Here is a 62,883-nt window from a genome sequence, read left to right as displayed (position 1 = left end):
CAGGCTATGTCACTGGTAAGGTTGAGGATGTGCCCATCCCTGACTGTTGCTGCTGGCTCTCAGTAGCCAAAACCCAGGGGATGCCACTTTGTGTGCTGCCTGTGCCGTGGTCCAGGTGTTTTGGGGGAGCAGGGACACACACTGGGCTGGGTACATACAGTGGGGATGGCCTTGTGAGATGATGGTTGTGAACACTGTCACCACAGTGCAGAGATGTTGGGGGACAGGTGTCCTGCTTGGCAGCTGTCCTGTGGGTGAGCCCAAGGCAAGTGTGCAAGAGTGGTACATTCCTCATCTTCTGCTGTTCCTGCAGCTGCTGCTGTGGGAAGATGAGGTTGTCCCTGGAGGGACAGTGTCTCTCTCTCTAGGAAGAAAGACAGGTTGTCATTACTGAGATGAGTTTGTCTGTCTCTGTGCACAGCCTGGCTTTGAGAAAGCAGTACCCTGTCAGGGCAGGTGGAAGGAGGATGGTACTGTCCCTGTTCCTCACATGAACTGCCTGGGACACAGCTGCAATCCTGGCATCTGAGCAGATGGAGCACCCCCAGCACACTGCCTGGGGCAAGGGCTCCATGGAGGGTCCCCTGCCGAGACCTGGGGGTGACAGAGGAAGAGCAGGAAGGGGGGGCAAGCCAACCTTGTTGGGCAAACAGCCCTGCTGGGGTGTGAAGCTCCATCCTCGCCTGTCACCACATATCTGGTCACCATGACAACAGACAGAGAGGCAGGCAGAGCGGGCTGGCAGCCCTTGGGGGGAGCGGGTGGAGGCCATGCACACGGGCTGGCACACAGGGGCACCCTGTGGGTCAGACAAGGCAGCTGTCAGGATGCATGGCCTGTGTGATATGGAGGGAAGCTGGGCTGTGCTCAGCCAAGGCACTGTGAGCTCCTCACTGTCCTGCTCCCGACCAAATACCCGTGGGAGGCACACAGCAGGTTTGTCTGGGGATGCAGGCACTGCAGCGTGGCTGGGCAGCCCCTGTGCCAGCCCCTGTGCCAGCCCATGCCGCGGGTTTGGCACGGCAAGCTCTGGCTGGTGGTGAGCTGAGTGGGTGAGTCATGCTGCTGCCCGGAGCCATGCCAGGCAGCACTGGCAGCTGGCTCTGCAGCCAGGCCACTGCTGGGCTGGTGGCCTCCTGGGAGTGGCAGAGACCCGGGTGGAGCTAGAGTAAGGCTATGCCCCAGCATGGGGGGTGGCAGCCTCCCTCGGTGCAGTCAGCACAATGAATGTGTTCCCTGCCCTCTGGGCACCTCTGGGGGCAAAGGGGAGTAGGGGCGTGCAGACCCCTCTCTAATTGTCCCACCCTTGGCTGGCTGCTGAGCCCTGGGGAACAAGGTGAGCAGTCTCCAGGAGAAGGGGCACCCCCCGCCCTCCCCGGCCCACGCGCCCACTCGCGCCAGCAGCTCTTGGCATGCAGGGAGTGTGTTCCTGGCAGCCCAGCCCTCTCCCATCTGGTATTTATCTCCTTCCCGAAATCCCTCCTGCTGCGGGGGGGATGCCCAATGCTGGGGGGGTGAAGGGGGAATCTGGGCCCCACTGCTCACTCTGCAGCCCAGGGAAGAGGCTGGGGGAGTGGAGGAAGAGAACTTCCCCACACATCCCCACCCCAAAAATGCATGTGGGTCCCAGGAGGCCTTGCTGGGCCCTCAGGGGCCTCCTGTCTGGTTTTGAGTCCTGGGGGCAACACTGCCAAGGCACCTTTGCTCCAAGCAAGCTCCGAGCCTGGCTACAAATTCTGGCCACTGCCCTGGGGAGGGGGCACATCATCCCCCTCCAATCCCAACACTGCTACCTGGCTGACAGTGGCCTGCCAGCCACTGTCCCCCACCCCCAAACCCTGGGTGCCCCAAAGCTGCAGGAGCCAGGAGAGCCCGTGGGTTGCCTGGGCAACTGCAGCCAGGCAGTGATGGGGAGCAGTCCAGGGGAGCAGTTGCCATGGAGACCCGAGGAGCACAATCACCTTGGCAACGGTCCTGTGTGTCCTGCCACCCCCATCCAGGGCTGCATCTGGAGGAGATGCACCTGGGCTCCATTGTGAACCTGGGCCAGCTCCTTGGATGAGGAAGGAGGGGAGGCAGTGGTGCCCACCCCTCCAAGGGGAGAGCCTTGGCTCCCAGCACCCACCCAGCCCCCAACTTAACGGCGCAAAGGAAGAGGTGAGGCCAAGCTCGGCTCCTTGGCTTTATCACTCCACACACCACTGCAAGTCATTCCCACACCCGGTCCTGTCCAGGAGGTGAGCAGGAAAGCTGGGTGTAGTGGGGCTAGACACAAGGGCAGGCTCTGTGGCACCCTAAAACTGTTCTCTCTGCAGAGAGTGACAGAGAGACATAGCCCCCACCCTGGTGATAGAGCCGCTGGCAAAGGAAGTCATCACTACCAGCCCCTGGGTGTCCCCAGTGTTGTCTGGGCAGTGGCTGTAGGCACATGGATTGGGGTGGCAGGACAAAGGTGGCACCAAGGTATATCACTACAGTGAGTCAGGGGGCTTTGGATTTCTGCCACTCCACTGTGCCTGCTGTGTCCCACCAGCCCTGGTCTTGCCCTCCTGATCCTCCCCCTAAATCCACACACCGGAGAAAAACACAAGGGAGAAATCCTGCATGGCTTCTGGGGGGTCATGGCTCAGAAAGAGACACAAGTCCAATAGCTGGCAGCCACAGTAGTGCCCCAGTGTGGGGTTGGGGTCTCAGCTCCTCAGCTCAGGCATTTTGTTGATTTTCCTCAAACCTTCATGTTTAGAGGGGTCTTTCTAGCAGACAAAAAGAGAATGAGGAGGCTGTAACTGCTCCCCTCCCCAAAACACATTGAAAGACACACCAAGACCCCTCCCTCCCAAAAGGGATTGCACAGCTGCACATGAGGAGACAGCTGAGATTTCTGCGGGCTCCAGGCTTGGCCCAATTCACACTGCCCCTCCCTGGGCATCCCCAGGCGCTCTCAGGCCTGGTAGAGGGGCACCACGCGGTCAATGGGACCCCGGCAGATGGGGCAGACACGGGTGGGCAAGGCTTGGAAGCAGTGGAAGCAGCAGCAGATGTGGCCGCAGCCCAGGAGGACACATTCGCGGGGCCGACACAGGCAGACCACGCAGCACTCCTCGGACGCTCGGTCCCCGGCCTCCTCCCCATCCGGCTCCTTGTCCTGTTGCTGCTTGGCGCGGGAGCGGCGGTAGGCGCGGCACAGGACGTGCAGGAGGACGGCCAGCCCCGCGGCCGCACACAGCAACGCTGCCCCCTTCCAGAGCCCGCTGGCCGACTCCAGCTCCGACACCACCGTTTGCCAGTCCCCCAGGCACAGGAAAAACTCGCCTCCCTGGGCCGGTGGCTGGAGGTGCAGGGAGCCGTCGGGTTGCAGGGACAGCTCCCCGATGCCCGTCAGCCCAGCCCCCACCCGCAGCATCTCCTCCGTCTCCAGGATGCCCTTGGGCTTCTCCCCGATCAGGTACTGGCCCAGCAGGTCGCGGAAGCCGTGGGTTGGCTGCTGGAACCGCTCGTACACCATCTCCAGGGGCAGGCAGACGGCTTGGAGCGGGCTGTCCACACTCACCTGTGTCACTGCCTCAGGGGCTGGTGAGGCCAGCAGGAAGGGGACGGTGTAGATCTGCTCTGAGAGCACCCGCTCGCTCTCACTCCTGCAAGTGGAGAGGGTTGGGGTGTGGGGAATCACAGAATCAGTTAGGTTAACTTCTGAGATGATCATGTTCAACCTAGGATTGAATATCAGCCTATCAACTAGACCATGGCACTAAATGCCATGTCCAGTCTTTCCTTAAACACCTCCAAGGATGTCAACTCCACCGCCTTCCTGGTGATGGAGCCTCTGCTCCCTGGACACCTCATTCCAATGTCTAATCATCCTATATTCGAGCAAGTTCTTCCTAATCTCTAACCCAAACCTCCCCTGGCACAGCTTGAGGCCATTTCCTCTTGTCTTGTCATTGGTTGCCTGGGAGAAGAGGACAATCCCCAGGTGGCTACAACCTCCTTTCAGGGGGTTGTAGAGACCAATAAGGCCACCCCAGAATCTCTGCCAGGCTAAACATCCCAAGCTTCCTCAGCTGCTCCTCATCAGACACATGCTCCAGCCCTTCACCAGCTCTGCTGCCCTTCTCTGGACTTGCTCCAGCAGCTCAATGGCCTTCCTGAGTTGAGGGACCCAGAACTGGACACAAGACTTGAGGTGTGGCCTCACCAGGGCGGAGTACAAGGGGATGATCACTGCACTTTTCCTGCTGGCCACAACACAGAGAAGCTCTGAACTCTTGGTACTGAGCTAAGCATAGGGACTGAAGTCTTTAACCAAGTTATTTTGTGCCTCTCACGTGGCCCCAGATGATGAGGGACTCACTGCTGCAAGCCCTCTCCTACAGTCCCTTCCCATCACTCACCAGCTTCGGGCCAAGCTGTTCCAGACCAGCCGATGCTCCTTCAGCAGCAGCTTCTGGATCACGCCCTGCAGCCCCTCATGGTAGTGGCTGGTCAGTGCAGCCTTCGCTGGCAGAACTATGCCTAAGGACAAGGGATGTGTCAGGGCCAGAAGAGATCCTGGCCCTTGTCCTCTGTGCAGAGCCACAGGGTGTCCTTACCTTCCAGGGCAACATAAGGCAGGCACCTCCCCGCGGCTGCAGACACCAGGATTGGCAAATTGTCATCGACCTGGAGCTTTGGGGCCTCCTGGAAGAGCATGGACTGAGTGTGAGTATGGGCAGGGACAGGCAGTGAGTAGGGCAAGAATGGCTCTGTGGAGATCTCTGGCAGGATCTGGCCTCAGTTCTGCGTGTCATGAAGTCACCAGAAGATGGAGCAGGCTGCAGGCAGCAGTGTGTGCACCCATATCAGAGTGTGGAGGGCAGTGTGGAAGGGAGTATGGGCAGGAAAGAGCATCTGAGAGACAGGGCTACCTGTATGCGTGTCACGACTCTGGCTTTCCTCCTGTACAGGTAGTAGAAGAGGCCAGAGAAGGCGAGGCTGGAGCCCAGACACAGCAGCTCCCCCGGAGTGATGGGTTTGTCCATGGTGCCAGGCTGGGGCGAAACGCCTGCAAGGTGAGCATGTTGTCTGGGGAACAGGACCGTGTCACCCATGACGGGGATATCCCACTGCCCCTGTTCTGAAGGCAGGGCTGTCCCTGGATCCCTGTCCCCAAGGCGGCGCTGTCTCATTGCCCCTGACCCCAAGGCAGGGACGCTCCTCCTCCCCTGTCCCCAAGCTTTGCCGCCCCAGGGCCCAGCCTGCCCACAGCCCCAGCGGTGGCAATTCACCTCCAGGACCCACAGGTGTCCGGCATCCGGCTCGACCCTTCATCCCGGGCCCAGCCGGGGCCCAGTCCCGCACCCGGGATCGGGCCGAGGCCCAGCACCCGTGGCCCAGCCCGGGGCCTGGCCCAGGCTCCCACCCAGGTCCAGCCCCTCGATCAGTCCCGGCCCAGCCCCCGGCTCGGTCCCGGCCCGGCCCCACCGCCGCGCCTGGCCCCGATGCCCCCGTACCCCCGAGGCGCCCAGGCCCGGACCCTGGCCCTACCGCGCTTCCTTTTGGGAAATGTAGTCCAGCCCTCGCGATGAGGCGGCGGGCCTGCCGTGACTGAACTACCCTTCCCAGCATCCCTCACGCTGAACTACAGCTCCTGTCATGCCCTGCGTCGTCCGCAGGCAGAACCACGACTCCCAGCAGCCTTTGCGAGCGCCTCTGTCCCTTGCCCAGGGGTCCCGCGGGGTCCCGGTACCGGCGGGTTCGGGAGACTCCGGGCTGGGGCCGGGGCCGCGCTGTGCGGGACGGGACCGGCCGGGGCGGGCCTGGGAGCTCGGAGTGGAGGCTCGGGAGAGGCTGTGATCACCCGCATTGAAGGCAGCGGGACTCCCTGGCTGGGATTTAGCGGGGACTCCTGTGGCTCTGACTCGTCCCCACCGGCCTTGCTGTGTTCTTCCCCACAGCTCTGCTTCCCTCACTCAGGGAATGTCCATCCGGACATCTCATCCCCCTCTGCCCCCCTCCCTCGGGATGTCTCACCTCTCACGCGTCCCCAGCGGTCCGGATCCCACCTCTCCCCCCGCCCCGGCCCCGCCAAGGACTCGGAGCTGCTGGACTAAGTGGAAACTGCGTTTAATCGTTAAATAAACTCGGCGACAGCCACCCACAGCTGAAGGCACCAGAGTCCCCGCTGCCGCCCGCCGGTCCCAGCAGAGGTGGATGGGGAAGCCAAGCTGGGGTGGGAGGGGACGAGGGAAGCGCGGAGCCCCCAGCCTCCATCTCCGGCAGGTTTGGGGGGCAGGAGCGGGGGGATCTTGGCTCTAGTGCTTCCCCTGGGACCCCTCTGGCCTGCCCTCCTCAGGGGGGGACGCAGCGCAGGGGACACTGAGCTGTGCCCGACTCAAGCACATCGGGGTTGGGGGGCAGAGCTGCGTTTTGGGGGTGCTACAGCCTCTCTGCCGGCCGTTTCCAGCCCCAGGCTGTGGGTGGGGCTGCGGTGGGTGCCTGGTGCGGGGCCGTGTGTGCCGGGGAGGGTGCAGAGCTGGGGTGTGCGGTGTGAGCACAGCAGGGGGACTGCTCTCTCTGCCCGTGGCCAGCTCCGGCAGACACTGAGGTCTGGGGAGGGGGGGCACAGCAGAGCATCGTCCCCTCTGTCCCCAGCGCCCTCCCCGTCCCTACCACACCTCACAGTGCTTGCCGGGGTTCATGGGGGAGCCCAGGGGGCAGCCGAAGTGTTCGACAAAGTCTCGGGAGTTGCTGAGGGTGCCGATAACACGGTACTTGTCGGGGCTGTGGGGGTCGGTGACCAGCCCTTCGTGGGAGCTCTCGGGCGTCCGGACGGAGCACCAGACCTGACGGAGCGGGAGCATCCTCAGGGATGAGGATGGGTGCGGGATGGGGAGCTGTAGGGTGGCTCCGGGGAGCCGGGGAGGGACGGGAAGCCCATCATCTCTCTCCGTCCTACCTGCGCAAATCCCACGAAGAAGAGCTGATGGTTGGTGAGCCCCAGGGCTGGCAGGCGCTTCTCCTCCCCGTTCTTCTGCAGCCAGGACTTGTAAGCCTGCGGGAGAGCTGGCCTGAAGCTCCGGGAGGGGACAGGCGGGCACGGAAATCCGTGTCCCCTGCGGATGGCAGCACTCACGTTGTAGGCTGCCTTGAGCCCGCCGTTGTCAGCGATGTTCTCGCCCAGTGTCTGCCGCCCATTGACCTTCTCGCTGTGGACGGTGTAGCGGCCGTACTGCTCCGTCATGCACGCCGTCCGGTTCTTGAAGGCCTCCAGGGAGGAGTTCTGCCACCATGGCCGCAGGTTTCCCTCCTTGTCGTACTCCCGTCCTGCAGACCGAGCCGTGGGTTGGGGTGGGACCAGGGGAAGCCATCCCCCTGCAGCCTCTCTGCTGCAGGGGTTCCCAAAGCAGAATGGGTGTGGTGGGGGAATGGGCACCGGGGGATGCCAGGGGGCCCTGGTACCTTGGGTCCACGCCCAAGGTGGGAAGGTGTCCCACAGCCCCTGCTCTGGGCAGGCTCTGCCTGGGGCTCAGCCATGCACTTGGGTCCCCAGGCATCCCCTAGTGCATTCTCACTATCCCAGCCCAGATCTCTGACCCCCAATTCCCTCAATGATCCCATGTCAGCACCGGGGCTGTGGTGAAGGTGCAAAGCAGAGTGGATAGGAGAGGGGCCCATCCCATGCCCTGGAGGGAGGAGGATGAGAAGGGGGCTGGGGCTGCAGACAGTGTGTCCTCACCAAGCAGATGGAGCGAAAGCTGCACAGAGAAGCCGGGGGGAGGTATCAGCAGGTGTCACCTGGGGAGACAGGACGATAGAAGGGGGTGGCCAGGGGAGGACGAGCACACATGATGCAATGGATGGCAAAGCAAGACCCCTGTGCACCCAGGGCACCTCTTCCCCATGCCAAGGGCTGGGGCTGGGGGTGGGGAGGACAGGAAGGTGACAGGGGTTGGGGCCAACACTGCCTGTAGGCTCTCACCTTGGTCATCAAATGCATGGGTCAGCTCATGCCCCATCACCACGCCGATGCCACCAAAATTAAGGGCTCTGTGGGGCCATGAGAAAGAGGCAGGTAAGTACAGGATGTGTTAATGATGCTGTTGAAGCCCACCCCATCTTTGTCTTGGCACCCAATGAAACACTGCTCCAGCTGGGATCCATCTGGAAATCACTCCTTTTGGGGACACTGGTGGCCCTAAGGGGACTCAGGCTGTCTTGACTGCAGGATGTAAAGCCTTGAGGGACACTCAAGCCCTTCAGGGGTTTTATTTGTCACTGTGGGGGTGCTCTGTGGCATCCTGACCCTGATCCAACCCATGCCTCCAGGAGGTGTCCCCCATGCCAAACTCACTTGGGGTGGTTGCGGGCGTAGAAGGGAGCCTGGAGGATCCCAGCAGGAAAGACGATCCCATTCTTGGTGGGCAAGTAATAGGCATTGACAGTCTGTGGGGTCATGCTCCACCTGGGGCAGGGAGGTGGGACAGGGGACAGACAGGGGTGTGCCCCTCTCACCCCAGCACCGTCCTGTGCCATTGCCCACCACAGGGCCCTGCCCAAGGTTGACACTTTTGCCCCCATTCTGTTACCAAGGTCCTTACCTGGGGATAAGCTACAGCTACCACAGGTGACCTGTGCCACCACAGGTGACCTACAGTGCTGTGCTACCCCGTGAGGGTGACCTCCTCCCCATGAAGCAGTTGCCATCCAGGCACCCAGGATCACATCCTCCCCCCCTCCCCCCTGAGCCCACCCCTTACTGGTCACGGTTGGGGGGTTTCCGGAGCTGGTCGGCCATCACTTTGGCAGAGAAGTTGTAGAAGTTGAGCATGTTTTGGAAGAAGGAGTCCTCAGAAACCTCGTACTGGTGAGAAAGAGGAGGGATGAGAACAGGACCACTAGGGTGGCTCCTCACACTCTGGCCAGGATGAACTCAGTGCTGGGGTGGCTTTGCATAACATCCCAAATAGGGACATTGCTCTGCCATGGGGCCCCCCAGAGCTTGGCATGACCAAGCCTCTCCCCACAAGCTGGGTGCTCCCTACCCCATCATAGACATCGTCCAGCTCCTTGTTGTCCAGAATGAAGTCAGGGAAGCCAATCATGTCATAGATGGCATCTGCCTGCATGGGAGAGGCCCCAGCAGTGAGTTGGGGGGCTTATATGGATAGGGTGAGGTTTCCCATCCACTTCCCTCTCTGGGGTCACCTTCTCCTTTGCAGCCTGCCTGGTCTTCTCATCCATCCAGTCCAGCTGGTCCAGGGACAACTCGAAGGCTGCACGGATCTCACTGATCATCTCCTCAGCCTGGGGAGGAGAGGGAATGAAGGCCCCCTGCCCCCCACAATACCTTGGTGGGGACGGGGTGGACAGGGTACAACCTCCCTGGGGCTGGGGGTCCCATTTCCCAGCTCCCTGCCTTCCAGCCCTGGGGCTTGGGTGGAATTGGGATGGTGATGGGGAGGGGATGAGGACAGAAGTATTCTCACAATGGCCTTGCTGTCCCGGTCAAAGGTGGCTTTGACGAAGAGGGAGCCCAGCGCAAAGCCCAGTGTGTCATCTGTGTTGGAGATGCAGGTTTGCCAGCGGGGCGTGCAGGACTATGGGAGTGAGATGAACATCTGTGAGACCCTCAGCCCACTCCTCTGCTCCCCTGCCTTCACCCAGCCTGGTTCTGACTCCTCATCAGAGGGGAGCAGCAAAAGCCCCATTCCAAAAGATAATCCCTGGGTTCCCACTGAAGCATTCAGGTCTTAGGGCATCCCAAGGGCATCTGAAGGGCAAAGGAGGTCCTGACTGCTTCCAGGCTGAGGGCAGAGGGGTCTGATCCCAGAGTCCTCTGTTACCTTCCTGGTGCCATAGAGTGTCTCCAGCAGCCTCTCCTGGGCTGTCTCGAAGCGCTGGTCCAGGCTGGAGGCCGTCTTCTGTACCAGGTTCCAGATCAGGTAGTTGTTCAGGATGCTGCAGGGGCAGAGAGATGCTGCAGCTCACCACAGTCTATGACTTCAAGACACTGATGAGCCCAAAATGTGCCCCTGCCATGGGGGCCACAGCAGGGATATGAAGGAGCCTCACCTCCTGTCAGTGTCATTGATGAGGTCAGAGACCTGCTGGAGGTAGGTGTCCCCATACACCACCACAGGCTCCGTGTCTGTCAGCTCCAGTGGGGCCAGGGCATAGGACAGGTAATCCAGCCAGTCAACGGCAGGGGCCAGCAGCTGGAGGGGACACAGGAATGTGGCACCAGGGCTTGGCATGGCTCTGCTGCATCCTGCTCAGCAAGGATGGGATCTCCTGGGTTAGGAACTGTGTTTTCTGGGAAGGACCCAAAGTCCCTCACCACTCCAGATCCTTCTCTGCACCCCTCCTGGTTCTCTTAATGCTGTAGGACAAGGGGACCCCTGGACCCCACAATACGAGGTGTGGTAACAACCGGGGGGATGGGCATTACTCTTCAACACCCAGTGCATGCCCCACAGCAGATGGGGCTGCCCAGGGTGTCCCAGAGTGAGGACAGCAATGGGCACAGACCCCTCGGTGCCCTCTGGACAACTCCCCTTATGTCCTGGAAGGGTCTCCCCAGACTGCTCTGGGCCATGCCCACCTGCAGCTCGGCGATGCTCATCTTGTGGTAGATCTTCTCGTCATCTCGCCGTTCAGCCTGGGGCACGGTGATGTTGGCCAGCTGGGTTTCAAAGTCCAGCACCTGCTGCATCTGGAGGCGGGTGGGCTCCGGGGTGCCCCCCAGCAGTGTGCCCAGCTCCACCATGTAGTCCAAGTATGCTGCCAGAACCTGTGGAGCCCCAGGCCCTGCCTCAGTGCCAACAACAACTCATCCCACCTCCCTGGAGTGGGCAGCCAACAGGCAGGATGGAGATGCCACGTGGATCCCAGTTCTGCTCCCACCCCATTGCCATAGGTTTTCCCTGATTGCTGTTGGCAGCATGTCCAGCTCCCAGCCTCACCCTCTCGTTGGCAGTCTTGTTCAGATAGTAATCCCGGGATGGGAGGAAAAGCCCTGACTGGTCCACCTGTGGGGAGAGAGGGGCAGCATAGACATTCTGGTGTGCCCCAGTGCCTGCCACCCCTGGGGGCCAAAGTGCCAACCTGGATGATGTTGCTGTTGGAGCTCTTGGAGTCTGCACCCACATACACTGTGAAGAAGGGGGTTGCCCGGTATGTGCCTGACACACTCTTGAGTACCTCCATGAAGCTGGTTTGGTTCCAGGAGCCCGTGATGTTCCATCCCCCAATCTGCCAGCAGACAGACCGGGCACCTCAAGGAGGGATGGGGTGTATCCCCGAGGTCTACTCCCCCCCCCGGTTATGTGAAGAGTTAAGTAGGTGTGCTGGGCTGAGCCCTGACAGCTCGGCTCACGTGTGGGTGTCTGCCCACCTTGTCAATGAGCTCCATAAGGGGCTGGGAGCCCAGCTCCTCTATCCTCTGCTCCTTGAGGCAGGACAGGTAGTATCGCTGTGTCTTCCGCTCTGCCTCGCTGCTGGAGTTGAAGGTGGCATTTTCTGCGGGAGGCTGTGGGTCAGCCCCAGTGACACAGGGGTCACCCCCTCAGTGTCTGTGACCCCTTGGTGCCCACCTAGGAGATGCTTCATGATGGCCTGATTCTGGTCCCAGATGCTGTTGAAGGTACTCCACTTGGAGCGCCCATTGGGCAGCGGGTTCCTCTTAATCCAGCCCCCACATGAGTACTGGTAGAAGTCCTGGCATGGGTCCATCTCTGTATCCAGGGCCTCCAGGATCTTGCTGGCCACCCGGACACAGGCATCCGTCAGGCACGTGCTGTGAGAGGGATCTGGCAGGGAAGGCATGCCTGGGGCTGGGCGGGTGTACTGGGGGAAACTGAGGCACGGAGCAGGGCCAAGCCCTGCCTGTACCCCAGGATGGGCAGAGCACCTGGAGCAGGCACCCTGGGCTGACCCATCACTCCTCATCCTCCCGTGTCCTCCCGGGTGTGGGGACTCCACTGCCAAGTCTCCCTACCTCTGCGGTACTGAATGGCCAGGGTGATGACAGCAACGCTGAGCAGCAGGGCCAGGGAGACGGCGACGGCGCAGAGCACCAGCTCCAGCTGGCTGCGCGAGGCCAGGCGGCTCAGCAGCGTCCCCGGCCCCTTCCGAAACCCCACCTGGGCAGGAGCAGGACCTGCCATCGCACCATGGGAGGCCGAACAACACTGCCCCCCCGCCCTCCCCGCCGGTCCCCAGTGACTGGCGTGGCTGCATGAGGAGGTGGGGACCAGGGCATCCCTCCCCAGCAGCCCTGGCAAGCCAGTGGTGGGTGCTGGCAGCCCCCATCAAGCCACAAGAAAGGACGATCATCCAGGCACACTCTGTGCCGCATTTTGGCTGACTCCCAGCACATCCCTGGGGACAGCCAGGTTTGGCTTGACTCCCAACCCTGCTCCCACTGCCCACTTGGTTGCAGGCAGGCCCTAGAGGGTGAGGACGGGGGCTAGAGAGGATGGAGAGGGGGAGGATGGAGGAGCTGGGGCAGACCTCACCTCCACGCTGTCGGGAGAGGCGCTGCCATCCCCCGCCGGCTCCGGCCCCTCCTCATCCTGCAGCGTGGCACGCTTGTAGTTGGGCATCTGCTACGGGAGGGAGCGGGCTGGGACAGGGGCGTGGGGGTAGCTGTTCCCCGCCCTGCCACACCCTCTGCCGCCTATGGCAGGGCCCAGTGCCTGCTCAGTTAGCACACAGTGGGGCTGAGGCAGCCCCTGACCCCCTCAGTGCCTGGGCCTCCCCCGGAGGTTGGCCCCAGCCCTGTGTGGTCCTGCAGAGCACGGGGAGAGCTGCTAATGAGGGGCTTGGGGGCCGTCACCGGAGCATCTCTCTGCATAGCCATGGCATCAGCCCTGCTGACAGGTGACACATCGCCACGGAGACACGGTCCCCGTCACCAAGCAACGGTTTCCTAGTACTGCTGTCTCACCCCTCCTCCCCTGACTGGAACTTTCCATGCAGATGTGCACCGGTCTGAAACATCTGGAAGTGCTTCTGGCCCCATCCTGGCTCTGGGGGTGACCAAGATGCAGGACAGAGTGTGCAAGGGGAGAAGGGGCACTGCATTGTGTACCAGGCAGCAGGGCAGGGTCCCCCTTACTCCTATCCTCGCAAGGCAGCTTCCACAGATCCAGCCATGAGGGCTGCTGAGGACTCAGCCAAAAGGGAAGTAGTGGAGTAGAGCCAGCAGCACTGGAGGTGGGGGGATAAGCTAGAAGAAAATACTGGAGGTTTTGGTGAAAGAGAATCAGCAATGCCACTGGTTGTGAGCTAACCTTAGGCTTCAGTTAATGCCTGGGTGGGTTGCAGCTCACCCTCCAGTCTGTGCTGCAGACTAAAGTGAGTGCCCAGCCTGCAGGGCTGGCATTGTGGGCCAGGAAGGAGCTGGCGTGGGAAGGATGATGGACAGGGGGGAAAGCAAAGAGAGTGCCTCATGCCCAGCTCTGCGTACTGCCACACTGCTGGGATGGAGAGGGGGCATCGCCAAGGGCTGCAGCAAGAGACTGGGATTGGCAGCAGTTGGCAGGAGCCCCCCACTGAGTCGGGCTCCTGGAAGATAATGGCGTCAGGAGGGATTGCTCGGCATCCTGTAGGAGCTTGGCCAGCCTGGCCCCCCCACCACCCCAGCTCCCCTCAACATGGTCCGTTCCCCTCCTGGGTGGTCCTCATTCTGGGCAATAGCCAGCACCCCCTCTCCAGCATGTTCTGTGGCATCCTCAAGGCAGGAGCCTATTTCTGGGGCTCCTTCTACCCCCTCTGTAGGGCTGAGACCCCTGGGGACAGGACCCCTGCCCCCTCCAGAGGTGCTGTCTTGGGGGTCACCCTATGAGCAGCATTACTGCACATTTCATGCCTCAGTGGAGTGGGGTTTGTTAGGCTATATCCGAGCCACCCCAGTTCCCACTGTCCAACCCCAGGCAGGGGTTTGGAGAAGGTAGAGGGTCCTTCTTCCTCCATCAGGGGGGACAGGGACCCTCTAGCCACTCAGCTGCCTTAGCCCCCGCACCACACAGCCCCTGCATCCCATAGGCTCTCACCACCCCCCGTAATCCACCAGTCCCCCCCCCCCCGCCCACCCACCCTCCCTCCCTCCAGTTCCCGAAGCCCCCGCAGCCCTTCCAGATCCTTGAGTTCTCCAGCCCCCGGGCTCTCCTGTGCCCCGACCCCCTCCTGTCCCCCTCTCCTCCTGCCCCCCTCCCCGCCGCGCCGCTGCCCCGGGCACTCACGGCGTGTCCAAGCTCCTGTAGGGCCACGTTCATCCTGGCCATCCCGGGCCGCCTCCCGCCTAGCTCCGCTCCCCGCCCGGGCCGCGCCGGGCCCCCGCCGCCGCCGCAGCGCCGCCTGCCTCCGCCGCCGCCATGGCCCGCACCGGGCGCCGCGCTGCCGCCGAGACCGGCACCGGGGCCGGGCAGGGACGGGGCCGGGCGGAGATGCGGTCGCGCCGGAGGGATGGAGCCTCAGGGGCTGAGACCGGCGGCGCGCGGACCGCGGGCACGGGGCGGGGGCGACGGGGGCCGGTGGCCCGGGAGGGGCTGAAGCGGGGACCCCGGTGCCCAGCCCGGCCGCGCCGCTCAGCTCCGCTCGGCCCGGTCCCCCCACCAAGGTGACCGCCGTACGCACGGGAGGAGCTCCGCACCGGCACCGGTGTCTGCCCGGCACCGCCGCCCGCACCCCCGGAGAGCCGTAAAGGCGCCCGCAGCCTCCCGCACCGGCACCGGCACTGGGACCGGCGCCCACACCGGCACGGGCAGCAGAATTGGGGCTCACACCCGGCCGCCCGCAGTGGGCACCGGCACACGCGCGCAGGGGGACACAAGGAGCGGCTCCTGTCGTGAGCACACAGAGGGCACAGCGGCGCCGCTCGGTACCGGCCACTGGCGCCGGGAGAGGCCGGTGATGGTGCAGCCGCAGCAGAACGCCCTGCTCCGGTACCGGGCACGGCCCCAGTGCAGCACCCGCGCAGGGGGATGCACACACCGCACTGACACCGCACCCCCAGTGCCTAAGGGACGGCGCCCCGGTGTTACCCGTAGGCCCGTGCCACAGCACACGGCACACCCGGGGTGCACAGCCGTGCTCAGAGCCTTGGGGGTGAGCCAGGAGAAGGCCGTGGCTGTGCACAGTGTCACACCTTGCCTCGATAGCTCCCAGCCCTGTGTGACCGCCTGTCCGGGACAAGGCGCCACCGCGGGTCACCCGCTCGATGCCCGGGGTGCTGCTGCACAGGGGGTCAAAGGGCTGCCCGGGGGGCCGGGCGGGACGGGGCGGGGCAGCGCCACCTGCCCAGACTGTGGAGCCGGGGACACGGCACGGGGGAGAGTGTGTGAACACAGCGGTGCGGCACCAGGGTGCCCACGGGTGTCTGTGACATTGGGGCCCACGGCAAGCCTGCCAGCAGTGCTGCTCCACCAGCCCAGCTCGGGTGGCAGCGTTACCCGTGCCGGGGTGGTGCAGCCCCGGGGCTCCAAATGCCAGAGCCGCTGCCGGTGTCAGCGCCGTGCCGGTGCCGCTGTCGGTGCCAGTGTCGGTGTCAATACCGGTGTGTCAGTGCCGGTACCTGGGTCAGAACAGTGCTGGTGCCCGTGCCGGGGCCGCGTCCGTGTCGGTGCCATGTCAGTGTCCGTGCCAATATCGGTGTCAGTGCCGGGGTCAGTGTCAATGTCGGTACCGGTTTCAGTATCGGTGTCGGTGCCGGTTTCAGTGCCGGTACCGGTGTGATTGTCAGTGTCAATGTCGGTGCCGGTCTCAGTGCCGGTGTCACTGTCAGTGTCGGTGTCTCAGGTACCGGTTTCAGTGCCGGTGCCGGTGTCACTGTCAATGTCTCGGTGCCGGTGCCGGTGTCAGTGTCGGTGTCTCAGTGCCGGTGCCGATGCCCCGCACGTGCGGTCGCCCCGCCCCTGGCCCCGCCCCCGGCGCGCGGCGGTGCCGTCACGGCGCTGCGCATGCGCAGTCGGCGGAAGCACGGCCGGGCAAACATGGACGCGGGCGGCGGCGGCGGGCAGAGCCGGGTGCAGGGCGGCCCCGGGGCGGGCGGCGACGAGAAGCCCACGCCGCCTTGGGGCCGGGACCGCCGGGATCCGCCCGCCGGGCCCGAGAAAGAGCAGGAGCTGGTGAGTGCCGCCGCGCCGTGGGCCGCAGCTGAGTCACGGCCCATTCGGGCCCGCGTCACCGGCGGGGCAGGACGTCATCCCGCGTCACGGGGCTGGCCGGATCCCTCCGGGAACGGGACGTCATCCCACGTCACGGGGGCGGCCAGCATCCCTCCGGGGACTCCCTCCGGCGGGGGCGTGTGACGGCAGCGGCGCGGGGGGTTCCCTTCGGCGGGGCCCGGGACGCCCTGGGGTGCCCGCCTGACGCCATTGAGGGTTCCTGTTTCTGGGCGGGGGGCTCGGGGGTCTCAGAGGAGTGTTGGTGAGGGAAGCCGCGGTGTAACCAGGGTGTGTGTGGCAGTGGGTGCCGTGGGGCGGTCCCCGGTTTGCCCAGCACGGGGGTCACCTTGGCTCTGGCTGTCCCCGTGGGATGGGCGACACAGCCTGTGGGGTGAAGGGGCTGCAGTCAGTCGGGCGTTCCCCCCGCTGGGCTGTGATCTGACGTGCCCCTCTCTTTGGGGTTCTTTTCATACAGCACAGAGTAATGGGGGAGGTGCATCTCACACCTCGGGAATTTCTTTGGGAGGGTATCCCCAGTAATGTGATCTTTGCTCCACCCTGGCAGGACTGGGACAGGATGGTGCTTGAGCAATAAGTGCATCACTTTGTCCTGGTGCCCCTGTGGCTTGGGGTGACACCCCTGCCTCTGTCACACTGAGACTTACTGTGCTCTGAATCCTTAACTCTGCTTTCTCCTGTGCATTTGGGCAGTCTGAGGAGGACAAGCAGTTGCAGGATGAGCTGGAGATGCTGGTGGAACGCCTGGGGGTAAGTCTGTGCTGTGCCCCTCAGCAAGGAGTCCTGGCCAGGATTTGACTCAGTCTGTCTCTTGCTTATGGCTGTTTCTAGTGCAGTGAAGAAGGGGGGATTTTACCTTGAATGGGGTGAGATCCCTGCTTGTCTGGTGTGATCTGTCCCCCAGCCTTGCTGCCTCTCTGACCTGTGCCAGAGGGACCTCTGTGTCCTTTGGTGTGAGAGAGGCTTTCTGCCTTGCTGTGCCCTCCTTCTCCACCTCTTGGGCTGAAGGAGGCAGCCCAGGGTGGGGAGCCATTCTGCTGAGAGCCATGGCTGTGTTTGGGGAGGGCTGGTGAGGTGGTGGCTCAGGACCCAGCCCTTGGTCCCTGACAGGCAGCTTCCCTCTGCAGGAGAAAGACACGTCACTTTACCGCCCAGCCCTGGAGGAGCTGCGGAGGCAGATCCGCTCTTCCACCACCTCCATGACCTCCGTTCCCAAGCCCCTCAAGTTCCTACGGCCCCATTATGGAAAACTGAAGGAGATCTATGAGAACATGGCTCCGGGAGAGAACAAGGTAGAAACTCTTGGCCCCACCATCCCATGTGACTCAGGGTACAGTGGTGGGGCAGGCAATTGCAGAGCCCTCTGGACCCTGGGATCTAACAGCAGTCTCTGTGACTTGCTCCAGAGGATTAGAACTTGTCAGGATGGTACCTTTGCCACCTGTCATGGTTTGTGGGCACAGGAAGGGTGTTGTGTCCCTGGCTGCCCCTGGTTCCCTGTGCCTGGCCTGTGTCTAGAGCTCTGCACTCTTTCTGCAGCGCTTTGCAGCAGACATCATTTCTGTCCTGGCCATGACCATGAGTGGGGAGCGTGAGTGTCTGAAGTACCGGCTGGTGGGCTCCCAGGAGGAGCTGGCATCTTGGGGGCATGAATACGTCAGGTAAGCCTGAGTGGAGCTAGAGCTTGGGGAAGGATGAGGGCTCAGGGGAATTTCCTGGAGTGCTTTGGCCTGTCTGGATTGTGTCTTAACTAGCTGGTCATGTGTTCAGTTGCCCCTATCACACCTGCACATTTATCACTTCATGCTCTATTCACAGTGATTTTCTAGCTGCAGAGGTCTTGCTGCTGTGGCCTCTTAAATCTCTGGTCTTACCTCTGCTCTTTCTCTGGGCTTGTCCCCCATAAGCTCTGCAGAATGCAGAACCTCTAGGGCACACAGCCCTGGCTAACTGGGAGCAGCTGCTCTCGTTCTCATGGCTCAGTGAAACTGTTTTTTGTAGTGGTGATGCCCCTTTGTTCCTGCAGGCACTTGGCAGGAGAGGTGGCCAAGGAGTGGCAAGAGATTGATGAAGCTGACAAGGCTCAGAGGGACACACTCCTCACCCTGGTCAAGGAGATCGTCCCCTACAACATGGCCCACAATGCAGAGCATGAGGCCTGTGACCTGCTCATGGAGATAGAGCAGATGGACATGCTGGAGAAGTACATTGATGACAACGCCTACTCCAAAGTGTGCCTCTACCTGACCAGGTGAGGGGGCTTGGCAGGCTGAGGTGCTGGACGGGACCTGAGCCCTGTTGGGCCAAGGTTGCCTGATCTGGTTGTCACCCTCATGTCTGTCTCCTCCTTAAAGCTGCGTAAGCTATGTCCCGGAGCCCGAGAACTCGGCTCTCTTGCGCTGTGCCCTGGGCATCTTCCGCAAATTCAATCGCTACCCTGAAGCCCTGCGCCTGGCACTGATGCTCAATGATGTGGAGCTGGTGGAGGACATCTTCACTTCCTGCAAAGATGTGTAAGCAGAGATGTTCCCTGCCCTCTGCACATCCTGGTGGGGCAAGGCTCCCCATCTGGGCAGAGATGGTTGCATCTGCCCCTGCTAGAGGTGTGTGGGTATTTGTATTGAAACTCTTGTCCCTAAAATGATAGTGGGCAGCAGGGGGTCATGTCTGTATGCCCTGGGCAGGGTAGGTTGGCTCACTGCTTGGTGAACTTGTGTTTGTGCTGGGGCTTGGTGGGCTCTGGGCACTCAGGAAACACCTCCCCTCTGCACAGAGTTGTCCAGAAGCAGATGGCTTTTATGCTGGGCCGCCATGGGGTCTTCCTGGAGCTGAATGAGGATGTGGAGGAGTATGAGGACTTAACAGAGATCATGTCCAATGTCCAGCTCAACAGCAATTTCTTGGCCTTAGCCAGAGAGGTGAGTGTCCCAGCTGGGAAAAGCACCCTGGGTTACCTCCAGCTGTGGCTGCCCTGGCTGCCAGGCTCTGTGGCAAGATTTGAGAAGAAATCTGTCATCTCTGTGATCTGGGCCAGACACCTCCTGGAGAGGTTGCCATTGCAGGATGTGCTGGCCAGGAGGTAACCCACTTCTCCCTTGTCTTTGCAGCTGGACATCATGGAGCCTAAAGTGCCAGACGATATTTACAAAACACATCTGGAAAACAACCGTAAGGGCTTGTGTTGTGGCTTTTATTGTCCCTACCTGTGTGGAATTCTTGAGGCTGCCAAGCACCTTTGAGCCTGTGTGGTCAGAATGTATCTGAGGTGGGCAGATGGCCTGCCCATGGTCTCTGACCTGTGGATTTGGGCTTCTCTTTCCTGCTGGTGGTGGGACAGGTCCTCATTCCCCTATGGTGTGGGCTGGCAGGGCTTCTGTTGCTGCTTTTCTTACCCTGTTGTTGTTCCGTAGGGTTTGGGGGAAGTGGTTCCCAAGTGGACTCAGCCCGGATGAATTTAGCTTCCTCCTTTGTGAATGGCTTTGTGAATGCTGCCTTTGGACAGGACAAACTGCTGACAGATGATGGCAATAAATGGTTGTACAAGAACAAGGACCATGGTGAGTTAGCCAGCTGGGCAGGGCTGGAGGTGCCTCTAGGCTTGGGGTTAGCCACCCTTTTGGGGAAAGGGTCGCTGAGCTGGCCTATGTCCCTGGCTACCACAAGCCTCAGGCAGGGCACATCAGTTCAGGCCTGATGTGGGTCCTTTGCCTGGAACCACAGGGATGCTGAGTGCTGCAGCCTCGCTGGGCACAATCCTGCTGTGGGACGTGGACGGGGGACTCACACAGATCGACAAGTACCTGTACTCCTCAGAGGATTACATCAAGGTCAGTGACAGATCCTAGCTCAGTGTCTGTGTGGGACAGTCCTGCTGTGAGCTGGGTGTGCAGCTGGCTGGAGAATGGTCCTTGCTTTGGTCCCCTGTGCAGCTCAGCTGCACAGAGGAGGTTGCATGCCCTGTGGCCCAGGCTTTCAAGCAGCTCACAGCAAGGTGTGGATCACTTGGGGACTGCCTGAAGCACCTTGGAGGCTCCCCTTGTCAGGGAGCTATGAGCTTTGGATTGCTCAGCTTGATCCAGAGTGGTGTTGCCCACTTGGTACCAACTGGCCCATCCTGGGTGTGTGTGTGATGTGTGAGGTGACATCAGTCACTGGCTGGCTGGGAGCTTTGTGTGTTGGTGGCTAGTGTATGATGGTGCTTCTGCCTTGCAGTCTGGAGCCCTCCTGGCCTGTGGTATCGTCAACTCAGGGGTGAAAAATGAGTGTGACCCTGCTCTGGCCCTGCTGTCTGACTATGTCCTCCACAACAGCAACACCATGAGGATTGGAGCCATTTTTGGGTAAGGGCCTGGCCACAGTCTCCCCGTGCTGCACAGGGTGGTGGAGCTCCTCCCTTACACTCCTCTGGACCCTCTGCAGGTTGGGACTGGCGTACGCGGGCTCCAACCGTGAGGATGTCCTGACCTTGCTGCTGCCTGTGATGGGAGACTCCAAGTCCAGCATGGAGGTAGGGAGTGAGGCAGGGTTTGCCTGTGATTCCTGCTTCCTCATCCAGTGCCCCACAGCTCCTGGGAATACAGGCTGTCCTGCAGCCAGCTTGAGCTCAAAGAGAAGGCTATGTGTCCCTGCTCAGCACTGTGCTGTGCCAGAAGAACATGGCCCTATTTTTCTTATCTGAGCTGCTGCCACAATAGAATTGCAGCAGATTTAGGAGAGTGGGAAACCATCAGCTCTCCCAATAGCCCAGATTTTCATAGGAAGTGGAGACCAAGCGTACCTAGTACTGTAGGCCAGCTTACTCTGAGCTGTCCCTGTGTATGACATGACTCCTTCCCCCATCACTAGGTGGCTGGTGTGACTGCCCTGGCCTGTGGGATGATATCAGTGGGCTCTTGCAATGGGGATGTCACCTCGACTATCCTCCAGACCATCATGGAGAAATCAGAGACAGAACTGAAGGACACGTATGCCCGGTGGCTGCCACTTGGCCTGGGCTTGAACCACTTGGGTAAGGTTGGGCAATGCCAGTGGTTCATGAGTTGGGAGACAGGGTGAGAGCATCCATCCAGCATTGTCCTTTAACCACTGTGCTTTCCTTCACAGGGAAGGGAGAAGCAATTGAGGCCATCTTGGCAGCGCTGGAGGTGGTGTCAGAGCCATTCCGCAGCTTCGCCAACACACTGGTGGATATCTGTGCTTATGCAGGTGAGTCAGGCTGGTCAAGGTGGGGCGAGGCAGGAGCAGGCCCAGGGTCTTCTGCTTGCTGATCCTGGTCCTCCACTTTATTCCTAGGCTCAGGGAATGTCTTGAAGGTGCAACAGCTCCTGCACATCTGCAGTGAGCATTTTGACTCCAAGGAGAAAGAGGAGGACAAGGACAAAAAGGACAAGAAAGAGAAGGAGAAGAAAGAGAGCTCAGCTGACATGGGTGCTCACCAGGTGGGGAAATGTGGGCTGGGATCTGTGTTCCTGGAGCAGGACCTGGCTTTGGAGGGGTCTCTAAGGTCCTTGTGGTGTCAGAGCAGAGGGAAGACAGCTCCCAGCAGGATCCCCTGCTCACCCTGTCCTCCTAGGCTTGGAATGGGCACAGAGGGTTAAGAACTTGGGTGTTGAGCTGGGTGCTCCCTGCCTGGCCCTCAGTGCCTGTGTCCCCGCAGGGCGTAGCGGTGTTGGGGATCGCGCTCATCGCCATGGGCGAGGAGATTGGTGCGGAGATGGGCCTGCGCACGTTCGGCCACCTGGTGAGTGACCACGGGAACAGCACAGAGCTGGGAAGGGACCTAAGAGTAGGAACTGGGTATTGCCTCACTTCTTAGTAGACCTTGCTGTGCTTAGTGATCTGCATCTAACACCCACCTCCCCCCTGTGCAGCTACGGTACGGGGAGCCCACCCTCCGCCGTGCTGTGCCCCTGGCCCTGGCTCTTATCTCAGTCTCCAATCCCCGGCTCAACATCCTTGACACCCTCAGCAAGTTCTCCCATGACGCTGACCCTGAGGTCTCATACAACTCCATCTTTGCCATGGGCATGGTGGGCAGTGGTAAGCCTGGGGACAGCCTGGTTTGGGATTTATCTGGGGGGAAGGTGGGAGATCTGTGCCTGGTACACTACTCTGCCTGCACCTCCTTGTCCCCAGGTACCAACAATGCCCGGCTGGCAGCAATGCTGCGGCAACTGGCCCAGTACCACGCCAAGGACCCCAACAACCTCTTCATGGTGCGGTTGGCCCAGGTGATGATACTGTGCTCACTGCTTGTGTGCGGAAGGGGAAGTTTGGGGTCCCTGCCCTGGATGTGGGAGGAGAGTGGTGTCCTGGGGGTGTCACCCTCCTGAGGACAGGGCTGGGAGTCCCAGGTTACTCCATCGCTCTTTCATGTGTTTTCTCTGCTACACCAGGGCCTGACTCATCTGGGCAAGGGAACACTCACCCTGTGCCCATACCACAGTGATCGTCAGCTCATGAGCCAGGTGGCTGTGGCTGGGCTTCTGACTGTCCTCGTGTCCTTCCTGGATGTGCGCAACAGTGAGTAGTGTGGGCTCTGTCCCCCCAGTCCTCTCTGCCCTGCAGCATGGGCATTGCTCAGCTCCTTTACTTGTGTCTCCCCTCCAGTTATCCTGGGCAAGTCCCACTACATTCTCTACGGCCTTGTTGCTGCCATGCAGCCCCGCATGCTGGTCACCTTCGATGAGGAGCTGCGGCCTCTGCCTGTGTCGGTTCGGGTAGGACAGGTAAGGGGCAGCCAGGGCTGGGGAGGGGGTGTGCTGGTGTCCCTCTGTGTCCCTGGCATTGACCTCATTCTTCTCTCACAGGCTGTGGATGTGGTGGGCCAGGCAGGCAAGCCCAAAACCATCACTGGCTTCCAGACTCACACAACACCAGTGCTGCTGGCACATGGAGAGCGGGCAGAACTGGCCACAGAGGAGCACGTGCCTGTGACACCTATCCTGGAGGGATTTGTTATCCTACGCAAAAACCCCAACTACGACGTTTGAGCCAAGGGGAAGCTGGGGGGTGGGTAGGTGGTTTGGGAGGAGAGGGAAAAAACCTAGTTTGTTTTTATTACTGAAAGTCAAGGAAATAAACTATGCGGGGACTAGTGCTGCCATCCTATCCTTGCACTGGGAATGTGGACTGGGTTCTCATCCTTTTGGATGTGCCTGCAGCCCATAGAGGCTGTGCACAGTGCAGAGTCCAGGATGCAGGACATGGAATACAGAGTTGTGGGGTGCCGTTGTACTCCTATACTTCAGCATCCAGCTGTGCCCTGTGTGTGCACCTGGCACTGCCACATGTGCTCAAAGCTTTAGCCCAGCAGGGCCTGTCCCTGGCTGGGACTGCCCTCCTGGGGGCTCTTGGTTGGCAACTCAGCTTTCAGCTGCCGTTCCAAATGCGCTGGGCTCCGCCATTATTTGTGCTGCTCCAGAGCTGACATTGGGGTTAAAAGCGGTCAGGGAGGGGGGATGGATGCTACAGGGAAGTATTTTTAGCAGAGGAAAGCCCTGCCCTGTTTCCAAAACTTAAAGTGTCTGGACGCTGCTGTGCCCCAGTTGGGTGGATAGGGGAGGCTGTATCTGGGTGGGAGTGGGGTGGATGCAGGGTAGGGGTAAGGTGCTGCATCCTGCAGGGTACAGGGTGGGGACTATGTCCTTTGTGTAATGTGCTGGAGGGGTTCTGAGCAGGTGCAGCTCCTGGCCGGGAGAGGGAGGGATGCTGGACGGGTGCAAGTCCCGCGTGAGAGCAGACCCTAGGTGGCTGCTGGTCCCCGGAAGGTGCTGGTGCACGACTGGATGGAGCACGAGTGCGTGCCCGCCGGGGCAATGTCAAGTTCTGGGTCGGGGGAGGTCCTGGGTGAGGCCGGGCCCCCGTGGTACCGAGCACCGAATGGGTGCTGGTGCCGGTCCCTGGGTGGCTTTGGGAACCGGGTGGTGTCAGGCCGCGGATGCGTCCCGAACGGCGCCGGTGCCAAGCGCGCCCACTCACCTCGTGACTCCGCACGGGGTGCACGGCGGCGGGACGGGAGGGGACGGCAGGCGTGGCTGCCGGGACGGGGCGTAGCCGTGCGGACCCCGGCCTCCCCCGGGACGCGCGGGGCTCGCCCCGCCCCGCCACGTGACCGCAGCGGGCGCGGCGTCGGCGCAACGTGCGGCGGGGGGCGGGGCCCGGCGCGGCTCCGGGCGTGGCGGCCCCGCCCCCGCGCGCCCCTCCCCCGCGGCGGCGCCGGGCGCGCGGCCCCGCGGCCCCGCCCCCCTGCGCGCGGCGCGGCTCCGGAAATGGTCGTGCTGCGCTGCGCTGCGGCTGCGTCGGGCCGCGCGCGCTGAAGGAGACTGAAGGTAACGGGCGGGGGCGGGGCGGGCGCGCGCCCCGCGGGGGGGGGGGGGGGGCGCCGGTACCGGGGCCGCGCGTGCCGCCCCGTTCCCCCCGCCCCCACTTTCCCCGGGCTTCGCTCCGCCGGGCCTTGTCGCGCCGCCGCCGCCGCCACCACGTGGGTGCCGCCCCGCCGCCGCCGCCGCCACCCCCTTCCCACGCCCCGTCCCGTGCTTCGTTCCGCTGCGGCGCCGGGCTTCATTCGCCCCGATGGTCCCCGTGATCCCGCGGCGGCGGCGTCGGTCCGCGCCCACGTGCCGGCCGGTGCGCCCCGCCGCCGCCGCCGCCGCCGCACACGTGCTCCCGGCGCCTAGGCCCGGCGCCGCCGCCGCGTGTGCTGCGAGCCCTGCCGCCCCCGCCCCGCCGCGCCCGTCCTCCCGTGCCGCCGCCGGTGCCCGCGGGGCCGCGGTTGCGGCCGGCAGTGACACGTGTCCTTGGCAGAGGCCACCGCCGCCGCGGGGGGGAGCGGGGCCGCCGGATGCCGCACCGGGCACCGCACCGCGCCCTCCCGCCGCCGCGATGGTGGTGCCGCCGCCCCGGGACGGAACCGGCCGCAGTCGCCGGTTTGGCCGCCGCCCCGGCCTGGGGGCGAGGCCGCGCTTGGGCCTGGCGGGGCCGGCTGCTCTCGGGCCACCGCCGCGGCCTGTCCCAGCCCCGCCGTCGGTAATCCTCGCCTTGTCCCCCACTCCCCCGTGCGTTTCCACCTCCCCGAACTGCTGATCCGGTCCCCCGGCCCCTCACTCGGGCCGAGCTGGGCCTTCCCGGACCCCCCCCCCGAGCAGGGACTCCCCGCCCCGTCGGCGGGCCCAGCACAGGCCGCGGCCCGGCCGCTCGGCGACTCCGATTACAAACAGCCGCGGCAGTGCCCCGTTGTTCCCCGGGACGGAACCCGCATTCCCCGGTCTCGCTGGGCTACCCGGGCCAGCGCGAAGTCGGGGTCGGGCCGGGCTCCCCCCGCGGGGCCCGGTCTGATCTCTCGTTCTCTCTCTCTCTTCCCCCCCTCCCCCCCTCCTCTCTCCCAGTCAGTCGGATGAACGGTCTCTGCAGGCCCGCTCAGCCGGCCCAGGTTTTTCCCGCGGGGGGGTGAGTATCCTACTTCCTCCCGGTTGTGTCTGGCAGAGGAGACCAGGTCTGGCTGTCCCCGGGTGTCCCTGTCCCCTGTGAGACAATCCTCCCCCTCTGTTTTGGGGTGATTGGTCTCAAGGCCTAGCTAAGCTGGCTCAGCTATGGGCTGTCTGTGCCAGGCGCTTGGGATCCCGGTGAAAAGGGGCCCGGGGGAGCGCTGTGGGGTGCAACCCAGCCCCTGCCGCCTCCTGAAACCCTGGTAGGGCCCATCTCCACTGGGGTTGTGGCTCGGGGGATCCCTATGATGGGGTGGCACCCCCATACCAAGGTGCAGCCCAGGGGAGATTTGGGTTCCCGATTTCCCAGTGTTGGTGGGACGTGTCTGGCAGTGCCCGCAGCGGGGCCGGGGGCCGGCAGTGCTGACGCGTCCTGGCGTCAGATTACAGGAGGCACCAGGGCTGCTCCCTTGGGTGTCTGGCTGGGAACGGGCTTGCAGGGTGCCATGGGGTGCAGGGGACCCCCGGCAGTGTGGGGGGTACCGCCTCTCTTTCCTGCCCCGGCGGCCTTTGCACTGGGGCGGGGAGAGCAGCACTGGCTGCCAAGTCCTTCCTGGGACAGCCGGGAGGGTGTGCGGGCTGCCTGGGTGCCGGTGGTGGTGGGGGGCTACAGACTCCCCTGGGCAGGGCAGTGGGCAGGAGTGTCAGTGGCACGGGGGGACGTGGGAGCTGCTCCCTGCCTTCCCTGGTAGGCGTTTGTGGTGTACTCTGGGGACCCGGTGCCACCGGCAGGAACAGGTTTGGCCGGCCGGGGGAAGCGCTTAGTAGGTCAGCCGGGGTGGAGCTGGGCACGGCTGACGCCAGAGTGCCGCCGGCCCACCCAGCCCCCCGGAGTTAGTGGTGGCCTAGGTGCTGGCACTAAATTGTGGGCACTGGTGACCACTTTTTTTTAGGGCCCAGACAGGCTTTGTGGGGTCACCTTGGATGGCTCAGTAGTGCTGGTGGGCATGGCTGGGTTTGGGGCATGATGGGGGGCTCTGCTCTGAAGGGTGTGAGGATCTGCCCACGCTGGGTGACTTTGCAGTACCTACCCCATCTTACCTGTGGCCCAGTGGAGCAGGAGGGGATGGCTAGGGGTCCGTGCCTTGGTGGGATGCTGTCTGTGGGGCATGGCTGATGCCTGGCTTTACACTGGTAGGCTGTGGGTCTGCAAATTTGGAGATTTCAGGGCTGATGTGGATGGGGGACAGATGTTTAGGGTGCTGCCATCTCCAGCTTATGCCCACTGTCCCTGTTCCTGCAGATAGCGAGGGGATCCTTATGCACAACCCCATGAAATGAACAAAGCTCCACAGCCCACAGGAGGAGCCCCGACTGCCCCACACCCTGCCCCTTCTCCCGGACTGCCGCAGGTAACCGTCCCCTGCAGAGTTGGGGGACCCAGCTTTGCCTCCCCAGTTGGTGCCGGGGGCAGCGGTACCATCTCTTTCCCTCCCTGCTTTCTTCCAGCCGACGTTCCCACCTGGTCAGACGGCACCTGTGGTTTTTAACCCGGCACCGACCTCACAAATGAATACGCCTTCCCAGCCGCGCCAGGTAAGGATTTTGCCCAGGGCTGGAGAGAGCGATAAGGAGTATCCAGCAGCTTTCTGCTTCCTGGCTGTGTAGCCCACACCATCTTGGGACCCAGGGGTATTAGAAGCAATGTGGTGCCCCTTGGGGCTGGTGTGTGCCTGTGAAGGGGGAAATGAGCCCATGATCTGGACCACGACTGCCACCTGAGGACCTCTTGGCCCTGGGGTGGGGGGGCAGGCACCTCCAGTGAGGATGCCCATGGAGTGACTGCTCTTCTCTCCTTCCTTCCCCTGCCCCAAACCTCCCTTTCCTCCTCTCTCAGTTTCCAGCAGGGCCTCGGGCTATTCACCAGCAGGTACTAACCCGCTTCCCCTGCCCTGCATGCTGTACACCCTTCCCTGACACTGCACAGAAACACCCACCTTGGGCATGAAGGGACTGGGGAGCATGTGGGGATCCTGGAGTCTGGGGACAGACTGGTCTGGGGAAAGTGCAGGATGCCTGCTCAACTTTGGGTAGGTTTCTCTGCAGTGTCTCCTCAGTTCCCTCCTTGCATGAAGCCTGCAGCATGTGGCTGTGCCTGTGCTAACTCTGGCCCAGGCTGTTGTTTCTGCCTGTGCCCTTCCTCATCTTCCTTTTCCTCCCTGCTTTGCTTGGTCTCCCAAGGCCCTGCAGTGGCGTGCAAGGCTCTGGACCTCCATCAGCCCTCTTGTGTGGAGGAGCTGCTGGGGACAGATCTGGTGACATCCTTGGCTGTGCTGTCTGGGAGCTCATCAGACCCATCCCTGCCTCTTGGGAGGTCCCTATAGGGGACCTCAGTATATTTGGGATGTGGGCACAGGGCTCCCTGGTCTCTTGTCTCTTCCTCTGCTATCCCTGTCCCAGTGCCAGTAACTCCTGTCTCTCTCTTTCCCCCTTTCCCTCTGTATGCGTGCGCTTGCTAACAGGGAGGATTCAGGTCTCTTCAGGTAACACTTTCTCCTTGCCCTGGGGGTGTGTGCGTGGACCCTTCCTTGCCCACTCATCACTGGGCTGGAGCTGCTGCTCCCGGGGATGCTCTTGCCCGGCAAACAGGCTGGGTCGGGATGAACGCCATTGGCCAGGGTGGGAATAGGGAGCTCCACATGTTGTCCGGCTCCGGCATGGCGGGACTACAGGTCCCAGCATTCACTGCGAGCGCCCGGAGCCGGTGCAGAGCACGCTGGGACCCGCCGCTGCTGAGCTGCGTGCGGCCGTGGCCGGCCCCGGGCGCTGGAGCTGCCGGCCCCCGGAGGGCTGGGCCGGGGCCGCCCCGGGCATGAGCTGGGTCGGGTGGACCCAGGCGGCCCCGCAGGTGCGTGGGGACAGGATGGTGCCACGGTCGGGGGGGGGCCTTGGGGGCTGCCGAGGTGGTGCTGCATCCTGGTAGAGTGGGGGGGGCTGGTGTCTCCCCCCATGTGTGGTGGTGGCAGGCAAAGGTACTGGAGCTCCTGACGCTGTGTCCCATCTCTCCCCAAGCATTTCTACCAGAACAGGGCACAGCCTCCTGCCAGTGCGTCCCGTGTGCAGAGTAACACGACGGCTCGGCCCGGCCCTCCTGCCCATGTATATCCAGCTGCTTCCCAGGTGATGATGATACCCTCCCAGATATCCTACACACCTTCCCAAGGAGCCTATTACATTCCCGGACAGGTGAGGGCTATGCTTTGGACTCTGTTGGGGGGAGGGAGCGGGGGGGGTGTGCATTGGGATGGGCACCGGTGGGAGGTGTTGCCTGGGCTTGGAGTCCGGGTCTGTTTTGGGATGGTGGAAGGGGTCCTGAGGCTCTGAGCACCCACTGATTTGAGCAGGGTGCTGCCTCTGTAGAGAGGCGGCAGGCAGTACTGGTCCCCTCCCCAACAGTTCCCTGAGGCACCTGGTGTCTACTCTGCCTGTGTCCTGCTCTCTGCCCTGGTGTACAACTAGTTCACAGGCAGGTTTGGGGTTACATCTGTTTTGGGGGTATGTCCGTGCCCTGCAGGGAGTATAACTGATTTTTCTTCTTTTTTCCCATTGCAGGGTCGCTCCACGTATGTTGTCCCGACCCAACAGTACCCGGTCCAACCTGGCGCCCCTAGTTTTTACCCTGGAGCCAGCCCCACAGAGTTCGGGACTTACGGTACAGACAGAGGGGTTGCTCCACTTCCCAGTGCTCTTTCAGCAGAACAACACTTCCCAGCACTTCCCTGTTTATTGCTCCCCTGCCTCTGGCCTCTGTGCATCCCTCTGAGCTGAACACAGCTCACTGTTACAGGCTGTTTTGGGGGACAGTTGCTTGTTGCCCAGCAGCACATCATGTCCCACTGGTCCATTTGCACCAGTCCATTCACCCCTGTCCTTTTCCAAATTGGGACTGTTTAATATTTAACTCTGCTGGCGGAGGGCTTGGGCAGACTTTATCCCCTGCTCCCCCTTACTTGCAGTCAAGGTGGTGAGCAGTTCAGTGCTTGGTGACCCCCCTCAGCTCCTTCTCCCCAGGAGCTGAGCCGGGGTACTCCGTGCCTGCCCCCTCCTGGTGCTTGGGGAGTGTGATGTGAGCAGCCCCTCCTCCTTCCCCCTGCTCGCATGTGGCCACCCGGGCTGTGACTATATTTAGGCTTGGTTGGTCCCGGGAGGCCCAGCAGACACAGAAATGTGAGCCGAGGCCTCCGGCCTGGCCCCGCACAGCAGCAAAGCATAACCAGGGCAGAAATGGGCTTCTCCTGAGCCAGGTACGTGCCCGGCCTCCCTCCCTCTTGTCTCAGGGCCTAGCCAGCTCCTCAGAGGAGGGAGGTAGCCCCTGGCAGTGGCTGTCTCCTGTACTTGGGCCAGGACACTGCTGTACTTTTGTGCACAGCCCTGGGACATGCTCTGGGTATCTCTTTGAGGTTCCAGGATGGGTGTGCCCCCAACCTCTGCTTTGAGGCTGCTGTGGCTCTTCCTGCAGAAGCTGGCAGCAGCTTGCCTGTTGCCCACAGGATTAGTAGGGTGACCCGGCATGATGTGCCCCTTGACAAATGAATGAGATCGGGTCTCCTGTCTGGTCCTCAGGGCTAGGCAGCTCAGGGTCTCCTTCCTTCCCTGCATGCCTGGCGTGTGAGGCCCATTCAGCGTCCCTGAATGTCCCCTGAGCAAAGGGAGGGTCCCTGACTCAGGGATGAGGCAGTCACCAGAGCACCTTGGTTGACTTCCAAGGACAGTGCAGTGGGGAAGGTGCTGGAGCTAGAGGGGGCCAGGACCCAGCTGTGCCTATCCCAACACATGCATATCCCTGTGGCACTGCTCCGGGGTGATGCTAACAGATACCCCGGGAAGAGTGGAGCACCTCTTGAGGGCTGTGCCAGCCCTGGATGGGGTCCAACTCTGCCTCTGGTCCTCAGCACAGCTCCTTCCTTGTGGGCTGGGCTTGCTCCCCATGCAGCCTGAGCCCCTCAGCCTGGGTGTGAATGGAGGCCTCCTGGTGCCGCCCTTGGGCTGGTGCTGGCCCAGGGGAGATAAGGGTGCAGGCAGGAAGGCGGCCGCCTGCAAAGCCAGGACGCCTGTACCTGACATGGCTGAGTGTCCAGGCAGGGCTTTTGGTGGCGTGGAGCTGGTGGGCACGGTGGATGCCTGCAGGGCCTGGCTGGGCGTGGGGGTGGCGCGGGGACGCTCTCTGCTTCACAGGGAAGGAATTCAGTCAGGCCTGTCAGGCGAGTTGGGACAATCCAGGCCGGATGCGATGGGGGTTCGCTGCAGATCGGCAAGGGCTCTCTGGGCTCCTGACAGACCCCTGTGTTTGGGAGATCAGGGAGTCTTCAGGACGGGCTTGGAGGATCTGAGTTGGCTCGTCTGACGCTCTCTCCTCTCCTTCAGCGGGTGCGTATTACCCGGCGCAGGGGGTGCAGCAGTTCTCAGCGGGGGTCCCCACTGCCCAGGTCATTGTGAGCCAGCAACCACCGATTCCCCCAAAACGAGAACGCAAGACGGTAAGGAGCCATCTGCCTCCAGGCATGGGGGTACTCATGTGCAGGAGGGGGATGGTGTCAGCCCCAGGTGGTGGTGGTGTGTGGGATGGGATGTGGTTCTTTTCTGTGCCAGGGAAAAGGCACAGGGCTGTGTCTCCATAGGCTGGAGGGCTTAGCAAGGGAACTGGGGTGCACGGTGGGTGCTGGCGACCTTGGCCGTCCCGGCGGGCAGCATTGTGCTGAGTCACGGCTCCCGGGAGGGCGGGGGTGCCGCGGCTGCCAACTGCTGTCTGCTCCCGGAGATGCCGGTGCTCAGAGGCCTCGCATGGGGCCTATTTATAGTGAGGAGCCGGGTGGCTGCCGGCATGGCCCCGTGATGGGGTGCAGGGGTTGCCGCTGGGGAGTGGCGTGCTGGCATTTCCTCATCAGTGATGGTTTTGAGCTCTGCACTTGGTGTTTGGGGAGCAGGTCGTGTTCAGAAGGTAGAGAGGACAAGACTCCTGGCTGCACTTTGTCCTGGCACTGTATTCCCAGGCAGACCCACTGGTACCCCTCCAGCCACCCCCCAACACAGTGCCCTGTAGCTCGTGCTGCACTCATGACAGACCTGGGGCAAGTGAGGCTCTGGGCCTATAGGGTGTACCTGGGGTGGCACAGAGCTCGCTGTGATTTCTGTGTGCTGAGGCTAGTCCCCTGTATTGTCCCCAAAATGAGGGGGGGTTCTTGCAGCCCCTGTGCCAACACAGTGATGCCTTGGAGCCCCCTGACTTTTGGAGATGGGCACTGGCCTGGCAGCCTGCTGGCTCCAGCTGCCTGTTGTGATGGCTTGCAAGGCACTGGAACAAGTCAATGTCTGTGGGACACTTTGTCCTGTGTGAGGGGATGTGGCAGCCACTGGTCCCCAAACTAGGCATGGCTAGGACAGGCAGTGTAGTGAATGAAACTCCCTTTTCCCTTTGGAGAAGGGTGTCCTGGGGGTGTTGGGCTCAGGGAAGGGGGGTGGCCCATGTGTTGTGTCCTGCACCCTGCCAACAGCTTCCCCACTCTGCTCTGATTCTTGGACAGATCCGAATACGAGACCCCAACCAAGGTGGCAAAGATATTACAGAAGAAATTATGTCTGGAGCAAGGACCTCATCCACCCCCACCCCTCCACAGGTAAGTGGACTCTGACATTCCAGCTGGGGCAGAAGGAAGTGGATGTGGCCCTGTTCAACTCCCTCTTTGCCCCCTCAGGCTGGAAGCGGTTTGGAGCCCCAGGCCAATGGAGAGACCCCACATGTAGCAGTTATTGTCCGGCCCGGTAAGTGTCCCTGCCCAGGCTGGGTGTGCCAGCTGGCATGGCTGCAGCAAGGTTCCCTGGTGATGGCACTTCAGGATGTGAAATGGCAGTGCCACTGTTCCTTGGTTCTCCTGAGGGTTGTGGGGTCAGAGGCCACCCCTTCATACCTGGGGATCTGTGTCCCCTTGTTGGATCCAGGAGAGTTCATGGAGGCTGTATACTCACCTCAGCTGTCCCCTGGGCACTGGAGGACCCTCTGTTGTCCCCAGCAGCCATTTGTGATGTGGCTTGGCAAATCCGTCCCTATCTCTCCTGAAGATATAGGGATCTGGGGAGGAATGTGGGATGGGCAGAGGATCAGAGAGTCATTCGTTAATGCCATTCACCTTGCAGATGACCGCCCGAAGCCCGCGCTGGTGGTGAGCAAGCCTGTCTCCCTGGAGCCCAGCAAGTCGGCATCCCCGTCGCCTCCCCCTCCCCTGATCCCCGAGGTGGAGCCCGTGGTGCTCTCACCTGTGACGCTGGTGCCAATGGAGCCTCCCGTGGACACAGACACAAAAGCGGAGCAGGGCGAGGCGCCACCTGACCCGCAAAAGACGTTAAGCGCCATCACTACAGTGCCAGGGGCTGCAGAGCTGCCCCTTGTGCCCCCGCCCAGCATGGACACGGTGGCTGTGGAGGAAGAGGAGGAGGAGGTTGCTGTTCCCCTCCCAGAGCCCAGCCCACAGGAGCCTGTGCCCCCCGAGGTGCTGCCGGTGCCCGTTGTTCCCTCGATGCCAGCCGTGCCCCTGGTGCCGGCTGCGCCGTCGCCGCCACCCGTTGTACCACAGGCCCCTGAAGCGCCCGCCAAACCCGCCTCCCCCAGCCCTCCACCGCCCCGGGAAGAGCCCTGCCCCAAACCCACTGCTGAGGCCAATGGGGTTTTGGAGGAGACGCCTGAGACAGTCCCTGAGGCGCCCGTGTGCCAGCCAGTGCCGGTCTCTGAGCCGGTGTCTGTGCCCACCCTGGACTCCCCCACTGCCCAGCCTGAAGAGCTGCCTCTACCCAATGGGACAGAGGGCACCAGCAAAGTGGAGCCGAGTGAGGAGCAGCCCGAGTCGGATGTCAGCCCCATCTCAGAGCCTGAGGAGCCAGCCCAGCCTGGCACCCCTGCCTCCCCACCTGCAGAGGAGGAGGAGGAAGAGAGTGAAGGCCCTGGTGAGACCCAGGAGCGAAGCTTGAGCCCAGCCCCTGCCCCTTCACAGATCTCGGAAGCGACAGCACAAGGTTGGGAATGCTGGGCTGTAAGGTGCCCCAGGGTGGGTGTTGGGTGATGGGAGGCATCACATGGGTGTAGTGCTCGGCACGAGGTATTAGGGAGGACGTTGGAGAGGGGGATGTGGTTAGGGATACAGGATGTGTGGGTGTGGGATGCTGAAAGGGACAAGGTGCCTCTGGATGGTGGGACCAGGGAGGTGGCTGGGGGAGTACATCTATGTGGAGGCGTGGGTATAGAGGACTGCGTGCAAGGGATGTCATGGGGAATGGAAGTGCATTTTTTGTGATGCCCTACATCACTCTGATGTAGGTGTATCGGGGTTGTGTCTGAGAATTGTCCCCAGTCATTGAGAAGACTGGGAAGTGGAGGATTGGCAGAGAAGATTTGGGGCATGCTGTGTAAGGGTATGCAAGAATACAGGGGTGCTTGGGGAAAGTGGGGTGCCCTGGGGATGTGTTGGGGTTTCTCTTTTTTTCTTTAAGCATCCCACATAGACAGGAGTGTTGGGGTTACATAGGAGTGATGAGGAAGATGGGTTCGCAGGATGTGTTTATAGAGTGCCTTGGGCAGGGATACAGGGGTGCTCTAGGAGGGCAACCTGAGGGCAGATACGTTTCTGGGGAGCACGTCTGTATGGGATGGTTTAAGGGGTGCCAGGGAGTGGAGTGTGTATGGAAACAGGTTTGTATGGGAGTGTCCCTGTAAAGGCTGCCTGTAGAGCAGTGTGGGTGTCTGCAGGGCTCCTCTCACAGGATGGGGAGCACACTAGTGCTGTACACCACACTAGGGCAGTGGTCTGGATGGGAGACTTTGAGGCATGTGATAAATTGGAATGTGTTTGGGGATGGGGGCTGTAATGGGGTGGCAGGACTGCATCCCTGTGGCTCTATCTTGAAGCTTGCTGGTGTTATTGTAGCCTTGCTGGTGACCCCGTAGCTGGTGTCAGGGTACTGGGGATTGGGAGGGTTCCTGTCTTTGACCTTCCTGCCTCTCCTCCCAGTCGCCATGTCAGTGCCAAAGAAGAAACGAAGGATGAAGGAGCTGAACAAGAAGGAGGCAGTAGGTGATTTGCTGGATGCCTTTAAAGAGGTGAGTGTCCCGGGAGTGTCTGGGGATCATCCTGTGTCCCATCTCCTGTGATGAACTCTGCTTTGTGCCATCGTGTCTGGGCCACTGATGCTCTGTGATGGTAATGAGGATCTGAGGCGAGGTGGACATCCAGGAGTGGGGTGAAGGGGACAGGACCAGGCTCGTTTGGGTGACTGCTGTCCCTGTCCCCTTAATGCAGTCTCAGACCGGTGATAGTGCCTCGGAGGTGGAGAACAAGCCCCCCACGTCTGCCCCTGCCAGTGAAGCAGAGGACGTGGCTCCTGCCCGTCCACAGGAAGAGTCAGAAGAGACATGGGAGGAGAAGGAAGACAAGTTGGCCCCGGAGAAGGGCAAGGCTGCTGGCCAGAAGTATGGCTACAAGGAAGGTGAGCTATGCCTGGGCACAGTCCTCTGCTGGCAGCCACCACCTCTCGACCCAGCAGTGGGGAAGGTGTGGGTGGCATGGTCCTGCTGTCCTAAATTTCACATTTTCCTCCCATCTTGTCCCCAAACTTGGTCTGAGGTGAGGAACAGAGTTCCCAGCACAAGGGTCCTAGCAGGAGGCAGGGAGCTGGTGGCATAAGTGTTCTAAGCATGCACAGTTAATGCTCATGGTGTACCGGGCTGGGGCAGTTCTGTGGTTGTCTACATCTCACCTCGCTTGACCCTGTGTGGACCCAGACCCACTACAGCTCAGGGTGGAGAATATGGCACAGGCCATATTCAGAGTGTCTCTGTTGCCCTTCACTACAGAGCAATGGAAGCCACTAAACCCTGAGGAGAAGAAGCGATATGACCGGGAGTTTCTGCTGGGCTTCCAGTTCATCTTTGCCAGCATGCAGAAACCTGAGGGACTGCCCCAGATCACAGATGTGGTGCTGGACAAGGTCGGTGCGGCCCTGGAAATGGGGGAATTGTGGGTGGTGGTTAGGTGGGGTCTGGCTCTTTGTGCCTTGTGAAGGTGGGGGAGGGACTTCCTATTGTGCTCAGGGTTCTATTGCAGCATCTGCAATGACCCTTGAGCCTGGGTTTGGTGGGTGTGGGGGGACCTCTGGGGCCTTTTTTCCAGTTCCTTGTCCCGGCACTGAGGCTGGGGGATGGATCCGTCCCGCTCCTCTGCCCCCGGGCATCCTCAGCCGTGTGTACCTTCGCAGGCCAACAAGACCCCACTGCGGGCAATCGACCCCATCCGCCTCAGTGGCATGAACTGCAGCCCTGACTTCACCCCCTCCTTCGCCAACCTTGGCAGGCCTGTCATGGGCAACCGAGGCCTGGTGAGTATCTCCTTGCTTCATTCCTGCCATCCTGATCTGCCTCTCTGATGATCAAGCTTTCGAGCCGCTGTGTCTGGGCCACTGATGTCCATGATGGAATTGAGGATCTGAGTAGGCGTACTGGGGACTTCTGGGAGCCAGCTGACGTGGTCCCAGAGCAGAGAGCTGAGTTTCTTCTCCACGTGTCAGCCCTCAGGATTGGGTCCCCGCCGCTCCCAGCAGAACCAGAGGAAGGAGCCCCGCAAAATCATTGCTACTGTGACCCTCAATGAGGATGTCAAGCTGAACAAGGCCGAGAAGGCCTGGAAACCCAGCAGCAAACGTGCTTCCGAGGAGGAGGATCCTGAGAATATCAAGACACAGGTGAGAGCTGCAATGGGCAGGCAGTCAGAGGGCCTGGGGGAAGGGTGCCCAGCTCTTGCTGACTGTGCTGCCCTTGCAGGAACTGCTCCGCCGTGTCCGCAGCATCCTCAACAAGCTGACGCCCCAGATGTTCCAGCAACTGATGAAGCAGGTGATGGAGTTGTCCATCGACACGGAGGAGCGGCTCAAGGGCGTCATTGACCTCGTCTTCGAGAAGGCCATCTCGGAGCCAAACTTCTCTGTTGCCTATGCTAACATGTGCCGTTGCCTTATGGGGGTGAGCAGAAACTGGGCAGTCTCCTGCTGAGTGGGCAAGGCTTTTTTGGCCATCTCACTTGAGCTTAGTAGTGTGCAGGTCCTTCCATGAGGAGTGGGGAAACTGGGGTATGTGGATGGAAGACCAAGTTCAGAGTCTCAGGAGGGCATCACACTGTTGTAGAGTGGCTTTTCCCTGATTTAAGTAGTGCCAGCTTATTTGCCCAACTTTTGGGGGAGACACAACTTATGCTCCTTTTCTGGGTTGTCCCTCTCCCTGCAGCTTAAAGTGCCCACAACAGACAAGCCCACAGTGACTGTGAACTTCCGCAAGTTGCTGCTCAACCGCTGCCAGAAGGAGTTTGAGAAGGACAAGGATGACGACGAGATCTTTGAGAAGCGGCAGAAGGAGATGGATGATGCCAGTGCTGTGAGTTGGGGTGGGAGTCTTGGCTGAGGGCTGGCATGGATGTCCTTGGAGTGGCTCTAGACACTGAATTGGCTGCTGGGCTTTTCTTACAGCCCGAGGAGAAGGCACGTATGAAGGATGAGCTGGAGGAGGCGCGGGATAAGGCCCGACGACGATCCCTGGGCAACATCAAGTTCATTGGAGAGCTCTTCAAACTGAAGATGTTGACGGAGGCCATTATGCATGACTGCGTGGTGAAGCTGCTCAAAAACCACGATGAGGAGTCTCTTGAGTGCCTTTGCCGCCTGCTTACGACTATTGGCAAGGACTTGGACTTCGAGAAAGCCAAGGTACTCCTTGCCTTGCCCTGCCTTGCCCTTCCCTTGCCTTTGGGAGGAATGTGACCATGGCTTTGTCCCTCTATAGCCCAGGATGGACCAGTACTTCAATCAGATGGAGAAGATCATCAAAGAGAAAAAGACGTCATCCCGAATCCGTTTTATGCTGCAGGATGTGATTGACCTAAGGCGGGTAAGGTTCATGGAATGCAATTGCCTGAGGACTGTCCTCCATCCGCTGCTTGGTCCCTTGGAGCTGCTGGCCTGTGTCCTCTGAGTGCCAGCAATCCATGTGTCCCTCTAGGGGAGAGGTGGGTATGTGAGCTGTGGCCAGCCCCAGAGACACCATGTTAGCCTGTGCCATTGGTTATCATGGTAGTGGTAGTGGGCACACAGTAACTGGCGGCTGTTTAATGCAGGGAGGCTCTGGAAACTGAGCCTTTTTGTGCCAAAAGCTGCCACAACACATGGAGAGCAGTGATGGCTGAGGCGGGAGACCAACCTGAGACTTTCAGAGTGGCATGGCTGGGAAGAGGAAATGCCTTTCCCTCCATCTTCCAGCCATCTCAGTTCTCTCTTCCCTCCTTCCCTGCGCTCTGCAGAGTAGCTGGGTGCCGCGGCGAGGAGACCAGGGCCCCAAAACCATCGATCAGATCCACAAGGAAGCAGAGATGGAGGAGCATCGGGAACACATCAAAGTGCAGCAGCTCATGTCAAAGGACAAGAGGAGAGGACCCCCTGGGCCATCCTCCAGTGGTGAGTGCCTGGGCTTGGGAGCACTTGAATTTGCCAGGGGTGGAATTCTCCTGCTGGACTCTGCTCAAGGCTGGTCTGCACCTTACGACTGTCCCTCTTATGCTCAGGGCGCAGTAGCCTGGTTGCAGATGATGGCTGGAACACGGTGCCCATCAGCAAGGGCAACCGGCCCATTGACACCAGCCGGCTAACGAAGATCACTAAGGTGAGGCTGGGGGTGTGGTGTGACAGCCGAGCCAACTGCCTGGCCTAGATGTTGCCTTGGTGGGAGGATCAGGTCTGACTCTCTCTCTCCACCTGCAGCCTGGATCCATTGACTCCAATAACCAGCTCTTTGCTCCGGGTGGGCGGCTGAGCTGGGGCAAAGGCAGCAGCGGAGGGTCTGGCGCGAAGCCTGCAGATTCAGGTAGGCACTGTGGAACTGGCGGGGTGCTGTGGGACAGAGTGGGAGGGATGATCCTTCCCCTGGCAGTTCCTCTACCAGGGAGTTGCCGAACTCTGAGACTTCCCTCTTTTCACGTCCAGCATCTGATTCAGGGCGACCAGCCACGAGCACCTTGAACCGCTTCTCAGCGCTCCAGCAGTCAATGCCTGCCGAGAGCCAAGAGTCCCGTCGTGTGGTGCAGAGGTGAGGAGCCAGGCCTGCCTTGGTGGATGGGTGTGTGGGGGTGAGGGAGAACCCCTGATTCAGGCTTTTGGTAGATCAGTGTATAGGCAAGTTATGGTATCTGGACTTGCCCTGTGACAAGATGGGGCATTGAGGGAGCTCAGAGTCAGTGGTGAATCCTTGTGGCAAGGAAGGTTGACCTCGCCCTGGGTGTCCTCCCTGTTGTTTGGCACTTGGGTGGCCATCCCCAGGTGCTTGGTCTGGCCTGGGGGTCCTTGGATAGACATTAATGAGCAAGAGTGGGAGGTCCCCAAAGAGAGCTGGAGTGTGATGAGCTCAAAGAGAGACGGAATTTGGATTTGTTCAGGAGAAGAGGAAAACAAAGGGGAGCTTTGCCACAGGCTGTGTCAGAAGGAAGGTGTGAGTAGGACAAAGGCAGGCACTGCTCAGCCATGCCAAGGAGCTGAGTAAAAGGAAAAGGGTATGAGTTGGAATGGGGGAGAAATAGGGAAAAAGTTTTCCTTCAAGGATGGTCAAGTGCTAGAAGAGATGGGGACTGGAGTGGCACAGCCTTACCTTACAGAGCTCTACAGTCAGGGGGCGGGGAGGGTGTTGATGGGCTCTTTACACTGTGTGCATCTTTCTCTCCCTCAGGAGCAGCTCCAGCCGTGACAGGTCAGAGAAGGCTGGGGACAGAGGGGACCGGGAGTCACGTTCGGAGAAGGGCAGTGACCGTCTAGAGCGTCCTGACCGGGCAGAGAGAACAGACAGGAACAGATCTGCCCTCACCAAGAGGAGCTTCAGCAAAGAGACAGAGGACAGGAGCCGAGAACGGGAGAAGCAGGGTGGCCCTGAGGCCGTGCGCAAGGCTGCGAGTATGACGGAGGAACGGGACCGGAGCCGAGAGACCAGTGAGCTGGGGAGGATTGATATCCCAGGGTCTGGCTGTACCTGCAGCTCTGCCTGTCCCAGGTGATGCCTGATCTTTACCCTTTTATTGCAGTTAAACAAGAGCCAGCACCACCTGCAACATCCACCAAGCCTGCGCTGTCAGAAGAGGAACTAGAGAAGAAATCCAAGGCGATCATAGAGGAATACCTGCACATCAATGACATGAAGGTGAGAGAAGGGGGTGGCCAAGTACCCTAACACACCGTACATGTTCCCCTGAACATGTGCTTCCCTCCCTGTGTGCTAGCACTGTTGGGCAGGGTTCTGGTGGTGTCTGGATGTGGAAGGGGGGTAGCCAGAGCTGTCTGTAGGGCAGTACTGACCCCCCTTTTCCCTGCAGGAGGCCCTGCAGTGTGTGCAGGAGCTGGGCAGCCCCTCGTCGCTCTACATCTTTGTGCAAAATGGCATCGAGTCCACGCTGGAGAGGAGCACCATCTCCCGTGAGCACATGGGAGCCCTGCTCTGCCAGCTGGTGAAGGCAGGCACGCTCTCCAAGGAGCAGTACTACAAAGGGTGAGGGGCTGGGGCAGCCTGGCTTTGAATTTGGCCCTGCCTTGTGTAGGACTCAGCACTGAGACATCCTGAGGTCCCTCCTAGTCAAGGGTATGGGGACTGCTGGATCCCAACAGCTCCTTCTGCTCTTCAGGCTGCGGGAGATCTTGGAGATTGCAGAGGACATGGAGATTGACATCCCACACATCTGGCTATACCTGGCTGAGCTCATCACCCCCATCCTGCAAGAGGAAGGCATCCCCATGGAGGAGCTGTTCAGGTGAGGGCTGTGCTCCTCAGCAGGGCTGGCACAGGGGTGCCTCTTAGGGGCAAGTAGCTCACCCGAGTCTCTTGTGACCCACAGGGAGATCACAAAGCCCCTGGTGCCCATTGGGAAAGCCACCACGCTGCTGGTCGAGGTGCTGGGCTTGTTGTGCAAGGGCATGGTAAGTGCATGGGGCTTGTGTAGCTGCTGGTTGCTGTCTCAAGGACTAGCATCCTGCTTGGGGGCCAGGTGGGTGTGGGAATTGAACTCCCCTGCCACCAGAGAGGATGGTGAGGGGCATCTCTTCCAATGTCTGGGTCATGGGGCTGGTATGGCCAAACCACAGTATCTTCCTCCCTGGAGATGAAAGGGCATGGCATGCTAATGCTGGCTGTCTGTCCCACAGGGCCAGAAGACCGCAGGAAAGCTGTGGAGGGATGGGGGCCTGAGCTGGAAGGAATTCCTGCCTGAGGACCAGGATGTCAACAAATTTGTCACAGAGCAGGTGGGAGTGTGGTGACAGCGAGGGAGAGAGGTGGGCTGTGGGCGGACGTTGAGGAGTGTGAGTGAGGTGCTCCCCTGTGCTGCCTTCAACAACTCTGTCTGCTTCCCCAGAAATTGGAGTATACGATGGGGGATAGCTCAGACATGCCAAGCCGCAAGGAGCTGACCTCAGAGGAGCTGTGCAAGCAAATGGACAAACTGCTGAAGGAGAACCCGAACAACCAAAGAATATACGACTGGATTGAGGTGAGGATGGGGGCACAATGCCTGAGTGTCTGAAGGCTTCTTCCTAGCTCCCTCTCCAGCTCACAGTGCTGTACCCTTCCCCCTCCAGGCCAACCTGAGTGAGCAGCAGGTCTCGTCCAACACGTTTATCAGGGCCCTGATGACGTCTGTGTGCCACTTGGCCATTGTCTGTGAGTACCAGGGTGAGGTGGGAGTGGTGGAGGTTCCCCTGCCCGAGCTACCCCTCTCACACCCCGTCCTTTCCAGTTGAGAACCCGTACCGTGTGGATGCCATGGTCATCCACAACCAAGCCAAGCTGCTCCAGAAGTACTTGCGGGATGAGCAGAAGGAGCTTCAGGCACTCTATGCCCTGCAAGCCTTGGTGGTGAAGTTGGACCAGCCTCCCAGTGAGTATTGTGGGTGCCGATGGGCTGAGGAGGGAGTGGCAAATGTGTCCTCACCCCAGCAGGATGGCTGGTGGCTGGAGAACAGCAGAGGTTCCCCTTTGTGTCCCCAACCCAGACCTGCTGCGGATGTTCTTTGATGCTCTCTACGATGAGGACGTCATTAAGGAGGAGGCTTTCTACAAGTGGGAGTCCAGCAAGGACCCAGCCGAGCAGCAGGGCAAAGGGGTGGCTCTCAAATCGGTGACAGCCTTTTTCACCTGGCTCCGGGAAGCTGAGGATGAGTCAGACAACAACTGAGAGCAGCTGTGAGGAAGAGGAGGAGGAATGGGAGAGAGAGCGGGGCACCCTGGGGAGTGACTCCATCCCTTCCCACCCCTGGCCCCCATGGACTTGCTGATGCCAGGGCCGAGGGACCTGCTGTGCCCCTTGCAGCCCCCCTCTCTCTTTTTTTCAGTTCTCCTCTCTCTTCTTCCTCTGTCCTGGTTCTGTTTGTAAGGCCTGTACGAGTTTGTCACGATAATAAACAGATGCTGACTGAGGCGGTGGCTGCCATGGGTCCCCTTGGAGACCCTCCTCGCCCCCCTCCCAGCACAGGCACACCGGGTCTCTGGGAGTGGGGCAGAGCACCCCTGGATTCATGTCATGGAGAGGGGGGGATGGGATGGGGACATAATCTCTCCCCTCCTCTCCCTCCTCCTCTTTTTCCTCCCCCCTTCTTGATGAAATATAGAGAGATTATATATATATAAACTTATTAAATTTGGTTTGGGGACAGGAGCGTGATTTCTCCCCCTCCCCTGTCCTCTCTCTATTCCTCCGTCACTGCCTGGACCCCCTCCCCTCTATGGTTTTTAAATTTTAAATATAAATCATTCCCCCCCCAGCTCCTGCTCTGACACCTGGGGAGGGTGCCGGGGAGGAGGGGGGGTGGCCCCTTCTCTCTGGGCCAAGCCGAGTCCCCTCCACGACCCCAAAAGCCCCCATCCTCCTCCCAAACGTTTAAGGCCACAATTGGGCAAGCGACAGGGCGGCCCCCTCATCCGCGTCCCCTGTATTTATAGAGCGCCGGATGTGACGAGCCGCATGTGTAATTATTAAAACAAGGATTCAATTACTGGTCACGTGAATTTGTAAATAATTTTTTTTTTTTGCTCTTTTTTTTTTTTTTTTTTTTTTTTTTTTTTCTTTATGGAGTATTTAATTGAAAATTTAAAGGCATCTTTTCACCTTAAAACTGGAAATAAAAGAACATTGCTAAATAATGCCCCGTGTGCCGCTGTTGCCGCCCCACCCTCCCATGTCCCTTGTGCCTGGGCTGGTGTGGGAGTGCCAGCCTTGAGCATGGGCAAGGACCAGCCTACCTTGTCACTTCAAGGCAGGTAGGTACCACCCACTCCATGGCTGGAAGGGTGGCAAAGGTGTTAGATGTGCCTGGAGCCAGGCCCCTTGACCCTCCTTGCTGGCACTGCCCGGCACAGGGTCTCTGGAGGTGAAACAGCCACCCCTGCCAGCAGCCTTGCTGTGGAGCAGAGCCTGATGTCCCCAAATGTCTCTTCTCTCACAGGCATGAGTGGTGGAACCTGTGTGGTCTCCTCGGGGCAGGAGATGGGAGATGTGCCAGATTCTCCCTACACCTTCCAATGTGGGAGGGCATTTTTCTCTCAGCCCCCTCCTGGTCTCGTCTTGCAGCTGGAGTGGAGATGGGGCACAGCCGGGCCCTGCTGGGGTTCCCCTGTGGGGTATCCCTGCTGGGGACAGAGGCTGGTCCCCCTTGGGGCTGGAGACTGGTCTTTGCTGCCTTGGGCTGCCTCTTGCTGAGTCACCCTGGCCGTGGCCCAGAGGGTACAGAATAATTAACCGGAGGCTGTTCCCCAGATTAGAGACTGATCTGTCTGAGCTGCAGCCCTGGCATCACAAATGCTGGGAAGCAGTTGGCAGGGAAAAGGCCTCGGGATGAGGACTGGGCAGGAACTCTCCCTGACTGGGAATGAGTAAGGAGGGAGGGAGGCCCTTTGAGCTGTTTGGGTAACCTGCTTGCCAAGGGAGAGAGGGTGGCACCGCAGCAGTGCCCTCCTGTGCCAGGGAAAAGGTACCACAGCATGAAGTGCCATCAGTAGGTTTCAGAATGAACACGGATTGACCCATAAGCCCGGCCGTCAGCGCTGGCCTGGATCTCCTGCAGGGGCCGTTGCTGTCAGACGTGATGCTCCAAAGGCTGCACCCACCTGTCCCCAACCCAGTTCCAGGAGGCTGTGCCAGAGGCTGTGCGCTCCCTCCTGCGCCACCAGGCCCTCGGGGGCGGGAAGGGGCAGCCAGGTCTGGGGTTTCTGCAGGGTCCCAGCCCTCGCTCCTGGTTCGGGGGGTGTACGGGGGCCGGGCGGGGCGGCGCTGTCCGCGGTGCTGGCACGGCGCTCTCCGCGGTTCCCGGCCTTCTTCCCCTCCTCCTCAGCCCCCTCCTCTTCCTCCGTCCATCCTCCTCCTCTCCGCGCCCCCTCCTCTTCCTCCATCCCCCTCTTCCTCTTCCTTCAGCCCCCCTCTTCCTTCATCCTCCCCGGCTGCCTTCATCCCCCCTTCACCTCTCTCCTCATCTCCCCTTCCTTCTCTTCCTCCCGGCCTCCCTCTCCCCCGTTCTCCCCTTCCTCCCTCTCCCTCATCCTTCATCCCCCTCTGCCTTCTCTTTCTCAGCCTTCCTCCCGCACATTCTCCTCCTTTTCCTCCTCCTCTTCTTCCCGCCTCCCCCTCTCCCTCCTCTTCCTCCCCCACCAGTGACGTCTCTGGACGTGCGGCTCCCGGCCCGGCGCAGGCACCGCTCGGAGCTCCGGTACCGCTCGGGGCTTCGCTACCGCGGCTGGACCCAGCTCGGCAGCGGCTCCGGCGGGGCGCGGGCGCTGTCCGGGGCCGCCCATGCGGCCGGGGGGCGATGTGGGCGGCGCGGAGCCGGCGGTAGTGCCCGCACCGGGGCCCCCCCGGGAGCATGGGCTGCATCGGCTCCAAAACCACCATCGGTGGGTGAGCGACAGCGGGATGGGACCGGGGGTTTGGGGGAATCGGGGGTCCCAGGGCACGGAGGGTGCTAGGGGAAGTTGAGGATGGGGAGGGGGGTGTGTGGGGGCTGCTGGGGGCGGCCGAGAGGCTGGAGGTGATACGGTAGAGGTGTGGGGTCTACAGAGGCTGGGGGATATGGGAAGGTGGAGAGCAGGGAGCTGAGGGGGATGCAGGGAATGGAGTGGTAGTGTATGGGGATTGGGAGGCTGCGAGGGCTGTATAGGGAATTACAGAGGTGGGGGGGGTACGCAGGGAAAATTGGGGTATCTAAGTGTGTTGTGTATACAGAGAGCTTGAGGGCTCTGGAGGACTTGGGTACATCAAGGGTGATGGGGGCTATAGATGGATGGGGGTTTGGGATCTGGGGGTGCTGCTCTGGGGCAGCTGGGTTGCCCAGGGAGTGCAGGAAGATATGGGGGGGATCTGGATGTGTAGAGGTTGGGGCGATTGGAGAGGTTGGACTGCAGCTCTGGGGGGTGGGGGTGCAAGGGGATTGGGAAAGGAGAGTGAGACCGGGGTGCTGGTTAGAGTCCTGAGAGGTTATGGGGTAGCTATGAGAGAGGAAGAGTTGTTCAGGGGGCCGTTGAAGGCTGGGGTTTGCTGCAGTGTGTGGGGTGCAGCGGGGGTGCTGCAGATGTCCTGGGGGTGCTGCAGGAGGGATGGGGGCTGTGACCAGAGGGTGTTCTGGAGGCTGGGTTCGTGGGGGCTAGGACAGTGTTGAGAGTGTTGCAGACATGCCGGAGGGACCCTGGGGGTGTTGTTGCTAGGATGTCACCACAGGGTGCCCCTGCCCACAGCTGGGAGTGGGGGCGATCCTCTCTGCAATTTCCCAAAGAAGCCAGGGTGTACCCTCAGATATGGGTGGGAGGCAGCACTTTTGAGCTCCCCTCACAGCTGCTTTATGTCAGCCAGGCCCACCTTGGTGCAGGGGAAATGAGGCTCTTGAGGGATACCCCATCTTGGCCCCTTTGGGGCTGGCCTTTCATGGCAACTGCATTGACAGGATACCCCCAGTGCTTAAGAGTCAGTGCCTGAGGATGTGGGCACCCATCCATTTGAGGTGCCAGTGCCAGGAGGTCAAGATGTTGTGGCAAAAATGGGTGCAGGTGCTTTTCTTGACCCCATCCCTTCTTGCTCCTTTCCCTCCTGACCTAGTGGCAGGGAATTGGAGAGGGGAATTTTGGAGAAAGTGGAGGGACAGCAGCCCCCTAAAAGTATAGCCTGGTGCTGTCTCCCTTTACACACCCAGCACCCGGCACAGTCCAGCCTGGTCCAGCTGCCCCCACCCCTCCCACAGCAGCTGCCAAGCTGGGACAGGCGCCTGGTCCCCAGTGCCAGGCTAGGGACGTGCGTTACCGCTGACACAGGCGGAAGAGTTGCCCGGGCGTGAGTCACCAGTGCTGCAGCAACGAGTTGTGTCTGGTCTCAGACTGGACAAGAAGCTGCTACCACAGGGTCAGTGGTTGAGGGACTGAGAGGGCTCCTGGGGAAATGGAGGTGCTGAGGTTGGCCTCGGCTCTTCCTGCAGTGGCCGTGGACACGACGCTCTGTGTGGAGTGGAAGGAGGTGAAGGCACTGTCACCCCTGAGTGTTGCCCGCCCGCTGCCCCGGCTGGTGCGCCAGGCCTCCTTCGACAGCCAGGACTTCCTCCAGGTACCACCAAGCCCAGCCATGCCTGGCTGAGGTAGCCATGTGCCGGTGCCCCATGGCGGGGCACCCGTCCTGGCCATGGCCCTGCCAGCTTGCAGTGGCTCGGGGCTGCTCTGACGTCAGCCATGAGCCGGGCTGTATCCTGGGAGAAATCAGTCCACGGTGCCTCGTTGCCATGGCAATGCAATTTGTTGCGCGCCTCCAAATCCCACATCGCTACCCCCGTGGCCATGGGCTCAGGGCCTGGCATGGCTGGGATAGCAATGGGGACATACAACAGGATGTCCTGGCATGGCATGTGCTGCCAGGGAGTGGGTGCTGGGGAGCTGGGGTGTGGTGGTCTTGCACATGCACATGTGTGTGCATAAGCTGGGGAGGGCACACACGTGTGTGTGTGTGACACCATCTAGTACAGGGCACGTACACATGTGAGAGCACACAAGTGTGCAGGTGCATGTGCGTGTGCAGTGGAGTTCAGGTGTGAATGTGCAGGTGTGTGTTTATGGTCAGTTTGTGTGTTTGAGTGTCTGCCTGTGTGTGAGGGCACATGTGGTGACCTGAGCAGGCATGTGCAGGTGTGTACATAGTGTCAGCATATGGGTGTACTGACGTTGTGGGAGTGTGCCCTGCTGTGACCATCCCTCTGCACACACATATGCCTGTAATGTGTGAGTGCACAAACACTGCAGATCCCCTGGGGTAGACACCAAGCAGGACCAAGCCCCCTCCTGGAGTGTGGGGCTCCCAGGAGGGGAATGGTGCCAGGGCTGTGACCACGCTGCCCACTCTGGCAGGTCAATGTTGAGGACACTGTCGAGATGCTGCCCAAGTCACGGCGCGCACTGACCATTCAGGAGATCGCTGCCCTGGCCCGCTCCTCACTGCACGGTAACTGCTCACCCAGAGGCTCATCTGGGAAAGGGGCCTCTCCCGAGATTGAGGAGTCTGGGCCTCCTGGAGGGGGCCTGGGTGTCACCTGTCTGGAGTTTTGGGGGGGCCCAGGGGATTACTGGTGGCACTCAAGAGGAGGGCATGGGGGTGCCAGGTCCCATGAACTGGAGATAGGGAATGCTGGGTTCCAGGGTTATGAGCTCTGTGGTGAGGACTTGGGGTGCCCCAGGGCATGCTGACATTGGGGCACATCCCATAGGCATCTCGCAGGTGGTGAAGGAGCACGTGACAAAGCCAACGGCCATGGCACAGGGCCGTGTCGCCCACCTCATCGAGTGGAAGGGCTGGTGTAAGCCAGTGGAGTCACCTTCCGCCCTGGAGAGCGCCTTCAGCTCCTACTGCCACCTGAGCGAGGGCGAGCAGGAGGCGCGATTTGCTGCCGGTAGGCACTGCGGGCATGGTCCCCACTGCAGCCCAGGGAAGGGCTGGATGGTGGGGTGGGTTGTCCCCATTCATCCATCTATCCATTCATCCATCCATACCATGGCACTATGGGCATAGAGGTGCCAGGGCAGTGAGATTTTGGGAGAACTTCCCTTCATGTGTCTGACCCGTGCCTGTCCTGTGCCAGGTGTGGCAGAGCAGTTTGCCATTGCTGAGGCCAAGCTGCGAGCCTGGTCCTCAGTGGATGGGGACGACTCCAATGACGAGTCCTACGATGAGGACTTCATGCCCTCCTCCACAGAGAGCTCCCAGCCCACTGGTAAGTGCCGGGGGGAGTGGGCAAGTTGTCCCACTGCTGGTGTGGGCGTCCCACCACTGAGGGTTAAAGGAACGGGATGCCCACTGCCTGGCACATTCCCCAGCCTGGCCACTCCCATATAGGGCACTGCCACTGCCTGGCACCCAGGCAAACAGTGCCTGAGCCAGGGATGGAGAAGCCCTTAAACGCGACAGCTCCGTAGTGCCAGAGAGTGTTTTGCTTTTCCTTTGGTGGTTACCAGTGCCATGCATGCAGCAATTTGTGGGCAAAGTGGGCACGGAACTGCTTCTGACCCGCAGGGCACAGGGCAGGGGGCAGCTGACATCCCTGGTGCTGCCCTCAGCCCTGAACTGACCCAGACATCCTGGTTTTCCCACAGAGCTGACAGGCACGATGCCCGCCAGCGCGCTGCTGCGAGACCTGCTGCAGGGCCACCTGTGCCAGCTGGGCATGCGACACGGCTCCTGTGAGCCCGAGAGCGACTCCTCGCACACCCTCTCCCCTGAGACTCTCTGCTCCAGCCTCTGCAGCCTGGAGATGGTGTCCCCCTCCGAACTCACTGCCAAACTGCTGGGCTCCCTGGGGAGTGAGGACCTGCTGCTGCCCAAGCTGCCGCCCCCAGCCAGCCAAAGTGCCTTGAGGGGCCTGGCACGGCTCCGGTGCCAGGACTCCCTCTACTCCGTGTCCTACGCCGAAGCCTGTCTCTCGCCCACGGAGGACGAGGTGGTGCTGAGCAAGGACTTCCCGCTCCGCCGGAAAATCTCTGACGTCGCCTCCTCCGGGGTGGCATCGCTGGAGGAGGAGGAGGAGGCTGAAGAGCCCTGATGCCTCCTGGGGTGCCCTGCCTCTCCTGGTGGGGGTCCAGGTCCCCTGTCGAAGCCCTCTGGCCAGACCCCACGCTGGGTGAGGGACAGGCCCTGCCGCTGCTGCCCCTCCCTATTCGGGTGCAGGAGGGGTCCGGGGGCCACTGCAGCCCCCCCAGCCAGTGTGCCCCCACTGTGCCCCGGCCCTGCTTGGCCACATCGTTGCCCTCCTGGATTTTTGCATGAGAGCAGGGAAGGGGTGCAGGGAAGGGCTTGGGGGGGTCTGTCCTCTGCCCTGATGCCCAGATGTGCCCCCAAAAACTGTCAAGACTAAATAAGTGGGGCTGGTTGTTCGCATGTTCTCCCTCAAACCACCCTGGGCTCCCCTTTTGGGCACAGTTCCCTCTCCCCCAACGGCATGGCTGAAACTCTCCGATCATCCTGTGGTGCCTCTACCACCCCAAGCCAGAGTGGTGGTGGTGGGGGTTTCGGTGTGGGAAGGGCTTTTTTCCTCTCTCCCTGGCCAACTTTTATTGGACCGAGTTTAAAACTGTGAACTGCTGCCTTGGAGCATGGAGCTGCTGGAGGGGTGCTGGGGGGGCTGTGGATGTGCTGCGGTGCTGGGACTTTCTATACTTTTGTACGTGTATGGGGCTGCAGGGAAGACTGCAGGGCCAGGTGGATGCAGCCAGGAGAGCAGTTCAATCCAGCCCTGCAGCAAGGGGGTCAGCCCAGCCAGGGGTCCCAAAGTCTGCTGTGAGGCAAAGCAGGGTGAAGAGAGGGGGTAGGACGTGGGACTGATGTCCCTGTCGACAAGTCACTCACCCCTAGCAGGGAACCAAGTGCCTACATGAAGGGCAACCAGCCCCCCCTATCCTGGCTGGGGGTGGCAACCCCCCCGGGGACCCCCCAAGCCCATGTGAGGGGTTCCAGGCACGTCGTTTGGGGGAGGAATGCCAGTTTTTGCCAACGCTTGCGCACCCCTTCCCGCATGGCACGTGTTCTCGTGGGGTCACTCTCCCTCCCCCTGCATGCTGCTCCTCACCCAGCTCAGTCACTGTTCCCTGTCCCCACACCCCAGGCTGCCCCCTAGCACCCACTGCACCTCTGCTTCCCTGCATCCCCCAGCACCCCATCAACCCCTGCTGGGCACAGCTCCTATTCTCCCTCCTTGCCATGGGGTGCCCAGTGCGGGGCCGGACCCCCCTGCCCTGCATCACCGAGGGGCTGCAGGGGCCAGCAGGCCCGACACCACGCTGATGGCTCCCTGCCACCCGCTTCCATTTGCTCCTGGGGGCAGTGGATGCTCCCCACGGTACTGGGATGGGCTGGGGGGTGCGGGGTGCCTGTGGATGGGTGGGGGGCTTTGCTCTGTGTGTGTGTGTGCATGTGCACACCTGGGGGCGCATGGGCATGTGCACGCATGTGCATATCTGTGGGAGCTGCCTGAGCCCCCTGCCCCGCTGCGGCGGTACCTGTGGAGTATCCGTGGGGTGCCCACACCATGGCACCCCCTCCTCCATCCTGCCAGGTCTTGAATAAAGTCAATTGTGCGAGCGCTGCGCCGGGCGCCTCTTCTTGCAGGTGGGGGGGGCACCTCCTCCCCAGGGGGCCAGGGGGGTGGCAGGCCAGCGGTGGCAGGGATCCATCCCCCTCCGCGGCCCCACAGGGTGATGGAGGCCTCGTCCCTTATCTCACATTCCTACGGACAGGGTGCCTAATTATGGGCATCTAACGCTGGTGGCTGGCGGGCGGGCGGCTGGACCCTCCCCAAGGCAGGGCCCTGGGGGGCGCGGGCAGCAGCGCCATGGCATCGCTCAGCTCAGCCTCCACGTACCGCGCCGAGCTCCTCAGCGCCTACGGGCAGGGGCACAGCGAGCCCCGCTTCGAGGGCGACCGGCTGCATGGAGCCTTTGGGGCACGGGGACAGGAGGCATTTGGGTACTCAGGTATCGGGCGTGGAGGAGGGGGGAGGCTCTAGGCGGCCCTGGTTCCCTGGGGATGGCCCCCCAAGGGTTATCCACTTACCTGTGCCTGGGGACAGCATGCAACCCTCCCCTCAGCACAGGTTGGGAGGGCTGGGAGGGGAACCCTGACTGCCCCCCAGGTGCCCCATGGCTCTCTGGACTGTCCTCCAGCTCTTACTCCCCAAGTGCTTTTGCGCTCCCGCTGTAAGTCCTCAATAACCCCAGTGTCCTTGCTATCCCCAGGACCACCATGCTGCCTCCTCCCCCTCCCCAGACCCTTCTGATCCTCCTTTTGTCCTCAAAACCCTCCATAGCTTTTCCTCCCCCTCCCCAGACTCTCCTGGCTGCCCTTATGTCCTCAGGTCCCTTGTGCCACACACCCTTTGAGGTCACCTGCTAGGACCCCATTTTTTTGTACAGCTCCAGTAACTCCAGTGTCCTCTTCCCCCCCAGCCCACTTCCCCCAGACTTTCGTGGCCATCCCCAGTGCCTTCACCCTCCTGTGCCATTCCCCTGCTGTCATCAGGTTGTCCAGTGCCCCCAGAATCTCCCAGAGCCCTCAGGTGCCTCCAGACCACCCACTACCCACCCCAGTATCCCCATTCCCCAAGGTCCCCCAGTTCCCCCTGCAATTCCCCAGCACCTTCACTATCCCCAATCTCGCAGTGCTGCCTGCTAGCCCCAGCCCTCACTCCCCCAGTGTCACCAGACTCTCCCACACCTCCCAGTCCCCCAGCCCCTGGCACTGTGGCCCCATGCCCAGAGGCTCTCCAATGCCTACAGAGTCCCCAGGCGCCATGTACCCCTGCAGCCTGGGCACCTGGGTGCGTGCCCAGGGTGACACCTACCAAGTGGTGGCCGACGTCAGCCAGTTTGAGCCCCCTGACATTGTGGTGACCACCTCCAACTGCCATGTCACCATCCAGGCAGAAAAGGTGAGGCACCTGAGGGGGAAGCATCCCCTCTAGCCGTGGTATAATGGGGGTCCTGTCCCATGACACCCCCTCCTGTGGGTGGGGGGGATGGGATGGGGAAATAGCCCTTGCTAGTGCTGGGGTAGAGGGGAGCTGTGCCCTAGTGATGGGACAACAGGTAACTCCTGCTCTATTGCACCTGTCCTGTACTGGCATAACTGGAAACTGTTCTCACTGAGAATGGAACAACTGAGAACTGCTGTTCCATTGCATTCTCTGCTGGAGGTGGCCAAGTGGGAACAGTCCCTGCTGGTACTGCAGTAGCTGGAATTTACCCCACAAGCTTGGGAGAGGCCTGCTTCCTACTGGCAATGGAATAACTGGCAATTGCCCTGGCGTCACTGGGATCTTTTCTGTTGAATTCCCTGCTGGAGCCAGGGTGTCTGGGAGTTGCTCCATTAGAAGCACTGGGGTAACTGGGAATGTGCTATGGAACCCACCATCCCACACTGCATTCCACTGCACCGCTGGTGCCTCCCCACAGGTGGCTGAGGATGGCACTGTCTGTGACACCTTCACCCACAAGTGCCAGCTGCCTGAAGACACGGACCCACTGTCGGTGAGCTGCACCCTCACCGAGGCTGGCACGCTGGTCATTACCGTCCGGCGCCGCGGCACTGCCGGCCGTGGGCAGCCCCCGCAGCTGCTGTACCGCAGCGAGGCCATGCTGTGAGCGGCTCTGGGTGACAAAAGCCTCCTGGCCTGGAGTGATGCCAACCCCAGCACTGTGGTGAAGCTCAGCCGGTGCCCACCGGCTGTGTCCCTCTCCACCTCCAGCCCCATAGTGCTTCAGCTGTCTTTATAAAGTCCTTTTATTAAATTAATATAAAAATCTCTGTATTTACATGGGGAAAGGTGCATGGCAGAGAGGCAGCAGGACTGCCTGTTCCCAGTCATGAGGTGCTGAGCACAGGGGAAAAATGCCCACCCATGTCCCCGTGGACACCCCAACCTGATGCCCCTCTCTGCCCCGTGGCACTCCGAGAAGGGACATTGTGGTGCTCCTGGAGGGTGTGAGAGCAGTGGCCATTCTGGGGGCACCAGGGGCTGGGGGAGTACAGAGGTAGCGAAGTGGGAAGCCCCAAGAGCTGGCAGGTAGCTGGGGAGCAGGGGCTGGCTGGGAGGCATTTGGCTGGTCCCCAGCCCAGGCAGGGGGCAGAGGCACTGGATTGAGGGTGCCCACTCCTGTGCTGAGCCTGGCATCAGTGGGCTCAGGGTGGGCATCCCCCAGCACCTGTCAGGAGGCCCTTATGGCTTCCAGGGACACAGAGGGGTGGATCTCAAGGGTCTCACTGACCCTTGGGGGTGTCATCATCATCGTCGCCCCCAGGACCAGCCTCGCGGGGCATGTGGTGGTGCTGGTGGCGATCCCAGAGCTGGTGCAGGGCGGTGGTGTCGGCCTCGGTGGTGCTGGCAGTGCTGTCACGGAAGCTGGCGAGCGGCGGGCGCACCTTCACCCCCTTGCCCGTCAGTGAGCCCTCGATGGCCTTGCGCAGCTGCAGGTACCCCAAAGCCATGGGCAAACAGCTCCAGGTGCTGCCCTGTGTCCCTCCAGCCTCCCTGTTCCCTGCTCACCTCCTTGAGGGTCACCATGCCCACCAGCCGTCCGATGCTGGTGACGAATGCGTGGTCCAGGCCCAGCAGAGAGAAGATGGTGTGGGTCTGCAGGAAGAGGGAACTGTTGAGGGTCTGGGGGTTGTGGGTGGGGGTCTGAGGTGGGGTGTGGACGCACCTTGTGCAGCGAGGTGTGCTCCACCAGCTGGAAGGGCGCGGGGTCAATTTTGGCACTGCTGAAGTCCGCCACCTGGTCCAGCTGCTGTTCTTCCCACTCCAAAATCTGGGGAGGTGCCATTGGGCAGGGTAAGGTGTATGGCCTCCCCACAAGTGCCAGCAAGGGCCTTCCCATCCTCCTTACACATAGTCTTATGGAGAAATCTGGATCATCCATCCCCTACCTCCCCATGCCCAACTCATGCTCTGGCACCCTTTTGGGACGTCTGGGACCCCTCTGAGCAAGAGGGTCCTGCCTCTCTCTGCCCAGCATCTCACCTCTGCTGGAGTCATCTTGTCACCCAGAATCATCTCCTCCTGCAAGAGAGGTGTGTTGGAGCAGCCCTGAGGGCAGCAGGCAGTGCATCCGCATGCCGGCTGCAGGCAGGTGCAGGCAGGGTACAGGCAGGGTATTGGCAGCACATGGGCAGGTCAAGTAACATGATTGGTTGACAGGACATCGGTCACATTCTGATTGGCCACAGTTGGACAAGACAAGCTTGTGATTGGTGGAGAGAATGCAAGGCGTGCCATGATTGGCTGAGCAAAGTGGGGCAGATCCCGCGGTAATGATGGCTGAGAGGCTCCACACCCCAATTCCTGGGAAGGTTTGGGGTGTGGAGGATGCACACCAGGATTGGTTCGATGGAATCATCACTGTCCAAGATGGACTGCACAGACACAGGCCCATGGTGATTGGCCAAGCAAAATCTTGCCAGGCCCCCGATTGGTTCAGAGAACTCCTGCCAGGCTCTGATTGGCTGGCAGGAGCTGTGCCCAGGCTGCAATTGGCTGCAGCTTACCACAATGGAAATGCGGACGCGTTTGGCCTTGTGATAGGCTGTGCCCTGGGCCTGCCCCGTGGGAGAGACATCAGTTAGGGGATGGGATGGGATGGGATGGGGTTGGGATGGGGTTGGGATGGGGTTGGGATGGGTGGGATGGGATAGATTGGCATGGCATGGCATGGCATGGCATGGCATGGCATGGCATGGCATGGCATGGCATGGCATGGCATGGCATGGCATGGCATGGCATGGGTAGAAATTGGATGAGATAGGGTGGGATGGGATGGAAAATTGTGGAAGTGTATGGGAAGGGACAGGCAGGGTTGAACATGAATGGAAAGGGACGTGACAAGAACAGGCAGGGCTGGGAAGAGCAAGGCAGGGCTGGGCAGGGCCAGGCAAGGCCATTCAGGAATGGGAAGGGATGGGCAGGGCCAGGCAAGGCCATTCAGGAATGGGAAGGGATGGGCAGGGCCAGGCAAGGCCATTCAGGAATGGGAAGGGATGGGCAGGGCCAGGCAAGGCCATTCAGGAATGGGAAGGGATGGGCAGGGCCTGGCAAGGCTATTCAGGGATGGGAAGGGCCGGGAAAGCCCAGGCTCTCACCTCGGTGGGCTCTGTGGCAGCATTGGCACAGAAGAGGCTCTTGAGGGCGATGCCACTGTGATCAGCACTGCCAACTGCGGGTGGAGAGGAGGTGTCAGTGGTGGGGGCACAGGGGGGCCGGGGGGCCACATGCAGACTCACCTGGGGGGCTATCGGGTGGGCTGCTGGGCACCCGCTTCAGCGCCGGCTTCAGGGGCTTGCGGAGTGCAGGACGGGCAGGGCTGCCTGAGGAGGTCTCTGTGCTGATCTGTTGAGGGGTTGGGGTGGTCGGATGAGGGTGGTGGGGGGCACCCTGACCAGGCATCCCCCAAGACGGTTACACTCCTCACCTGGAAGCGGATGCTGGAATCAGAGAGCCGGTGCCCATCCTCGGACAGCACCTTCTGCCGCAGTGTCAGGAGCCGGCGCTGGGGGCTGAGCTGGCTGCTGAGCAGGGCCCCCACCTGTGTCCGCTCAATGGAGCCCAGCAGGATCATGGACTCTGCCAGGCACAGCAAGGGGCCATGCTGGCTCCTGATGTTCCCTCTGCCACCCACCCACCATCCTGGCATACTCCACGGCTGCCATGGATGCTGGCAGAACCTCTGCCTATGTCTCACCAGCTGACTCCACCAGTGGCAGATTCTTCATCTTGGTGCTGTGCAGGACCTGCTGCAGGTCCCGGTACTTGCAGTTGAGGGTGACATAGTGGATATCCCGTACCATGATGTCCTCCACACGCACGTTGTATTTCCTGCCCAGGGACAAGAACAGTGGCCTCAGATAATGCCACTCCCTCCCCTTGTGCCTGATGAGGGCTTTGGACAGGGGACACAAACTCACTCGTGGTGGCCCCAGCCCAGCTCAGGGAGATAGGGAAGCTTCTTGATGCGGATGATGCTGTCGTAGAGGGAGGGCTGGAGGCTCTGGGCAACAGCATTGGCCAGGATGACAGCGATCATGACAGGGAGGATGTGCGAGATCTGCCCCGTCAGCTCGAAGACGATGACGGCAGTGGACACCGTGTGGGTGACAGCACCTGACAGTGCGGCTGCCCCTGCGGCCACCATCAGGAGAAAGGGTGGGGTTGTCAGGTATTGCCCACCAGGCTAGGTCCCCACACTGGGTTCCCCCCCTCTAGGGCATCCATGTCTGGAGCCCTTGGGACCATCTGGAGACATCCCCAGTGCTGGTATCACTCCCAGTTCCAGGGATCAGCATCAGATGCTGCATCAGGCAGCATCTCCAAATGATGCCCACCATGGTGTCCCCATTCCAGCTCGGTGCTTACCCACCACGGCGTAGCCCCCTGGCACGATGCGGTAGATGTTGCTGTCCGTGTGGATGCCATCAGGGAACCAGGCTGCCATGCTCTCCCCCACCAGGCGCCCAAAGGCTGCACCTGAAGGCAGAGGGGGGCTGGGAATGGGCACAGGGCTCTCCCAGCACTCAGCCCAGCCTTGTGCTCTCTCCTCTGCCTGAGGCTGCCAGGGAAGGGGAAATCTGGAGGCACCCATAGGTGCCCAGTTTGGGCTGAGAGGTGCCTCTCTCCTCCCACTCTGCCAACACAGGGTGCAGGGTCTTACCAATGACGAAGACAGGCATGAAGGCTCCACAGGGCACTGGGATGGTAGTGGCCAAGGCTGACATCCAGAACTGTGGAGCAGACACCCATTAGTTGCCCTCCCTGACCAGCCCTGCCTCCTGCCCCTGCTGTGACCCTCAGCTGAGTGCTGTGGAGTAGCACGTGGGCACCGCACCCTGCAGTGGGGCATGGGCTCCTCCCAGGGGCACCCTGCCAGCTCCTCCCTGGTGGCACTTGGTGGCTTCTGGCCAGCACCTCCCTGGTGGCACCTAGGAGCAGGCAGCCAGAACCTCCCTGGTGGCAAATTGGTGGCTCCCATCCAAGATCTCTTTGATGGCATGCCAGCACCACCCAGCAAACACCTCGATGGACTCTTGGAGCAGCCACCCAGTGCCTTCTGGTGCCACCTTTCTGGTAACAATCTGGCACCTCCCTGATGGCATCCAGGAAATCCTCTCCATAACCTCCTGGTGATACCCTGGGTATGACAGGGAAAGTAGGCACCCACCTTCATGAGGATGAAGACAACAAGTGTGATGAAGACATTGGAGCGGGGATGGTGCCAGGCCTCCAGGATGCCCAAGTATTCAAACTCATCACTAATCCCCTGCTTGGCCCACGTCTGGTTGTCAAAGAGTGTCACCAGGGTGTCCTTCTGGGTGAGCTGGTGATGGGCAGGGATCAGCTGGGGCTTGTGGTGGCCTTGGGGGGGGGACTGGTGTGCCACCCCTCAGCAGGTACCTGGCCAGCCATGAACTGTCCAAAGCCAGGCGGGAAGGTCAGCGTGGAGATGATCAATGTCACCAGGGCAGGGAAGAGCAGGCGCCTGGCAGGGTGGCACAGGGCAGAGGGTGATTTTGGTGCAGCCCCAGCTCCACCACCCTGCTGCTGAGGACTGCTGGGCACCTACTTCTTCATGAGGAAGCGGTTGATGGTCTTCTGGCGGCGCATGAACTGCACAATCTTGCGGTTGAGGTAGACAAAGAGTGCGCCCCCGAAGCCACTGGCGATCCTGGGCAGAGCCAAGGGAAGAGGTGTCCTGCTGCCACCACCAGTGCCACTATGGCCACCCCTGGGGCCATGGGACGGGTGCTGGGATGGCCATACTCACCCGATGACAGCAAAGGCAGGCAGCTCCTGCAGGTCGAAGGGGAAGTCGAGGCGGAAGCGGGTTTTGAACAGTGCCGTGATTGTCTCTGGGGGATGGTGGGGATCAGTAGGGCTGGGCAAGGGACCCCTGTGCCCTCACCCTGCTTGAGATACCTTCATCCTTGTTCCAGACAGCAAGTACACGGAAGATGAAGGCGCTGAAGGTGGCAGCGAAGAAGCCGCGCCAGTAGTTGCGGACGGCAAAGAAGGTGGAGGTGACCTCGATGCTGAAGAGGACTCCTGGCATTGGGGGAAGTGCACAAGGGAGGTGGAGAAACCTAGATAGGCCCCTGGTACCTGGCATGCTTCCCACCCTGAGTCCACACTCGTGCACAGCCCATGGGGGTCTGGCTGCCCCATGGACACACTATGGGGCAGTTCAAGGGCTTCCCTGGCAAAGCACGTGGCTGGTCCCAGCTGGGCACAGTGGACACAGCACAGTGGGCCAAGCACAAGTCTGCACGAGCGAGAGGGTAGCACAGGGATGTGGGCAGCAACATGAGGGGTGGCACTGGGGTGGAGTGAGGTGCACATAGATGGACAGATAGACAGATAGGGCAGCAGGCAAAGGGCAAGGAAAGAGTCAGACACATCACCAACCTACGGGCAGGGCTCAGCGGGACTGGAGTGGGGAGCTCCCTGGAGCGTAGGGCAGAAGGGGAGAGGACAAGAGCAGACATTACACATCTGGGAGGATGGTGCCCGCTCCTCCCTTCCTCCTCCCTGCTGAGCAGCACTGCCCTCTCCCATGTAGCTGTCCTGGGGGTCCTGCTTGCCTCTCCAGGTGGACCCTGCTGCCTGGCCAAGAGGTGTGGGGGGTGTGGGGGGGCCCGGGGTGACCCTACCTCCAATGGGGGCGGCGAAGCAGCAGCCAACACCGACAGCACAGGCAGCTGCCAGCATTTCAATGTTTCTTGCCTCATTCTGTGAGGGAGACAGGAGTGAGTGGGCACTGCCCCCCCCAGTCCTAGGCACTGCCAAACCTGCTGCTAGACACAGGTTGATCCTCCTGGGGCCAGCCTGCCTTGCTCACCTCGTAGAAGCCCCCAAAGAGGGAGAGGAAGCGGCTGAGCAGGGCTGCACACATGCTGGCAATGTGGACAAAGGGACCCTGAGAGGACAACAGGGAATGAGGACATTGCCCTCAGTGTCACTCCCTGGTCCCCTGCTCACCCTGCCCCAGCACTGCCCTCACCTCCTTGCCCAGGGGCATGCCACTGCCCAGGGCACATGTCAGTCCTATCACCTTGGCCACAAAGGTCTTGAGGGTGAGGTACTCCTTCAGCACAACGCCCCGCAGGATGGTCTTCATCTCGGGGATCCCTGAGCCTGGTGACATGGGGACAGCCTTGACCAATAGCCATGAAGGGAGGACACTACCCCATGGTTCTGGGGGCTAACCCTTGATGCTCTGCCATACCCCACTGCCACAGGGAGATCCCAGAGACACCTCTTCCCACAGCTGGGAGGAGCAGCCCCATAATTATGTAGGCACAGCTTAACCCATAGCCCCATGGAGACCTCAATCTCATAGCCCCCAGGAGACTCTGAAGATTAGGACTTAGCCCTAGGAAGACCCCTAAGCCTGCTAGCCTCACAGCCCAGGAAGACATCCACTCCTTAACTCACAGGAGACTCTTTGAAGACCTCTCTCACATAGGCCTTAGAAGATCCTCAAACCCATAGCTCAGGATTACATCCAAACCACAGTCCCCAGGGGACCCTCTGAAGACCAGCCCATATCCCTAAAAAGAGTCCCAGAACCTCTAGGGAGAGAGCACAGCCCCTTCAAGGCACAGCCCCAGGGAGTGGACACCCTCTCTAGGCTGCAGGCAGCCCCTTGATGCCCTACCCACGGCCTGGGGAGCAAGGATCTGGGTGAAGCCAGCTGAGAAGGTGATGAGCACAGTGGGATAGGTGACCCAGGCCATGTATTGCAGCAGCACGTTGGTGTCCAGGCCCCCGTACATCCACTTCTGAGCTGTGGGAACAGCAAGGCACATGACATGGCCCTGTGGCATGGCCACTCCCTGCCCTGACATGGCCCCAGGAACCTACTGGTACCTGCTTACCTTGGAGGCACGTGGCGATGGCGAAATCCATGGCCCAGCTGACCAGGGCCATGACCAGTCCCAGCAGTATGAGGAAGACCCAGTCCTCACCCACCTTGGAGATGAGGAACCTCTGGCACTGCAAGGCACAGACTGTGGACACAAGGGCGGGTTCAAGGCTGGATGCCCCAGGGATTGGCACACTGAAGTGGCAGAGCCAGGCTGGCAGCAACAGCAGTGCTCACATCCAGCAGCACTGACCGAGCACTGCTGGCACTCTGGTTCTGGAGCACTGCTGTGTCCAGCTGTCACAGCCAGCTGACTCTGCACAGTCACACACAGCACCACTGGGCATGCACCTCCCACCAGCACAGCCTCCCTGGCATGGCCCCAGGTAGAGGGGCTGGGGGCCCCCGGTCCCTGCAGCGTGCCCGGCTATTTCGGGCCATTGTGTCCCAGCGGGCAGGTGGCATTGTCCTCGGCGCCGGTGTCCCATGACAGCCACAGAAACTCTACCCACACCACTGTGCCGGGGTGGGCAGCCTGTCCAGGCTGTGCCATCGTGGAGCTGTGCCCACCCGTGACTCTTACCACGGCAGGGGGCACAGCGGCCCTGGGTGTACTCCAGCAGCTCGGAGGGGCGGCGGGGCCGGGGCGTGTCCCCCTCCTGCAGTCGCAGCCGAGCTGCCTCATCCTTGGCAAAGGAGCCCAAGTCCTGAGTGTAACGCCCATACATCTGGGGAAGAAGGAACAGGCAGGGGTGTTAGGGCGGCTGCTACCCCAACCCCTGTACCCAGGTGGGGAAACTGAGTCAGGGGAGCAGTGGGCATGCCAGCGTGGCCTGGCAGGGGAGGGAACAGGCATGGCATCCCAAGGCAAAGGGGTGGAGGCGCCTGTGGGAGTGCCCGGCTGCCCTCCAGGGCGTGGGAAAGAGCCAGGGAGATAAGGTGAGTGTGGATCGATGGTGATTGTTTTGCTCACATGCCCAAAGCAGGCAGCTGAAATGTCGGTACCAGTCTCTGGCCCTGCCCAGGTGCCCCAGGCACTGGAATGGGCTGGTGGAGGGTGGAGAAGGGCCTCCAGTGATGGGAGCGTGGCCAGCTTGGCCAGGAGACTCTCTGAGGGCTGGTATTGGGCTTGTGCTGGCACTCTGTAGGCACCATACCCCAACATTGCTAAAAGCAAGGCTGGAATACCTCCCCAAAAGCAGCTTTGGTAGGCCATATGTGACACGAGCTGGCTGGTCTCAGCTGGCAGCAGGGAGGCAAGAGGACAGTGAGGGACAGGATGTACCCCCAGTTCCAGGAGAGGCGGAGTACAACATCAAGCCCAGGGTGGTCCCTGGGCTGTGAAGAGGGGATTTAGGGATCAAAGGGGTGTGAGTGGCTCTGTGCCCACATAGGGATCACCCCCCTTTCCTCGGGTGCCTCCTGCCTGGCTGTGGCACGTGGCATGGCCCTGGCAGGGGGTGGGCCTGGCAGTGCCCCTCGTGCTGGCCAGAAGCTCTTTGTGCCCGTCCTCCCCGCTGAGCCGGGGGCATTTGTCCCGCGCTGGCGGGCACTGCCAAGGACTCGGTTGCTTGGTTTCCGCCTCACTCCCCCCTGCACGACCTGAATGCCAAGCGCCAGAGGTTGGCTCGGCACAAAGGGAGGCTTCAGGGCCGCGGGGGCCCTGCCAGGCTCCCACGTCGGGACAACGTGAGCCCCATGCTGATGGTGTGCCCACCCGCCGAGCCGTGCCAGCGCAGCGCGTGTCTGCCCAGCCGGGGCGCAGCCGCCCTCCTCCCCGGCACGGCCCGGCACAGGGGCAGCGCCACGGGTGGGCACCGCGCTCGGCACGTGGGCAGCCCGGCCCGGCTGCTGGCCGCACTGCCCACCCCGGATGCCTGTTCGCAGCCCCCTGGTTTGCCGGCAAATGCCGACTCCCCGCGGGGCCGGCGTGGAGGCGCACTCCTCACGGGGCAGCGCTCCTGCCCAGGTCCCTTCGGTAGACAGCAGAAAGCAGTCAAAGCGGCGCCAGGTGGATTCCCTGCTGTCTAATACCCGAGTTCTGCCCAGCAGCGGGAGGGAGAGTGGGGATGTAAGCAGAGAGAGGAGGGTGAACTAAGTTCCATTGCTGACCCTGTCCTGGCATGGATTTTCCCCCAAACTCCTGCTCAGCATGGGCTCAGTGGCTCCTTGCCCTGTGGAAAAGAGCTGGAGGGAAAGGCGCGACCACCTTGAGGGGCCAAATCCAGCATCGGCTGTCAGAGGAGGACCCCGGCCTCGCACGGGGTCTTGATTTCAAAGGCTCCCTTTGGAAAAAGCTTGTTTGCTCTGGAAGATGAAATGGGCCGGCACCCCAGGAGTGCTGTCACCCTGCCAAGCACTTGCCTGCCTGGCCCCACTGCTGACCCATGGCCAGCCCAAACCAAGAAAGAAGCACCCCTAGGCTGAGGGCCCCCAAAACAGCTCTGTGTCTACCTCTTGGGGCTGTGTCAGGGGCTGCCACACTGTCCCCCCGGCACTGGGGCACACGATGGGATGTCCAGCCCCAGGGGCTCCAGCCTGGTTGAGGGTGGTGGGATTTGCTCCCCCTCTGCCCCACTTTGGAGCCAACCCCACTTATAACAACAGGGATGCAAGCAAAGGGGCCATGCCACCCTGCTGCCACCTGCCAGCCTATGCCATCCCATGCCACCCCTCTGCCCCATGCCACAGCCCCACAGGCAGGACAAGGGACCCCCACGGGTGCCCAGTGCTGAGCAGCCACAGGTACTGTGCCCACAGCCCTGGCATGGCTGTGAAGAGCAGTGGTGGGCTCTCTCCTTCCTCCTCCTCCTCCTCCTCCGCTTGGGTTATTTTTCCACAAAGGCCTTTTGAAACACAAACAGCCCCGGGACTCCGGCCTCTGCCGTGAAGCAGCTGAACAATCACAGTGCCGGGCGGGCAGGGAGCGGGCACGGGGGGGCTGGCGGGGGGCACTCGGGGACACGGGCACGGGCCAAGGCCACTATGTTGGTCCTGGGCTCCTGCACTGCGGGCACCGGCTGTGCCACGGCCCCTTGGGCACTGCCAGCCCACAGTGCCTGCTGTGCCTGGGCCATGCTGTGCCTGGGCTGGGCACTGGCATCTGGTGCTGCCGTGTCCCCATGCCAGCCTGTCCCACAGCACTGAGCCTGCTTGGCAGTGGTGCCCACCTCCTCATGGCCAATGCCAGCCAACCTTCCCCCCCAGATTTCCCCTAGGGGAGATACACAAAGGCAAGGGTTAGGGGTTCCTCTGGGCTGGCAGCGGGCAGGCA

General features: G+C 61.2%; 7 protein-coding genes across 15 annotated transcripts in view; 4 read left to right on the top strand and 3 right to left on the bottom strand.

Moving 5' to 3' along the window:
- Positions 1 to 2,169: 2,169 nt before the first annotated feature.
- Positions 2,170 to 5,512, bottom strand: LOC310913555 (mitochondrial ubiquitin ligase activator of nfkb 1-A-like). 5 transcript variants are annotated; one of them, XM_083869069.1, is made up of 6 exons: positions 5,265 to 5,384; positions 4,905 to 5,041; positions 4,590 to 4,677; positions 4,392 to 4,512; positions 3,551 to 3,635; positions 2,170 to 3,328 (listed from the first exon to the last, which is right to left on the bottom strand). In XM_083869069.1, exons 1-6 carry the CDS (start codon positions 5,305 to 5,307, stop codon positions 2,942 to 2,944), a joined length of 861 nt encoding a protein of 286 aa, XP_083725195.1. In that variant the 5' UTR covers positions 5,308 to 5,384; the 3' UTR covers positions 2,170 to 2,941. The 5 variants fall into 5 exon arrangements, with proteins under 5 accessions (XP_083725195.1, XP_083725196.1, XP_083725193.1 ...); XM_083869070.1 differs by having other exon boundaries at positions 2,170 to 3,316; XM_083869067.1 differs by lacking the exon at positions 5,265 to 5,384 and adding an exon at positions 5,490 to 5,512 and having other exon boundaries at positions 2,170 to 3,635; positions 4,905 to 5,027.
- A 669-nt stretch (positions 5,513 to 6,181) lies between these two features.
- Positions 6,182 to 14,264, bottom strand: ECE2 (endothelin converting enzyme 2; the record flags this gene model as incomplete). 2 transcript variants are annotated; one of them, XM_083869021.1, is made up of 19 exons in its annotated part: positions 6,182 to 6,821; positions 6,935 to 7,030; positions 7,112 to 7,302; positions 7,958 to 8,025; positions 8,330 to 8,440; positions 8,736 to 8,839; positions 9,021 to 9,098; positions 9,184 to 9,282; positions 9,465 to 9,575; positions 9,822 to 9,936; positions 10,051 to 10,193; positions 10,580 to 10,768; positions 10,941 to 11,006; positions 11,083 to 11,229; positions 11,372 to 11,496; positions 11,571 to 11,786; positions 11,975 to 12,119; positions 12,495 to 12,584; positions 14,223 to 14,264. In XM_083869021.1, the coding sequence occupies 19 exons, from the start codon at positions 14,262 to 14,264 to the stop codon at positions 6,645 to 6,647; spliced, it is 2,313 nt and encodes a 770-aa protein (XP_083725147.1). In that variant the 3' UTR covers positions 6,182 to 6,644. The 2 variants fall into 2 exon arrangements, with proteins under 2 accessions (XP_083725147.1, XP_083725148.1); XM_083869022.1 differs by having other exon boundaries at positions 12,495 to 12,581.
- A 1,707-nt stretch (positions 14,265 to 15,971) lies between these two features.
- Positions 15,972 to 23,197, top strand: PSMD2 (proteasome 26S subunit ubiquitin receptor, non-ATPase 2; the record flags this gene model as incomplete). Its single annotated transcript, XM_083868335.1, has 21 exons — positions 15,972 to 16,106; positions 16,857 to 16,913; positions 17,291 to 17,455; positions 17,703 to 17,824; positions 18,190 to 18,414; positions 18,518 to 18,676; positions 18,937 to 19,081; positions 19,271 to 19,331; positions 19,574 to 19,720; positions 19,884 to 19,990; positions 20,376 to 20,503; positions 20,583 to 20,670; positions 21,009 to 21,171; positions 21,267 to 21,368; positions 21,456 to 21,601; positions 21,820 to 21,903; positions 22,034 to 22,202; positions 22,299 to 22,393; positions 22,559 to 22,685; positions 22,773 to 22,891; positions 22,973 to 23,197. The coding sequence occupies 21 exons, from the start codon at positions 15,972 to 15,974 to the stop codon at positions 23,153 to 23,155; spliced, it is 2,727 nt and encodes a 908-aa protein (XP_083724461.1). The 3' UTR covers positions 23,156 to 23,197.
- A 1,218-nt stretch (positions 23,198 to 24,415) lies between these two features.
- EIF4G1 (eukaryotic translation initiation factor 4 gamma 1) lies at positions 24,416 to 42,694 on the top strand. Of its 4 annotated transcripts, none has more exons than XM_083868192.1 (33): positions 24,416 to 24,493; positions 25,550 to 25,610; positions 26,892 to 27,000; positions 27,098 to 27,184; positions 28,661 to 28,834; positions 29,201 to 29,300; positions 31,013 to 31,125; positions 32,170 to 32,262; positions 32,341 to 32,407; positions 32,780 to 33,652; positions 34,645 to 34,733; positions 34,933 to 35,119; positions 35,487 to 35,620; positions 35,888 to 36,007; positions 36,197 to 36,370; positions 36,450 to 36,647; positions 36,909 to 37,055; positions 37,148 to 37,384; positions 37,461 to 37,565; positions 37,975 to 38,128; positions 38,236 to 38,333; positions 38,432 to 38,534; positions 38,654 to 38,756; positions 39,390 to 39,646; positions 39,739 to 39,854; positions 40,027 to 40,199; positions 40,333 to 40,458; positions 40,543 to 40,624; positions 40,850 to 40,948; positions 41,059 to 41,193; positions 41,282 to 41,363; positions 41,440 to 41,580; positions 41,696 to 42,694. In XM_083868192.1, the coding sequence occupies exons 3-33, from the start codon at positions 26,926 to 26,928 to the stop codon at positions 41,875 to 41,877; spliced, it is 4,824 nt and encodes a 1,607-aa protein (XP_083724318.1). In that variant the 5' UTR covers positions 24,416 to 24,493; positions 25,550 to 25,610; positions 26,892 to 26,925; the 3' UTR covers positions 41,878 to 42,694. The 4 variants fall into 4 exon arrangements, with proteins under 4 accessions (XP_083724318.1, XP_083724317.1, XP_083724316.1 ...); XM_083868191.1 differs by having other exon boundaries at positions 35,870 to 36,007; positions 38,666 to 38,756; XM_083868190.1 differs by having other exon boundaries at positions 35,870 to 36,007.
- A 3,459-nt stretch (positions 42,695 to 46,153) lies between these two features.
- On the top strand, positions 46,154 to 48,754 carry FAM131A (family with sequence similarity 131 member A; the record flags this gene model as incomplete). Its single annotated transcript, XM_083868619.1, has 5 exons — positions 46,154 to 46,278; positions 47,070 to 47,163; positions 47,426 to 47,608; positions 47,798 to 47,929; positions 48,309 to 48,754. The coding sequence occupies exons 2-5, from the start codon at positions 47,094 to 47,096 to the stop codon at positions 48,752 to 48,754; spliced, it is 831 nt and encodes a 276-aa protein (XP_083724745.1). The 5' UTR covers positions 46,154 to 46,278; positions 47,070 to 47,093.
- A 1,785-nt stretch (positions 48,755 to 50,539) lies between these two features.
- Positions 50,540 to 52,346, top strand: LOC310913061 (alpha-crystallin A chain-like; the record flags this gene model as incomplete). The annotated part of the gene is made up of 3 exons (XM_083868169.1): positions 50,540 to 50,681; positions 51,483 to 51,634; positions 52,158 to 52,346. 3 exons carry the CDS (start codon positions 50,540 to 50,542, stop codon positions 52,344 to 52,346), a joined length of 483 nt encoding a protein of 160 aa, XP_083724295.1.
- Positions 52,347 to 52,478: 132 nt separating this feature from the next.
- CLCN2 (chloride voltage-gated channel 2) overlaps positions 52,479 to 62,883 on the bottom strand; it is a 12,381-nt gene continuing 1,976 nt past the window's right edge. Inside the window, exons 2-24 of the mRNA XM_083868926.1 lie at positions 60,193 to 60,337; positions 59,623 to 59,754; positions 59,403 to 59,531; positions 58,746 to 58,879; positions 58,584 to 58,661; positions 58,396 to 58,474; positions 57,665 to 57,790; positions 57,513 to 57,597; positions 57,312 to 57,413; positions 57,143 to 57,227; positions 56,910 to 57,065; positions 56,403 to 56,472; positions 56,108 to 56,218; positions 55,660 to 55,873; positions 55,437 to 55,570; positions 55,167 to 55,318; positions 54,979 to 55,084; positions 54,838 to 54,911; positions 54,247 to 54,297; positions 53,723 to 53,761; positions 53,406 to 53,510; positions 53,249 to 53,335; positions 52,479 to 53,169 (exon numbers count right to left, since the gene is read on the bottom strand). Coding sequence (XP_083725052.1) covers positions 52,963 to 53,169; positions 53,249 to 53,335; positions 53,406 to 53,510; positions 53,723 to 53,761; positions 54,247 to 54,297; positions 54,838 to 54,911; positions 54,979 to 55,084; positions 55,167 to 55,318; positions 55,437 to 55,570; positions 55,660 to 55,873; positions 56,108 to 56,218; positions 56,403 to 56,472; positions 56,910 to 57,065; positions 57,143 to 57,227; positions 57,312 to 57,413; positions 57,513 to 57,597; positions 57,665 to 57,790; positions 58,396 to 58,474; positions 58,584 to 58,661; positions 58,746 to 58,879; positions 59,403 to 59,531; positions 59,623 to 59,754; positions 60,193 to 60,337 — 2,601 coding nt within the window. The 3' untranslated portion in view covers positions 52,479 to 52,962. The remainder of the gene's footprint in view (positions 53,170 to 53,248; positions 53,336 to 53,405; positions 53,511 to 53,722; positions 53,762 to 54,246; positions 54,298 to 54,837; positions 54,912 to 54,978; positions 55,085 to 55,166; positions 55,319 to 55,436; positions 55,571 to 55,659; positions 55,874 to 56,107; positions 56,219 to 56,402; positions 56,473 to 56,909; positions 57,066 to 57,142; positions 57,228 to 57,311; positions 57,414 to 57,512; positions 57,598 to 57,664; positions 57,791 to 58,395; positions 58,475 to 58,583; positions 58,662 to 58,745; positions 58,880 to 59,402; positions 59,532 to 59,622; positions 59,755 to 60,192; positions 60,338 to 62,883) is intronic.

The sequence above is a fragment of the Zosterops lateralis genome (assembly GCF_965231275.1).
Source record: "Zosterops lateralis genome assembly, chromosome: 10".
Taxonomy (NCBI): Eukaryota; Metazoa; Chordata; class Aves; order Passeriformes; family Zosteropidae; genus Zosterops; species Zosterops lateralis.
This window is presented reverse-complemented; position numbering and strand designations above follow the sequence as displayed.

Excerpts from the sequence above, each read along its gene's own strand:
- LOC310913555 (XM_083869066.1), bottom strand. The coding sequence starts at position 5,307 with ATGAAGGGTCGAGCCGGATGCCGGACACCTGTGGGTCCTGGAG. Across the intron at positions 4,513-4,589 it reads GCCTTATGTTGCCCTGGAAG|GCATAGTTCTGCCAGCGAAG; the intron begins GTAAGGACACCC and ends CCTTGTCCTTAG. Across the intron at positions 3,636-4,391 it reads AACAGCTTGGCCCGAAGCTG|GAGTGAGAGCGAGCGGGTGC; the intron begins GTGAGTGATGGG and ends CTCCACTTGCAG.
- EIF4G1 (XM_083868190.1), top strand. The coding sequence starts at position 26,926 with ATGAACAAAGCTCCACAGCCCACAGGAGGAGCCCCGACTGCCCCACAC. Across the intron at positions 32,263-32,340 it reads CCACCCCCACCCCTCCACAG|GCTGGAAGCGGTTTGGAGCC; the intron begins GTAAGTGGACTC and ends TTGCCCCCTCAG. Across the intron at positions 40,200-40,332 it reads AAGGAGCAGTACTACAAAGG|GCTGCGGGAGATCTTGGAGA; the intron begins GTGAGGGGCTGG and ends TCTGCTCTTCAG.